The following is a 72,089-nucleotide window of genomic DNA, read 5'->3' on the forward strand; positions in this document are numbered from 1 at the left end:
TCAGTTATGCAGTTTGGTTTCCAAATCTAGGATAAAATGTATAATTCAGCATTCCTGTGCTCACCCCACAGAGGAGGGACATATGCAATCTGAACACACACACACACACACACACACACGTTTGGTTTAGCTATGGGCTATGGAGACTGATGACATCATATATTTATAAAAGAGGATTAAAAGGTTTTTTTTGTAGATTAATTTATTTATTTACTTATATATTTTATTTTTTTATTTTTTTGACAGGCAGAGTGGACAGTGAGAGAGAGAGACAGAGAGAAAGGTCTTCCTTTTTGCCGTTGGTTCACCCTCCAATGGCCAACACGGCCGGCGCGCTGCGGCCGGCGCACCGCTCTTATCCGATGGCAGGAGCCAGGTGCTTCTCCTGGTCTCCCATGGGGTGCAGGGCCCAAGCACTTGGGCCATCCTCCACTGCACTCCCTGGCCACAGGAGAGAGCTGGCCTGGAAGAGGGGCAACCTGGATAGAATCCGGCGCCCCGACCGGGACTAGAACCCGGTGTGCCGGTGCCATAAGGCGGAGGATTAGCTTACTGAGCTGCGGCGGGCGCCAGCTTATATATTTTCATTTTCTTTGAAAAGCAAAGGATGAGAGTAAGAGAGAAATTTAGAAGAAGACAGAGACAGAGACAGAGAGAGCTTCCATCCTCTGCTTCTTTACCCAAATGCCTGAAACAGGTAGAGATGGCCAGGTTGAATTCAGGAACCCAGAATTCAGTAGAGATTTCCCAAACGGGTGGCAGGACCCAAACTTTTAATCCATCAGCTGCTACCTCACAGTGTACATTGGCAGGATGCCAAATGAGAAGCAGACCAGCTAGGACTTGAACCAATCATTACAATGGGATTGGACATCCCATCATCTACTTAATCACTACCCCAAACCCCCAACTGTGAAGGTTCTTATTATTCATAGAATGGGAATTACAGGGTAGAACGTGGTGATCTCTCAACCAGACTGAGAAAGGGAGAGAGGAAAGACTGGTTTGATGCTTGACAGTTTTGGGGGGTGGGACTAGAATGAGTTCAGATCTCACATGGGCAGATACAGCAAGATTTGTACCTCCAAAAGGTATTAATGGAGGGAGCACATGGGTTTTCTTATCAGGGTGCTAAGTTGTGTAGGAACACGAGACAAGGAAGTGGTAGTCTTTCAAATCTTTCAGCAAACATCAAAAATGAAGTTACAGTCTTTATTAAAAACCTGCAGACTAAATACTTAGTGCCAAATCCAGCCACCTAGGTTGATCTTCCTCATAGAGACTGAGACTTACTCATAGGGAACCGATGAGCCACCAAACCCTTTACCAGTCTAATAATGATTTGCTTCATGCTTTTTATTTTAAAAAGATAGTACACAGGCCAGCGCCGTGGCTCAATAGGCTAATCCTCTGCCTGCAGCGCCAGCACACCGGGTTCTAGTCCCGGTCGGGGTACCAGATTCTGTCCCGGTGGCCCCTCTTCCAGTCTACCTCTCTGCTGTGGCCTGGGAGTGCAGTGGAGGATGGCCCAAGTCCTTGAGCCCTGCACCCGCATGGGAGACCAGGAGAAGCACCTGGCTCCTGGCTTCGGATCAGCGCAGTGCGCCGGCCTTGGTGCACCATCCACAGTGGCCATTGTGGGGTGAACCAATGGAAAAGGAAGACCTTTCTCTCTGTCTCTCTCTCTCACTGTCCACTCTGCCTGTCAAAAAAAAAAAAAAAAAAAAAAAAAAGAAAAGATAGCACACAAATTCATCTAGCTATTGGTTTATGTATCCTGACTTTGTATTTATGTGTTTAATTTGAAGGCTTGAAAATTAAAAAAAAAAAAAAAAAAACCTATACACAAGTGCTTAAGAATTTCTTAGTTTGGCCAACAATTCAGCAACTTATTATTGTGGTTATCCTGGCAAAAGTATCTGCTTGATAAGATAGACTTAATTCTTAAAAAATCCTATTGTTTGAATATAAAAATACATTAAGATTATCAAATAAACAATCCTTGCCTAGAAAGAGAAATCAAGCCATTTTGTATGCTGAGACTCTCTCCCTGCACATGGCATTCTCAGAAACACACGTTCTCTAGAAAAAGATAATCATAAACATCTGTCTTTGCAGTGCTGTTTTTTCCACCATAACACATTAAGAGACTATTCCATGGCCTTTCTATGTGTACAGAAATTTGAGTTTTACATGCACTATTGGAATCACTAGTTTAATAAAAGCTTAGTGAAGTGTGGAAAATATGTAAAATAAAGGAGCAATCATAAACTTGACTGCCTTTAAAAACAAAATGATATCCTTCTATAGAGCTATAGACTTAGCTTGACATATTCTGTTAACCTTTTTTCTTTTATTTTTTCTCTTTGATTTATTTATTTTCTCTCTTCTCTTCTCTTCTCTTCTCTTCTCTTCTCTTCTCTTCTCTTCTCTTTTCTTTTCTCTCTCTCTCTCTGTCAGCATACTATAAGCCTAAGACTTCCTAAGAGGCTCATTGCTAGAAGGCTGTGGGCATTTTGATATTTGTATTGTAAATTTTAAAGTAACCTTTTATGGAGATTTTCATTTTGATGGCTAACCCACAGGAATGGGTGGAGAACAATTTCATGGAAATATAGAGACATAGCTCAGAGACTTGAGCTCCCTCCACAGAGCAGGGAGTTTATTAGAGGCATCAAAGTCAAGCTCAGGAGCATTCATGCCTTCAGATCATGTGTTTTACAATGAACATTTACATAAATTAGAGAATGCATTTGTTTTATTTACAGAGAATCAAATATGGAGTCCTCTAAACAGTTTTGTTCACTGTATTTCTTAATGTAAGTTCAGACAATTGATAGAATGTGCTGAGCTTTATCTAAACACACACAGAAGCCCATTAGTATTTTTGTGTTAAAGTTATCCCCAGCTGTATTTTTAAAGATTGCTTAGTACCTAGTTTTTCTCTTCTTTTTTAAATATTTATTTATTTATTTATATGAAAGGCAGCGTTATAAAGAAAGAGAGGGAAAGGAAGAAGAGGGGGAGGGGCAGGGGGAGGGGGGAAGGGGAGAATCTTCCATCCACTGATTCACTCCCCGAAATGGTCACAATAGCCAGTGCTGGGCCAGGCGGAGGACAGGTTCTAGGAGCTTCATCTGGGCCTCCCATGTGGGTACAGAGTCCCAAGCACTTGGGTCATCCTCCACTCCTTCCCTAGGAGCATTAGCAGGAAGCTGGAAGAAGTGGAGCAGCCAGGACTTGAACTGGAGCCCATATAGTATATGGCGCTGCATGCCGGGTTTTCCTCTTTTAAGACTCTATTAAATCAGTGGACTATATTCACTATCTCAGAATAACTGAGTATCTTAAACGAGATTTATATTACTTTGCAGATTATCATTTATTAAAGGATTTCTCACCATGTTATGTTCATTAAAGTGTTTAAGTAACATAAATGATGCATTCAAGAAAATTTTTAATATCAAAATTTCATATGGAAAAATGTATGAAAAAATCTAGAGCACTATGGCTATTACAACTGGCATTAAATATGTCTTCAAATTATCCTTAGGGCAACAAATGAAATATAAAGTCTATTTTGTTCTAACTGTTGGATAAGAAAATTGGTTTCATCAATTAAATATGACATAATTTACTTGAAATGATTTTTACAAGGCAATTATTACATCAGTTTTACAGACAGAGCTACTAAACAATAAAAACATTTACAGTGAATATTTTGGCACATAAACAATTTGTATTTTGACTCTTGAAAATATTTTCCCTGGGGTCAGCACAGTGGCATAGCGGGTAAAGCAGCCACCTACAGGGCCAGCATCTCATATGGGCACTGGTTTGAGTCTTGGCTGCTCCACTTTCAATCCAGCTCTCTGCTATGGCCTGGGAAAGGAGTAGAAGATGGCTCAAGTGCTTGGGCCCCTGCACCCCCGTGAGAGACCTGGAAGAAGTTCCTGGCTCCTGGCTTTGGATTGGCCCAGTTGTGGCTATTTGAATAGTGAACCAGCGGATGGAAGACTCTCTCTCTCTCTCTCTGCCTCTGCCTTTTCAAATAAATAAATATTTTATTAAAAAAAGAAAATATTTTCCCTGAGCCGGTATTGTGGCCTAGTGGGTAAAGCTGCTGCTTGCAGTGCAGGTGTCCCATATGGCTCTATTTGGAGTCCTGGCTGCTCCAAGTCAAATTGAGCTCCTTCCTAATGCACCTGGGAAAGCAGCAGAAGATGGAACAAGTACTTGTGCCTCTGTACTCGTGTTAGAGACCTGGATGAAGTTCCTGGCTCCTGGCTTTTGCCTGGCCCAGCCCTGACCATTCTGTCCATATGGGGAATGAATAAGCAGATGGAAGATCTCTCTCACTCCCTCTCTCTCTAACTTTCTCTCTCTCCTTTTTCTCACTTGCATAATTTCTCTTGCTAGGACTTCCAGTACTATGCTGAATGAAGGTGGTGATAATGGGCATCCTTGTCTAGTTTCAAATCTTAGAGACAATGCCTTCATCTTTGCCCAGTTCAGTATGTTATTAGCTGTTGTTTTGTACCCTTTATTATGTTCAGGTATTTTCCTTCTATACCTAATTTGTCAGAATTTCTACTCATAAAGGATGTAGAATTTTATCATATAAGTGCCTTTTCCACATCTATGGAGATAAACTTGTGAATTTTGTACTTTATTCTGTCAATGATGTGTGCCTCATTTTTTAAATTTGTGTGTGCTCAATAATCTTTGCATCCCTGGGATGAAACCCACTTGATCATTGTGAATGATCTTTCTAATATGTTGATGAATTTGACTTGCTAGTGTTTTGATGAGGATTTTTGCATCTATGTATACAGGAATATTGGCAAATAGCTTTCTATTTTTGTTATGTTTTTATTTTTTATGTTTTTATTTTATGTTATTGAACTTATTGCCATCTAGTTGTTCACAGTAGTCTCTGACAATCTTGTTTTTCTGAGGTGTCAGACATAATGTTTACATTTTTATTTCTGGTCTTATGCATTTGAGTACTTTTTTTCTTGGTTGGTCTAGCTGAAGGTTTATTGATTTTGTTTATCTTTTTTAATTTAAGTAAACAAATTTAACGTATTTCATATATACAGGTCTAGGAACATAGTGATGCTTCCCACCCTACCCTCCCTTCCCTCAAACTCTCACACTTCCTCCTCCTTTATCTTATATTCTCTCTCTTAATTTTTACAATGATCTATTTCAGTTTACTTTAAACTCATTATATTAACCCCCACTAAGTAAGAATTTAACAAATAGTAAAAAGAAAAAAAAATTGTTCCTCAACAATAGAGACAAAGACTGTAAATAATCATCAAATCTCAAAATATCAATTTCATTCCTATACACTACATTTTTGGTACTCTACTAGTTGCCACAGATCAGGGAAAACATACAGTATTTGTCCTTGGAATTATTATTTCACTAAGTATGATGCTTTCCAGTGCATCCATTTTGTTGCAAATGACAGTATTTCTTTTTTACTGCTGTGTAGTATTCCATAGTGTATATATAGACCATAATTTCTTTATCCAGTCATAGGTTGATGAACATCTAGGTTGATTCTATATCTTAGCTATTGTGCACTGAGCTGCAATAAACTCGAGGTATAGATAACTCTTTCATATGCAGGTTTTATTTTGTTAAAGTAAATTCCCAGGACTGGGACTGCTGGATCATATGGTAGATAAATTTTCAGCTTACTGAAGTATCTTCATACTGTCATCCACAATGGCTGTAAGTAGTTTATATTCCCACCAACTGTGGATTAGGGTACCTTTTCCCTCACATTCTCACCAACTTTTATTGTTTGTTCATTTTTGGATGATAATGATTTTAACGGTGGTGAGGTGAAATCTCACTGTGGTTTTGATTTGTATTTCCCTGATGCCTAGTGATTTTTGAGAATTTTTTTTCATGTATCTGGTAGCCATTTGAATTTCATCCTCTGAAAAATGCCTCTTTGTGTCCTCTGCACACTTCTTGACTGGATTGTTTATTTTGTTCAGTTTCTTGAGTTCCTTACAAATTCTGGATATTAATCTTTATCAGCTGCACATTAGGCAAATATTTTCTCCCATTTTGTCGATTGCTTCTTCACTTTGCTGAATGCTTTTTTTAGTTCAGAATCTTCTCAGTTTGATATATTTCCATTTGTCTATTTTGGCTTTGGTTATCTGAGTTTCTGGGGTCTTTTCAAAAAGTCTTTGCCTACATGGATATATTACTGAATATCCCTGATGTTTTCCTTCAGTAATTTGATGGTATCAGGTCATAGATTGAGATTTTTAATCTAATTTGATTTTTGTATAAAGTGTAAGGTAGGGAGTTTTTTTTTTAACCTTTATTTAATGAATATAAATATCCAAAGTACAGCTTATGGAGTACAATGACTTCCCCTCCATAACATCCCTCCCACCCGCAACCCTCCCCTTTCCCACTCCCTCTCCCCTTCATTCACATCAAGATTCATTTTCAATTCTCTTTATATACAGAATATCAATTTAGTATATTTAGCAAAGATTTCAACAGTTTGCTCCCACACAGAAACACAAAGTGAAAAATACTGTATGAGTACTAGTTATAGCATTAAATCACAATGTACAGCACATTAAGGACAGAGATCCTACATGAGGAGTAAGTGTACAGTGACTCCTGTTGTTGACTTAACAAATTGACACTCTTGTTTATGGCACCAGTAATCACCCTAGGCTCTTGTCATGAGCTGCCAAGGCTATGGAAGCCCCCTGAGTTCACTGACTCTGATCATATTTAGACAAGGCCATGGTCAAAATGGAAGTTCTCTCCTCCCTTCAGGGAAAGGTACTCCTTCTTTTATGGACTATTCTTTCCACTGGGATCTCACTCGTGGAGAACTTTCATTTAGGTCATTTTTTTTTTTGCCAGAGTGTCTTGGCTTTCCATGCCTGAGATACTCTCAAGGGCTTTTCAGCCAGATCTGCATGCTTTAAGGGCTGATTCTGAGGCCAGAGTGCTGTTTAGGACATCTGCCATTCTATGGGTCTGCTGTGTATCTCACTTCCCATGTTGGATCATTCTCTCCCTTTTTGAGTCTATCAGCTAGTATTTGCAGACACTAGTCTTGTTTATGTGATCCCTTTGGCTCTTAGTCCTATCATTATGATCAATTGTGAACAGAAATTGATCACTGGGACTAGTGAGATGGCATTGGTACATGCCACCTCGATGGGATTGAATTCAAATCCCCTGGTATGTTTCTAACTCTACCGTTTGGGGCAAGTCAGCTTGAGCATGTCCCGAATTGCACATCTCTTCCCATTCTTATTCCCACTCTTATATTTAACAGTGATCACTTTTCAGTTAAGTTTCAGCACTTAAGAATAATTGTGTATTGATTACAGTATTCAACCAAAAATATTAAGTAGAACAAACAAAAAAAAATACTAAGAGGGATAACGTATTAAGTTGTTCATCAACAGTCAGGGCAAGGGCTGATCAAGTCACTGTTTCTCACAATGTTCATTTCATTTTAACAGGTTTCCTTTTTGGTGCTCAGTTAATTGTCACCAATCAGGGAAAACATATGATATTTGTCCCTTTGGGATTGGCTTATTTCACTCAGCATAATGTTTTGCAAATTCCTAACAGGGATCACTTTTCAGTTAAAATTTAAACACCTAAGAATAATTGTGTGTTAATTAAAGAGTTCAACCAATAGTCCTAGAACAAAAAAAAAATACTAAAAAAGATAAAGTATTACATTGTACATCAACCGTCAGGACAAGAGCTGATCAAGTCACTCTTTCTCAGAGTGTCCATTTTACTTCAACAGGTTTCCCCTTTGGTGCTCAGTTAGTTGTCGCCGATCAGGGAGAACATATGATATTTGTCCCTTTGGTACTGGCTTAATTCACTCAGCATAATGTTTTCCAAATTCCTCCATCTTGTTGCAAATGACCGGGTTTCATTTTTTTGAATGCTGTATAGTATTCTATAGAGTACATATCCCATAATTCCTTTATCCAGTCTACTGTTGATGGGCATTCAGGTTGGTTCCAGGTCTTAGCTATTATGAATTGAGCTGCAATAAACATTAAAGTGCAGACAGCTTTTTTGTTTGCCAATTTAATTTCCTTTGGGTAAATTCCACGGAGTGGGATGGCTGGGTTGAATGGTAGGGTTATCTTCAGGTTTCTGAGGAATCTCCAGACTGACTTCCATAGTGGCTGAACCATTTTGCATTCCCACCAACAGTGGGTTAGTGTCCCTTTTTCCCCACATCCTCGCCAGCATCTGTTGTTGGTAGATTTCTGAATGTGAGCCATTCTAACCTGGGTAAGGTGAAACCTCATTGTTTTTTTGATTTGCATTTCCCTGATTGCTAGTGATCTTGAACATTTTTTCTTGTGCCTGTTGGCAATTTGGATTTCCTCTTTTGCAAAATGTCTATTGAGGTCCTTGGCCCATCTCTTAAGTGGGTTGTTTGTTTTGATGTTGTGGAATTTCTTGATTTCTTTTTAGATTCTGGTTATCAACCCTTTATCTGTTGCATAGTAACCTGAAAAAAGATGCAGCATTGAAAGAGTATACAGACCAATATCCCTGATGAACATAGATGCAAAAATCCTCAATAAAATTCTCGCCAATAGAATGCAACAACACATCAGAAAGATCATCCAACCAGACCAAGTGTGATTTATCCCTGATATGCAGGAATGGTTCAGTGTTCGCAGAACAATCAATGTGATACACCACATTAACAGACTGCAGAAGAAAAACAATATGATTATCTCAATAGACGGAGAGAAAGCATTTGATAAAATTCAACACCCGTTCATGATGAAAACTCTAAGCAAACTGGGTATGGAAGGAACATTCCTCAATGCAATCAAAGTAATTTATGAAAAACCCACAGTCAGCATCCTATTGAATGGGGAAAGGTTGGAAGCATTTCCACTGAGATCTGGTACCAGACAGGGATGCCCACTCTCACCACTGCTATTCAATATAGTTCTGGAAGTTATAGTCAGAGCTATTAGGCAAGAAAAAGAAATTAAAGGAATACAAATTGGGAAGGAAGAAGTCAAACTATCCCTCTTTGCAGATGATATGATTCTTTATTTAGGGGACCCAAAGAAGTCTACTAAGAGTCTATTGGAACTCATAGAAGATTTTGGCAAAGTAGCAGGGTATAAAATCAATGCACAAAAATCAACAGCCTTTGTATATACAGGCAATGCCACAACTGAGGAAGAACTTCTAAGATCAATTCCATTCACAATAGACAAAAACAATCAAATACCATGGAATCAACTTAACCAAGGACGTTAAAGATCTCTACAAGGAAAATTACACAACCTTAAAGAAAGAAATAGAAGAGGATACCAAAAAAATGGAAAAATTCTTTGCTCATGTATTGGAAGAATCAATATCATCAAAATGTCCATTCTCCCAAAAGCATTTTATAGATTCAATGCAATACCAATCAAGATACTGAAGACCTTCTTCTCAGATCTGGAAAAAATGATGCTGAAATTCATATGGAGACACAAGAGACCTCGAATAGCTAAAGCAATCTTGTACAACAAAAACAAAGCCGGAGGCATCACAATACCAGATTTCAGGACATACTAAAGGGCCATAGTAATCAAAACAGCATGGTACTGGTACAGAAACAGATGGATAGACCAATGGAATAGAATTGAAACACCAGAGATCAATTCAAACATCTACAGCCAACTCATATTTGATCAAGGATCCAAAACCAATCCCTGGAGTAAGGACAGTCTATTCAATAAATGGTGCTGGGAAAATTGTATTTCCACGTGCAGAATCATGAAGCAAGACCCCTACCTTTCACCTTACACAAAAATCCACTCAACATGGATTAAAGACTTAAATCTACGACCTGGCACCATCAAATTATTAGAGAGCATTGGAAAAACCCTGCAACATATAGGTACTGGCAATGACTTCTTGGAAAATACCCCAGAAGCACAGGCAGTCAAAGCCAAAATTAACTTTTGGGATTGTTGAACCCTTCCTGCATATCAGGGATAAATCCCACTTGGTCTGGGTGAATGATCTTTCTGATGTGTTGTTGGATTTGATTAATTAGTACTTTGTTTAGAATTCTTGCATCTATGTACATCAATGATTATTTTATGGTTATTTTCTTTGTTGAGTAATTTTTCAGGTTTTGGAATTGAGCTGATGTTAGCCTTGTAGAAGGTGTTGAGGAGGATTCCATCCATTTCAACTGGTTGAACAGTTTGAGAATAATTAGAATTTATTCTGGTGAATAAAGTGATGAATGAAGTCACTCAATCCTGAGCTTTTCTTTGTTGGAGGATCTTTATTACTGATTCAGTCTCCATCTTGATTATAGGTCTGTTTGGGTTTTCTATGTCTTCATGACTCAATTTTGGTAGTTTATATGTGCCCAGGAATCTATCCATTTCGTCAAGATTTTCCAATTTGTTGTCATATATCTGTTTGTAGTAATTCCTGATGATTCTTTTTATTTCTGTGGTATCCATTGTTACATTTCCTTTTTCATCTCTAATTTTATTTACTTGGGTCTTCTTTCTCTCCCTTTTTTGATTAATTGGTCCAATGGTGTTTCAATTTTTTCTTCACAAAGCCAGCTCTTCATTTCACTGGTCTTTCATATTATTTTTTGGTTCCAATTTTGTTCATTCTCTAACATTAATTATTTAATTCTTCCTACCAATTTTGTTTGGATTGCTGTTGTTTTTCAAGGTCCTTGAAATGCATTTATAGATCAGTTATTTGATGCCTTTTCAGTTCCTTGACGTAGGCTCTAACTGCCATAAACTTACATCTTACTGCTTTGTTGCTATAAACGTACTTCTTATTCCTGACTTTGCAATATCAATGATTCTTACACCTTCTTTTATTTTCTTTATGCTTGTTAACTCTTTCTTTCTTTTTCAAGAAAGATTTCTGTTTCATGAAATCCCCTTAACATTTCTAGTAAAGGTCTGTGATAACTTCTCTCAGATTTTGCTTGTCTAGGAATGTCTCTATTGCCCCCCATATCTGAGGAATAGCATTGCTGGATACGGTATTCACTTTGACTGGAATTTTTTTTTTTTTTTTTTAGTATTATGAAAGTCTCATCCCACTTCTTCCTGGCCTAAAGGATTTCTTCTAAGAAGGCTGCAATCAGCGGTGGAGCCACTGTGTATTATTTCCTTCTTTTCTAATAGCTTTGAGAATTTTCTCTTTAATTTTGGATCACTGATTATCTCATATGGTAGACCTGATTGGATTGAAGACATTTGACCTTCTGGTATCTGGATAGTTGTATACATTTTATTCCTTTGATAGTCTCAAGTCTCTGTTAAAGTCCAATAATTTGAATAACTCCATGCCATTCTATATTTACTGTAAGAATTTTTATTAGTCTTGATATGTTTTATGTTTTATTCTCCAAATGTATACTTTCAAGTATCCTTTGAGCTCACATATTCTTTCTTCTGCTTTATCTACTCTGTTATTGAATTCCTATCTTGTTTTTAATTTTATGTAGTACCCTGTTCAGTTAAAGGACTTTTCCTTCCATCTCTTTCAATTCTCTCTGCTAAAATATAGAGTAATTTCTCTGTCTTTTTGAATTTGCTGTCTTAAGATGGATATTTTTGTAATCTTTATCTGAGTATTTGGAAATTTCAGTTTCTGAAATTTCTGGTTCTGGCATTTTATTTTGCGTTTTAGGTGATTTCGTATTTCCTTGGAAGTTCTTGATGCTTTTCAGTGTGTAACATCATCTGTGCATTGAAAGATTAGTTATATTATTCTGGCTTCATTTGTAGATGTGTTTGTAGAAATTCTAAGCGGTCCATTTATTTTCTGTGAGCCTATGGATACTTCCGCTTTTTCAGCACTAGATAGCACCCTAAGTTGCAGTCTGATATCTGTCTGCTAATGGTAAATTTTTACTGATTCAGTCTTACAAAAACTCCCTAAACTTGAATTTTTTCCAAGTTTGCAGATGTGTTGTTCAGCATGCACTGGAGAAATACCCAAAAAGATAAAGTTAGACTTTTTAAGCCACTTTCTGAACCTGTAGTAAGCTGACACCTTGTCCTGTGTCGTGAATGCCACCTTGCTAGATCACATCTGTTATTCTCAGCCCACCAAAACCAGTGCAGCATTGGGCCAGGGCCAAAACTAACCCTGCTGCTGTCTGTCTGCTACAGAGATGGGCTCACTCCCAATGCTGCCCCAACTAGTCACTGGTGACATCGGCTAATCCCATTCTACCCAACAAGAACCACTGAACTGTTCTGAGCATTGAAGCCAATTTAAGAGCCTCTGTCTGCAGTCTTTGGCTTGTAAGAACTGCTCAATGTGGGTTTTATCAGTATGTAACTAAGTCTCAAAACTCAGTCCTGCCATTCCTTACTACATGTCCAAGGTCATGGTGATGGTGATAGAGACAGCCCCTTAGCTACTGAGGCAGGTTGTAGGTGAGTCACTTCTGTGTCTCATAGTCAGCAGGCCTTATGAAATCTTGAGGGCATGCACAAGACTTGTAAGAGGCTGGCACCGCGGCTCACGAGGCTAATCCTCCGCCTTGCAGCGCCGGCAAACCGGGTTCTAGTCCTGGTCGGGGTGCCAGATTCTGTCCCGGTTGCTCCTCTTCCAATCCAGTTCTCTGCTGAGGAGTGCAGTGGAGGATGGCCCAAGTGCTTGGGTCCTGCACCCCATGGGAGACCAGGAGGAAGTACCTGGTGCAGCGCGCCAGCCATAGTGGCCACTTGAGGGGAGAACCAACAGAAAAATGAATACCTTTCTCTCTGTCTATCTCTCTCACTATCTAACTCTGCCTGTCAAGAAAAAAAAAAAAAAAAAAAGACCTGTAAGAGGTTGGTGGTGATACACAAAAAAACAAATATGTCCCACCAGGGCATAGGTCTCTGCCTGACACTGGGGTAACTCCAAATACTGTCCACAGAGACTTTCCTCCAGGTGGGAAACTGTTAGAATCTTACCAGTCTTGGAACAGCCCATCACTTAGTCTTAAGACAATTCCAAGGTGCCATGGTGCCTGCCTAAGACTGCAGGAGGGTGATAGAGGCAGCCTTCTGGCCACCCAGTCTGGTAACAAGTTGAGGCATGCATGGGACCTTATACAAACTCCTTTGGGTGAAAAGACCACCACCTGAGGCCGGCAGTGACACATACCCAAAGGAATTTGCCTCCATTCCCTGCTTCCACACACAGATATCCACCCATATCCACCCATACACACACACACACACACACACACACACATGCCACGGAGCACTAGTCTACCTGATGCCAGGCAAGTCTAGAAATTCTGGGAGCACCAACCAGAGGTTAACGTCCTTTGGATTTGCTAGGTCTTGGGTGAGGTCGTTCATGCTCTGAGCCCCACTGTACAGTCCTGAGCTCCCTCTTCCGGCATCTCTGTGAGGCTGGAGGTCTACTTTCTGTTGGAGGGGTAGTGAAGATTTCATTCACTCCACAGCAACAGGTCTGGGGTAGACACTCTGGAACCCAGTCATACTGAATTTTTTCACTGCCTGCTGGAAACTGGGATTTATTTCTCCCTCCATCTCCCAGCTGAAGGCATCTCTTCACTGAGTGCTTCTTGGAGATGGAGTAGAGGTGGCAAAGGCAACTCTTCACTTCTTGCTTTCTTCAAGGTGACTTTTTATTATTGTAAGATGTGGCACCATGATTTCTCCCTTGAGTTCCTTAATGCTTGTATAGGTGACACGGTTGTTGTACTGCTGTTTACATTTCTGTCTCTCTAGGAAGGTGGTCACAAGAGCCTCTTACTTAGCCACATCTTGTTTCCAATCTCTCAGAACCACAGGTGTTTCCCCTTTTAAGATTTTATTTATTTATTTATTTATTTATTTGAGAGGTAATGTTACAGACAGAGTGAGCCAGAGACAGAGAGAAAAGTCTTCCATCTGCTGGTTCACTCCCCAAATAGCTGCAACAGCAGGAGCGAGGCCAATTTGAAGCCAGATGCCAGGAGCTTCTTCCGGGTCTCCCATACGGGTGCAGAGGCCCAAGCATTTGGGCGTTCTTGTACTGCTTTCTCAGGACATTAGCAGAGAGCTGGATCAGAAGTGGAGCAGCTGGGACTAGAACCAGCACCCATATGGGATGCAGAGCCTCAGGTGGAGGCTTAACTTCCTAAGCCACAGCACCAGCATTCGAATCATAGGTATTTTCAAAAATCACTTAAATGATTTTGAAAACAGATTGGCATTAATCCAATAATATGATATGATGATCATACATGCACATGCATATTTGATATTTGATGCTCAGAGGAAAAACATTAAAAGAAATAGACATATTAATATGAGTAAACCTAAGCCTGGTTTTGCACAGGTGAAAATAATGCAGGACAGTGCTTGCATTTAAGGCAAAAATAGAGAAGAAAGCAAAAACCTGGAAACAAGAATTATCTATAAGTTGACTTTAAATTTATTGTTATTCTGAAATATCTAGGCCAGGAATGTTTATATGCATATAAACAATCATTTTCTGATACATGCACAAAATCTATTTAATGGAAAAGTCTTTCCACAAAACAAAACAATATTGCAATAAACGCACAAATGATAGAAAAATAAACCCAACTCCTATCTGTTACCACACAATTGATTGAAGACAGATTACAGACCTTAACATAAAATGTAAACTACAAAACAAGTAGTATATGCTTACCACAAGTGAAATATTTACAGACATGTTAAGATTATAAAATAGGAGAAAACTTATTTAGAGTTATTCATGAAATACAATAAGTAATTGCTTTTTTTGTGGAACTATTTTAGGTTCAGTAAGTGCCATGATGGACAGCCATGGAGTATTCAAGATGTGCAGTGCAGGAAATAAACAAAAAAGTTAGGTACACAACTTTTGAAAATAATAACATTTAAAAAGTAATAGGTAATGAACTCCATGATATGTACAAACTTTCATCCCTCATTTTATTATCATTTCTTTAGAAAGAATAAAGAAAAGTAGAAACTAACATAACTTAATTAAAATAAATATCACCTATTAAGTGCCTTTAATATAAGACAAATTTAATAGCCTAATCTATAAATAAATAAATAAATAAAGTGCTACAAGCTGTTGGGACTTCATGTCAGTCAGGGGTTGGGTTATCTCAAGAATTAAAACATATTTTTCCTATGTTTTGTTTTCTCATGCCCCTTTATGGAATTTTATGTCCAATATCATTAGAAAAAATGAAGTGCAGAATTTTGACTATTTTTATTAAGTAAGGTAACTGCACACAATTCAAACAGAAAGGTTTAAAAAGGGAATGAAAAGATCATATTATAATCAGCCCACAATTTACTTTACTGTTAAGTTTTAAATGATTTATTTTATCTATTTAAAGACAGATTTAGAGTGAGAAAGAGAAATTGTCCATATACTGGTTCACTCCCAAATGACCACAATGGCTACAACTGGGTAAGGCTGAAGCCAAGTGCCTGGAGCTCCACCCTGGTCTCCCATGTGGGTAAGGGTCCCAATTTTTGGGACATTCTCCATTGGAAATGGAGCAGCAGAGATTTGAATTTGTGCTCATATGGGATGCCAGTACAGCAAGTGTTAGCTTAACTCACTGTTGAAAATGCTGGCCCCTACTGTTGATATTTTACGAAGTATTTTGCAAGTCTTTATCTATGCACAGAAATGTATCCATATGCAATCATAATGTATGACTATATATGCTTATACTATTTATAAAATTCTGAAAATTATGTTATTTTTTTCTTTTCTTTTTTTTTAATTTTATTTAATGAATATAAATTTCCAAAGTACAGCTTATGGACTACAATGGCTTCCCCCCACCATAACTTCGCTCCCACCCGCAACCCTCCCCTTTCTCTCTCCCTCCCCCCTTCCATTCACATCAAGATTCATTTTCAATTCTCTTTACATACAGAAGATCAGTTTAGCATATATTAAGTAAAGATTTCAACAGTTTAAAATTCTGCAAATTATGATCAATCATGATTAAATTACAGATAAATGAATGGTTATTAATCAATTAACTACTTATGATTGCATAGTATCTATTCTAGGGAAATATAACTTTTTTTAAAGAATTCTTTCATGATCTACATAAAATTATCTTTTAAAATTGTTTTATTGCCATTACAAATAACGTCAGAATGTACAAAACTTTATAGACTTGTACTTTAAAGTCTGGGGATAATCAAGAAATAGTTTTGTGAGGTGTAACAGAAATAATTTAAGACATGGGCAATTGACCTCAATTGCTGAAGCTTCTTTTGGATAATTGTATATACGTGAGTGTGGTGGGGGGGATAGGGTCATGAGAATCTACAGTAAGTGAATTTCTCCTTTTCTTATAATTTTCTCTGTTTTTCTTGAACTGGTGAGATGTGTTGAAAATGGACATCAGGAAACTTTCAGTTTCTGGTTTCACAGGTAAGGAGGTTGGAAGTAACCACTCTGTCTTAACAAGAAGTACAAAGCTAAAAAGACTGAAACCCAGTGATTCTTGCAGGATATGTGGGAGAGATGAGGATATCAGGTGAACCTCAACACTCAAGACTTGTGAATTCCGCAGTCAAGCTTATCAGAACAGCGCTTCCATAGTGGATAATGACAGCCGGAAGCAGTGTCGAGGTAGAAAGATCTGAAATGTAATATGAAAACTGTTGTAGACTTAGAGTGCACAAATGTCAGTGTTGAAAACTAACAGGTGCAGCCATCAGCAGGAGAGGGGGAGAATGCACTTCTAGGATATTTATCTCCAAGATCTCAAGAGGTAAATATCAGAGAAAAATCTCTTCTTTATCTTCTGGTAGGGGGAGGAAAAAGAGCTACTTTAAAATACTCCAGAGTATTCTTGTCTTCCTAAGAAAACTTCCTTCAGGAAGGAAAGAGTGAATAAGTGACCAAATGCCTGGAGCATTATCAGAGCCTAACTGACCTGCAAATACGCAAGTGCCAGCTCCAGTCAGTTCCTGTCGTCCATGTTGAAGAAAAAATACCCAAGTCCAGCATGCTCTGGCTTTTGAATGCCATCTGAGAGGGAGAATAAAAGACTGAGGGACACTCCTGGAGCTCACAGACCACATCACACAGTGAAGAGAGAACTCAGGAGGCTTGCATAGCCTTGGCAGCTCGTGACAAGAGCCTTGGGTGATCACTGACATCATAAATAAGAGTTTCAATTGTTAAATCAACAACAGGAGTCACTGTGCACTTACTCCCCATGTAGGATCTCTGTCTTTAATGCATTGTACTATGTGAATTAATGGTATAACTAGTACTCAAACAGTACTTTATACTTTGTATGTCTGTGTGGGTGCAAACTGTTGAAATCTTTACTTCGTGTATACTAAGTTGATCTGTATGTAAAGATAATTAAAAATGAATCTTAATGAAGAATGGGATGGGAGAGGGAGTAGGAGTTGGGATGGCTTGTGGGTGGGAGGGTGTTTATGGGGGAAAAATTCTCTATAAACCAAAAGTTGTGCTTTCAAAATTTATATTTATTAAATAAACATTTTCTAAAACAAAAAAGATATTAAAATCCTCAAAGAAAATCCTTGAGATTTTTGACAGCTTATGGTAAAACAATTAACCAAAAAAAGGTGAAGTTGAGCTGTAAGAAATTTTTTTTTATTTGACAGATAGAGTTAGACAGTGAGAGAGAGAGACAGAGAGAAAGGTCTTCCTTCCATTGGTTCATCCCCCAAATGGCCGCTATGGCCAGAGCTACGCCAATCCAAAGCCAGGAACCAGGTCCTTCTTCCTGGTCTCCCATGTGGGTGCAGGGGCCCAAGCACCTGGGCCATCCTTCACTGCCTTCCCGGGCCATGGCAGAGAGATGGACTGGAAGAAGAGCAACCAGGACTAGAATCTGGCACCCATATGGGATGCAGGACCCACAGGAGGAGGATTAACCAAGTGTGCCACAGCGTTGGCTCTTGTAATAAAATTTTATTTTTTTTCTTTAATTTGCAAGGAAAGAAACAATGAGGCAAATCACAGGATGAGAGAAAATATATGGCCACAAAGGATTTTTATTCAAATATATAAGCCAGACTTAAAACTCAATAGACAGTGGCCAAATAGGAAACAGGTAAAAGATCTGGACACACACCTTGCAAAAGTACATTTCAGAAAAGTTAAACAGATTTAGGCAATTACAATGCTTTACAATGCTAGTTGGATGTAAAGTTTCTACTTTCTAAAGAAATTAAGCATAAGTATTATTTGACCCATCCATTTCATCTGCATATTTATCCAAGAAGTATGAAAATATATGTCCACCTAAATGGTCATGCATGAAGGGACAATGCCTTAATTTACTATAGCCTGCCCTTATCAATCCATGAATGTATCAGTACATTTTGATATACAACAAAAATATATTTAGCAACAAAATGAAACAAAGTACTCATACACAGGCAAATATTAAAATAAATGTGCTGAGTGAAATAAACCAGGCACAAAATGAATATATTCTATAAGACTGTATTTATATAAAATGAAAATAAATATATACTAATAAAGTCAAATCAACAATACTGAGCCAGGATGAAAGGAAGGGAGATTACAAAAGGAAAATAGAGTATTTGCAGGGTGGTGGAAATATTTTGCATTGCAAGTTTGGTGTTGGCGCATGAAGATATATGATGTCAAAACTTATTGACTTACACATAGTTTATTGATATTTAATAAAGTTGATAAGAAATGAAGTCAGTACAAATATTAACTGAAGTAAACATGACCAAAGAAACTAAAGAAAAACCTTTAGGGATATGATGATTGAAATGACAACAACAGCCTCCGTTCCAAGAAGAGCCTGTACTGTTTACTCAGAGAAGGGCTGTTGGTCTTGCTGGAGGGAGATGCGTGAGAGTGGACTGAACTGATGCTCACGTATGCTGCGATCCTCAGTGTCCTCTACTTTTCCCAGTGTGACTCCTTCTGCCCTTCCCACAGAGGCCATCCAATAACTCATCATCCCCCTTCAGAAAATTCTTTCCTGTCACAGTTGAACTTTCATCACATAGAAAAATAAGGCCATTTGGGATACACTTGGCCTTGAAATGCCTAAAATGGCAAACAAGGGCCTTCTTAATCTGGTCTGACTTACTTCTCCAGAATTATTTCTCAGAACATCACACTCCAGCCTCCTCTTGCTGCTCTCTCTGCACAACATCTCCATTCTTTGTTTACATTTTTCTTGTCATCCTCATATTATCTCCCTGTAAATGTATGCACATGTTGCAAGGTTCAGTCCAGAACTGCTCTATGTAACCATACTGATATCTAAGCCAGAATTAATCACTCACTACAATGTGATTCCATTGCAGTACATACATTTTTTATAACTGACTATGCATGTCTATTTTGTTTGTTTCCAATGCTTCAAGAGAGCATCAGATGGATTATTTCTTGCTTATCTTATGATTTTAATAATGTCATGATCTTATACACTTAATATATATTAAAGTAAATTAATAACTTTAATATTTTAAAGTCTAACTTCATGTTTATTCTGTAATTTAATTCCTCACACAAACATTTGAACACTTCTCAGTCAACTTAGAAGCCAGAGTCCCAAATCCAAGCCATTTTCTAGGAGACCTAGGTATAGAATGGCATGAGATTCGTCTAAAGCCCCATAGTAGGTGTCAGAGAGTGTATAAAAAGCAATGAGGAACAGACATGCCCTTGTGAGCCAGACAGATCATCAATAGCTGAGTCAATCAGTAGAAACTAAGACCAGGTATAGAAGAGCTGTTAACGCAAGGACACCAGAACAGCAATAGTAAATTCTTACCTGCAGCTTAGAGTCAAACTTACTTGTTCCCCCAATTTGAAGAATTATGCCCAATGTTCCTTTGACAAGCAAAGTGGCTTCTATAGTGGGCATGGAAAAAGCTGTTATGTGTTCCCTAAAATCTTGAGTAGAAATCCTATGAGACAATTGTTACATAGGAAGATATTAAAAATTAAATCATCTAAGTTTTGATAAATAATGTAACTGAAACTTAAAGTAAGACTTATAATAGCAATTCAATAATGTTCCCTCTGCTAATTTACAACGTTTTGATTTGCTAACTGAGCCTTGTCCATGAAGAAGTACGCAAAAATAGATGAAGATTCAGGAGAGCATTTGTCTATGTAACTAAATGATATGAATATTTCAAATATGGTGGAAGAAATCTCTATACAGCAGACTAAGAACACATCATTAGACTGCAATTGCAGCAGGGTAATGAACAATGGGAAATGCATTTCTGATGTTCGGGTGAAAGTATGGTACCTACCTAGGTGCAAGTATTCACAACTCAAGCCAACAAATGTATGCCCACTCCTATTTGGTCTTGACTGAAGGGATCTTAAAGACACGTGGCTTGTTCCTTGAGGTTCCATTAATTTCCTTACACTTGGACATCTTGGACGATATTCTTTTTACCTCTTGGTTCCTGGAATTTCCCTTTGTTTCTTGATTCCATTTTTCCTACTCCAAAGACTCTTCCTTCTCAGGAACCATTTACTAGTGAAGTGATAAGTAGCTTCTGGGGTGCATTATGTGATTAAAGTATATTTATTCATGTGGTCCTGTCTGCAGAAATTGGTCTTTCTCAAGGCAAATCAACTTTGCTTATGAAAATTGTGAACGATTTTACATAATCCGTTTTTCCTCCATTGCTGATACATTATCTACTCTAAGATGATATGGTAAATTATCAGGATTCTCTTCTGATTATTCATGGGTTCTTAAATCTTGTTATATCCATGATACCAAGCGTCCAACACTCAGGATGTAAAAGGCTCATGGTATGTATTCAAACAGTAGCATGTTCTTTGCTTTGGGTGATTCTTTTCTGCTGAAAGTCACGGGACACACCAATGTTACTGATATGTTAATTTCTTTTAGGTTTCATAAAGCAAATGTACTCATTACATGTCTCACAGAGAACTTCACTATCTTGGAAGAAAACACTAGGTAAAACCCAGTGAAGGGTCTTGTAATAGTGCCTTGGCATTTCCAATAACTATCTCCTGGTGTTATTTTTGCCATTACATTTGCCCAAATACTTTCTAACTAAAAGTACTTTTATAAGATTTGACCATGTAAAATTCTAATATATTACTTGTTTTCACTCACAAAAGCATACCTATGTCAGCAAAATACTACTCTCTCTCTTTTTTTTTTTTTTAAAGATTGATTGATTGATTGATTTGAAAGTCAGAGTTACACATAGAAGGAGAGGCAGATAGAAAGAGTGGTCTTCCATTCACTGGTTCACTCCCCAATTGGCCACAATGGCCAGAGCTGAGCAGATCTGAAGCTAGAAGCCAGGAGCTTCTTCTGGGTCTCCCACATGGGTGCAGGGGCCCAAGGACTTGGGCCATTTTCTACTGCTTTCCTAGGCCAAAGTGGAGAGCTGGATCAGAAGTGGAGCAGCCGGGACTTGAACTGGTGCCCAAATGGGATTCTGGCACTGCAGGCAGTGGCTTTACTGGCTACACCATAGTGCCAACCCCCAAAAATACTACTCTTAATGTTAACGGATTCCTTCTATCTTCTCTCAGTTTCACCATTTCTTCCTCTTTACTCCTAATTTCTTCTGACTTCTAGTACCTCAAAACTCCTGATTGTTCATTTCTCTGTGTCTTGAGACACAAAACCATTTGTTTCTTTCTGCTCATTAGTGATGTTTCTTGGAATCAGTAATTGGCCTCCAGTCACCAGTGAGAGAAAAACCCACACTTGTTTTGCTTAGAGTTACCATACAGGGCCATTCCATATTCCTTATTCAGCCTGTAGTTGATCTTTTTGGGCCCAGCACCATAAGTATATACATAGTACAAAATTTTCTTACCTATGCCACCTAAGTAGCTATGAAGGAGAGCACTGAAAGTAGTAGGTATTAAAGAAAATCAGTAAATTTTCCATTTTTTCAGTCGGTTTTATAGTTGGAGAAAAATATATACTTATTCCTCCAACACTCAAACCACATTTCTCCAGAGATAATCATGTTACTTAGATTTTTTTTTTCTTTTCACTCTCTATGAATCAGTAAGGCCCATATTCAGATGACCTTATAAAAATGCACATAAAATAAAGATCTTCTGCAACACAGTAGGCCATAGAGTCAATTATGGTTAATCTCTGACCTCACAGGGTAATGTGTTTTGAAGATGAATTATATATTTCTCTTTAATTTTCTTCTTCCAAACATGGGGTTTCTATGTGTTTAAAATTTCGTCACAAGCAGGCCTCATATTTCAGTTCAATTATATAAATTTAAATAAAATTTGAGAGTTTTTACCATAAAAAGTTTTGAATGCCCCTCAGCTTTATTTTTATTTTTATTTTTTTAAATACAAGCAACAGGTCAAGCTGTCTCCAACTGAACCATGTCTAAGTAATTCTGGCTCTTTCTCTCTTTGTTACTGCTTGGCAAGCTTAAGGCTCCAAGGTCAGGTCAAGGCCTTGTCTTTCCAAAGTATGATGGAGCGCGAGGTCCAGCCTCTCCTTTACTCCCTTCCAGACTGTTAAGAGTTTCTTTTCTTCAGTGTAGCCAGATGGACTTTTTTATATCCTGTGCACAGGACTAAGTTTGGATTCGATTTTTCAAGATGAATCCAAGTTTAACCTCTCAGTGTTAAGGAATCTTTCCACTGCAACTTTTTCCCAACCACTTTTGTACATTGAAAATGTCTCCATAATTGTTTTTTAAAACATGATTGCCTCATCCAAACCTCCTCCTGTGCTATCTATGTCTGCTGAAAATTAATATATAACACCCAGAGACAGAATTATACATGGATTACAGCTTAGTTAAAATTAAAGCAAAGTGAATTTGAAGAATATATGTTATGTGGGAAACACATCGGCAATTATGGAAAGCAAAAGAAAATGAAACAACATTCTTAGTGCTTTCGATTTTCCTAAGTGAGGAGAAAATACGTCTCATCCTGGTTCTACCTGCAATCTACTAGCTAGAGTATTTGTGTGACATGCCTGGGATTGCCTTATAGAATTGATAAGCAGAAAGTGGTGCTGTTCAAATAATACTCTCAGTAGATCCTGCTTTGTTTTACGGTTTTACACTTAAAGGTGGAATTGGGATTCTGTAAATGAGCTTAAGTGAATACTGAGGATATTAACATAAACAGAGAAGGGCCACTGTATGTGAAATAGAGGTTTCCCAGTTCATTGTGTAATGGTTTCTCTGTGGGACTTTATCAACACAGGCCTGGGATGGAACCTCATGGGCTACCTATACTTAGGCTGCAATGGAGTAAAAATTCACTTCTTTGCCCAAACAGCCACATTTGAGCAAATGGCTTTTTACAACCAAGACAGAAACAGCATGTTTTCTCAGCCCCCTGACTATGTCAATTATATTCTGAGCACCCTTCTCTCACTTTAAAAATGTGAGCTGAGGAAGGCATCAGCATTGGTCATTTTGGTAATTTGTCATGCTGATATGTAAACTCAATATGTTAATTGTTCCAAAGAGATTTGGATTTTAAACTTTATTTCTTTTGATGGATTGAAAGAGTTTTAAAATAAATAATTTAATAAATTAGAAACTAAGTAGTAGAAGTTTCAGAGGGAAGGGGCTTTCCTGCCAAAATACTAAGGCTCTCCAGAATGACAGAACCCCTTAATTTTTGGATTGACACACATTCATTAAAAATAAATTACTGTTCCCATCTGGTCTGACTCATTTGATGGGAACAAGAAGTTCCTTTGGAAGTACAAATAGATAGGGGGAAGGGAGCGCAAAGAGAAGGGAGGCATGGGACTGGCCTTGTGCAATGTTTTAGGTCTCAAAACCACACATATAATTTTATGTAGGAGGAAACTACAAAAAAGTTCATGAAGAATGCATGTTGTAAAAATGTGTGGATTTCAACATTTTTCACACCAAAACAAATCTGTCGTTTAATTCCATTTTCCACAAAAATTTTAAAACACCCATATAATTAAAATATTGCAAGTAGAAAAACTTTGAAACAGTCATATAATTAAAATATTCGAAGTAGAAAGTCAGTAGGCTCATCTATGTGTCAAAATATTTATTGCCTGGGTTACCACACAAACCAATTTAATTTTCCTCAATCAATCTCAAAAATAGCTTCTGTTCCAGTATTAAGTGGTGAATTATTAAAGAAATAAAAGTATTCTATTACTTTTCTATGTCCATTCTCAGTTACCTTTGCCAAAGCAGTGGTCAGATTCATGAAAACTTAATTAAAGTGTAAATTATGGTAGTAGGCACATTTGAAATAAGTAGCCTTGAATGTCTTCCTTTTTCTAAGCCCTCTTTATAGATTGCATGTTATAATATGTAACCAAAGAAGAAGGTCATGGCCATGGAGAAAAGAAAAAAAAGTGTGTGTATATAGGTTCACATGTGTATAGAAGTATAATCTTTTAAATATCATAGCAGATTAAAATATTATACATCAAGTTTTAGTTAAAATTCTTTGTGCAAGGAAAATTTAATATCAGTTTTTATGGTCAGGAAAGCACAATACTCATTCGCTTCTCAGTTTCTTAAATTAGCTTCTATTCCCTCCTTACTCTCTAGCCTTTATAGACCGATAAAATATACTTGTCTTGGCAGAATTTACATAGATTATTTTCTCTATTTTTTAAGTGTGTAATGCAGGAATTTATTTTTTAAACATATGTATATATAATGAATTGAATTAACACATAAATACATTGCATTTAACTTTATACATGATTTTTCTGATAAGCAGTCTTAAACTGGGGTACTAAAATGAGGTTTCCATTGAGTAGATGTTTTTAATTCTCTCTGTCATCATATTTCAAGGGGAAAAGTTCATGAATGATAAGCCAAAGAGGTTTGCCAATTCTGACAACATATTTTTTTTTGTTTTATAGATGAAGTAGGAAAGGAATTATGCACTTACTTTGTTTATTTCTTTTAAATATGACTTTTTCTCTGAGAAAGACCATACGAGACAATCATTAATACATGTGTGACAGGAAGTTTGAGTGTGGGATCAAGTGGAAAATTCGGATGACATAGAAAATTATTTTCTTAATGCAATTTTATCTAAATACTGTTTTTAAATCCTGTTCTGGATTTGAACAGTAGATCTCAACTTGGTTTAAATTAGCACTAATACTTGTGGAGTGTGATAATAAGTTCAACATACCCAGAAATCTTTTACTTTCGGGATCATGCATCATATAAAAAACCAAAGCCAAGTTCTAATCTATAAAGAAGATATTCTTATTTAATTTTGGTTCCAAGCTATCTTCACTACAGCCAGGCAATATTTCCTTCCAAGGGGCTTCAAGGATACCACAGACTTAATGTTTTATAACATAGCTATGTGTCTATATGTACAGTTCATAATCCACAAACCAATATTGCTTATTTTAAATCAGAGTTTTTGAAATGGACTCAAGGAGAAAATGTGCCTACAGATGTTTGGCTGGTTGCTTAGTCAGCATTTTCTAGGGGTAATATTTTAACTGAATATCACCAATCAAGCTGTAGTCATCTGCTTAAGACAGTTATGCATTCAATATGGTTAGAATATCCTGAGATAATCAGTCTCTCAGGACCTGGTTTACATAAACCCAACTCATAAGAGACTTAGGAGTCACACTCAGTCTCTATTCTGAAGCTAATCTGGCTTTCCTCTTGGCAAACAAAGAGCCACCTCATAGATTTTTTTAACTTTTTTTTAAAACTTTTATTTAGTAAATATAAATTCCCAAAGTACAGTTTATGGATTACAATGGCTTCCCCCCCAATAACTTCCCTCCCACCAGCACCCCTCCCATCTCCCGCTCTGTCTCCCATTCCATTTACATCAAAATTCATTTTCAATTATCTTTATATACAGAAGATCAGTTTAGCATATATTAAGTAAATATTTCATCGGTTTGCACCCACACATAAACACAAAGTGTAAAATACCGTTTCAGTACTAGTTAGAGCATTAATTCACATTGAACAACACATTAAGGGCAGAGATCTACATAAGGAGTAAGTACACAGTGACTCCTGTTGTGGACTTAACAAATTGACACTCTTGTTTAAGGCATCAGTAATCTCCCTAGACTCTAGTGATGAGTTGCCAAGGCTATGGAAGCATTTTGAGTTTGCCGACTTCAATCTTATTTAGACAGTCATAGTCAAAGTGGAAGTTCTCTCCTCCCTTCAGAGAAAGGTACCTCATCCTTCTTTGATGGCCCATTCTTTCTACTGGGATCTCACTCGCAGAGATCGTTCATTTAGGTGTTTTTTTTTTTTTTTGGCAGAGTGTCTTGGCTTTCCATGTCTGAAATACTCTCATGGGCTCTTCAGCTGGATCTGAATGCCTTAAGGGCTGATTCTGAGGCCAGAGTGCTGTTTAGGACATCTGCCATTCTATGAGTCTGCTGAGTATCACACTTCCCATGTTGGATTGTTATCTCACTTTTTTAGCAGACACTAGTCTTGTTTATGTGATCCCTTTGACTCTTAGACCTATTAGTATGATCAGTTGTGAACAGAAATTGATCACTGGGACTAGTGAGATGGCATTGGTACATGCAATTTTGAAGGGATTGTATTGGAATCCCCTGGCACATTTCTAGCCTCACCATTTGGGGCAAGTCCGACTGAGCATGTCCCAAATTGTATATCTCCTCCCTCTTTTTTTCCCACTCTTATATTTAACAGGGATCACTTTTCAGTTAAATTTAAGCACCTAAGAATAATTGTGTGTTAATTACAGAGTTCAACCAATAGTATTAAGTAGAACAAAAAATACTAAAAGGGATAAAGTATGAAGTTGTTCACCAACAGTCAGGACAAGGGCTGATCAAGTCACTGTTTCTCATAGTGTCCATTTCACTTTAACAGGTTTCCTTTTTGGTGCTTGGTTAGTTGTCACCAATCAGGGAGAACATATGGTATTTGTCCCTTTGGGACTGGCTTATTTCACTCAGCATGATGTTTTCCAGATTCCTCCATTTTGCTGCAAATGACCGGATTTCATTGTTTTTGACTGCTGTATAGTAGTCTATAGAGTGCATGTCCCATGATTTCTTTATCCAGTCTATTGTTGATGGGCATTTAGGTTGATTCCAGGTCTTAGAATTTTATGCTAGATTTTCATAGTTCTGAAATGCTCTATCTTCAGATTTGCGCTTCCGTCAATCTTGGTAAAACACCACTGCCTTAGAGAAAGCCTGCCCTGCTGCCCTACATTGGATTTCTTTTTTTTTCTTAAAATTTATTTATTTATTTGAAAGGCAGAATTACATCAAGGCAGGGGGAGAGAGAGAGAGAGAAAGGATCTTCCATCTACTCATTCACTCCCCAAATGGCTGCAATGACTGGAGCTGGGCCAATCCGAAGCCAGGAGCCAGGAGCTTCTTCCTGGTCTCGCACATGGGTGCAAGGGTCCCAGGACTTGAGATTTTCCACTGTTTTCCCAGGTGCATTAGGTGGATCTGTCCTTAATGTGTTGTACTAGGCAGATTAATGGTAAAACTAGTATTCAAACAGTACTTTATACTTCGTGTCTGTGTGAGTGCAAACTGTTGAAATCTCTGTTTTTTCAATCTGCTTTACTTTTCTATAAGCACTTAGTGTTTCTGAAATTCTGTTATTTATTCAATTCTACCCAGGTATCCATTTTCCCCTGAAAATAAGTGTGAGTGTACATAAAAATTCATAAAATTCAGAGATGTAACTAACAACAGAAAGGTGATCTCAGAGCCATTCAAGCAGAGAGATTGTACTGGCTTGGCCTCTTTCCTAAAAGCACAGCAAAACATATCTTAGACATGAACAAAAGAGTTACAGTACACGTTGCTTATGAAGGTATGATAATAAAACGCAGTGTTACAATCAAAGTCTAACTGTACAAATGATTAAGGCTTTCCAGAAATGCATGTCAGTAAAATGTATGAAAACTATAGTCTTCCATTTTAAAAGGATGTAAAAGAAACATGCTTAGATAACTTATCAAATAGTAGAATAAATCAGAGATAAAAGTGTTCAGGAATGAGGCGACGAAAAAAATAGTAAATTTGCAGCATTGGCTGCTGAAACCATTTGGGGAGTCACCTAGCAGATGAAAAATCACACTCTCTGTCCCTTCACCTCCTTCTCTTTCTTTTTTCCTTTGTCACTCCACCTTTCAAATAAATAAATATTTTTAAACATTGTCTTTCAATTCCATTTTTCCATCAACATTTGGAAGGAGCCTCATCAACACCATACATAGTGCTTTAGGAGAAGTATAAGACATTGCATAACAAACTTAAAATAATCATAAATTAAACTGTAAAAGTTAAAAAAAAAACTAAAACTACAAAACTTACAGAAAAACAGAGAATATAAAATCTTTGTGGTCTTAGAGATCTGTGTTGTGGTGTAGTAGGTAAAGCTGCCACCGGCAATACTGGTATAACAGACGTGCATTGATTTGTATCCTAGCTGCTGCACTACCCACCCAGTTCCCTGTAATGAGCCTGGGAAAGAAATGGAAGACAGCTCATGTAAGGGATCCAGAAGAATCTCTTCGCTACTGGCTTCGACTTGACCCACTCCCAAGTATTGTGGCCTTTGGGGTAAAGAACCAGCAGATGGAAGATCTCTATCTTTCTCTTTTTGTAATTCCACATTCAAGATAAATAAATAAAAAAACCAGTTTGTGATCTCAGGTTAGACAAAGTTTTTAAAGGCACAATCTATAAAATAAAAAATACTGGTATATTGGACTTTTTATCATTAAAACTTCTGTTCAAATTACACTGTCACATTAATAAAAAGACAAACTACAGAATGTAGGAAGATTTGTAGAACAAATGAGAAAACTTCAAATACGTTGTGAATACTAGCATGTCAAAAATCACAAAATCATTTAGTTTCAAAATGCAATGATGTACGACTTGAAAAGTCAATGAAGGGAAAATCAGCCATAAATATACACTTATTCTATGTTTTGTACATCATCTATACATCAGGTTACCAAATATTTAATGAAGTGATGTTTCTCTTTTTTAGAAGTTTTCCAGTTACATATTAAAAATAAATAATATAATTAGAATATCACACTTTCACAAGTGTTAATGAATTATCCAAATGGACAATGATCAATGACTGCTAATCCCACAACACAGAGAGAAATGCAGACCTCGTGTATTTGCTGATGCATACAAATAACTGAAACTGCCTTGCCAAAAAAAATAAATAAATAAAACTGAACTTGAATCTTATTGAGTCTCTTTCATCAGTCTTAGGCTACTCAGGAGGGAGAAGCCACAAATATTTTGGACAAGAATTTAATATAAGGAATTATTAGCTATGCCACAGGGTTGGTATAATGAGGAATGGCATCCTATGAGATAAAGATAATTCCAAAGAGTAGAGAAGTGGCAACTACAGGGAACAGCCACTGACACTATGGCTGAGACAGAACTCCCAAGGTGGGGACAGATGCGGAAGCAATACTCAGATGAGGATGAGACCTAGGCCTCAATGGAAAGGGCATGCCGGAGGGCCGCTGAACAGCCAATTCATTGAGCTGTCATTTGGAGAGACATGCTGAGATTCTGTTCTCTGGACTGTAGGGGAAGCTGTTGAAGAGCAAACTCCACACAAGAGGATTTCACAGGGAAATAAATCATCCCTAGGATGGATGAATAAACTGTGCAAGAGGAGTGCTGTGCCCTGGAACTCACAATAAAGCTGCTCAAATAGGTACCAGGGAAGCAATCTATAGGCAAGTATCGTGTGCTGCTGGCCACCTTGCTCACAGAAAACTGCCTGAGGAGCACACTGCAGTCAGTAGGCAAAATCCAGGATCTTCACTACATCACCAAAGAGCAATGTTTTAGTAACATAATAAGATATTATAGGGTGAACTGGAAATTGAGGCAGAATGGATTGATAATAAGCAAACTTCTACTAGGTTCCAGTAAGGGGAAACACAAGGGGCAAAAAACCAGGTTCATCTCATGGATAAAACCAGAAAACTTTTAAAAATGAGGAGGGGTGCAAACTGAAATACAAAGCTAATCAACAGGTGTCCCGTGCCTTGGCATAGGTTCATCCTCTACCTCTGGCGCTGGCATCCCATATGTGCGCCGCTTCTAGTCCCGGCTGCTCCTCTTCCAATACAGCTCTCTGCTATGGCCTGGAAAAGCAGTAGAAGATGGCCCAAGTGCTTGGGCCCCTGCACCCACGTGGGAGACCCGAAAGAAACTCCTGACCCCAGGCTTTGGATTGGCGCAGCTCCAGCTGTTGCGGCCATGTGGGGGAGCGAACCAACGGAAGGAAGACTATTTTCTCTGTCTTTCCCTTTTACTGTCTGTAGCACTACCTCTCAAATAAATAAATAAAATCTTAAAAAAAAGACCAAAGCTAATTGACAGTACCAGATAGAGATTTGATGATGTAAACACATTTTTTCCAAAGTGTGACATTGCTAGTAGATCATGTCTCTTAAGTTCTTTTCTTTTTGAATTGAATCCTGAAATACTTTTATATCAAGTGGTATAATATCTTATACTTTCCTCAATATAATTATGCAAAGAAAGGGAATGGATGGAGCTAGAATGGAATTAAGGTTGCTAAGGACAAATTATTGCTGACACTCAGTGACAGGAACATGAGGGGCTCATTAGACTATATACACTTTTGTACAAGTTTGAAATTTTCCATAAGAAGGAGTTATAAATAACTACTTGAAATGTTGATACAAGATACTGAATATTCTATTCTTGGCAGCTCTCCTATTATAGGAAAATGTGCAAACTTCTTGTAGGTCAACTTGAGGAGAAAATATATATGTGCACACTTATCAATGAAAAAGGATTATAAGACAATACCTTGTTCAACTGTATATAAATTTCTTTATAAGTATGTCTGAAATGGACACATATTTCAAGGAATATATTATTAAAATTATCTTTTTACTTAGAAATGACATAAATCAAGTAGAATGCTGCATATTAATGCAATCAACTGTGTTCAAATGTGACGCCACAACCACTTGGTTTTATAGGAAATTCTTTCAAATCATCAAGAAGCAAAACAGCTAAAATCATGAAATTTTAGAATTTCCAAATTATATCTTCCAGTCATAATTTGACATCACTTCTGCCTAGAACCTATTTGACAGATAATTTAAAGTTTATTTTAAGTAAACATAGTAATATTAAGGAAGCAAAGCAAAGATACAATCAGCAGTCTGAGCAGCTTGAAAAATTTCTGAAAGATAAAGATGACATAAGAATGACCGAAGGACAAAATACAACTGAGGAACATAAAGACTATCTCCTACTACAAAGGGGCTTTTGGAGAACTAAGTCTTCCAAAACTCAAAATTTAGTAAAAAGGAAAGCTGGTGTTAGAGTGGAGATTAGTCCAGAAAGGCCTTATATTAATTTAAAGAGTAGAGAACCACTGGGTCCCTCCCAAGTGCCTCCTATTGCTATTTTTGACAATCACCTGTTAGCTCTGGCTGTGGTCTTGAAAGCAGCAAAGGGCAGTGGTGCTCATTGATTGAAGAGAAGCATTTAATGATTCTGATTTTCATAGGTTATTCTTAAATTCACTTGAATATAAAACCGGTACAATCCAGTCATGGCTGGACTGGAAGCCATTATGGTAAATACAATAAGCCAGTCTTTGAGGGAGGGAAGTATGGTTATCTCCTTAGAATTATATCTATGAAATACATGAAATCTATTGTCTTATATTAATAAAATTTTAAAGAGCACAAAACATAAAGACAAATACTAAATGTTCTCTCTCAAGTGTTTAAGCTAGAAATTCAATAAATCTGTGTGAATTTAGAATGTCAATTACCAGGGGCTGGGAAATCTGAGAGGAGGGAAATAGAGAGAGATTGGTAATGGATTCCAAGGCACAGAAAGAAGTAACAAGCATGAGAGAGTACTCAGGTGACTAGAGGTCACAAGAATGTGTTATATACCATATAAAGAACTAAAGAACAGAAGCTTGCAGGCTACCATAAAGAAAAGATAAGGAAAAGGAAATGGCTTGATCAGTTTATGCAGTACATGTTTGCAAATCTAGCACTGTGTCCAATAAATATGTACAAGAACTTCATGCTAATAAAAAATCTTAATTAACAAAATGATAAATTATTTATAAATACGGGGCCAGCATTGTGACATAATAATATCAGCTACTGTCTGCAACACTGGCATCTCAGATGGGCTGTGTTTCAAGTCCCGTCTGCTCCACTTCCCATTTAGCTCACTGCTAATGCACCATGCACCTTGAGCTCCTGGCTCCTGGCATCAGAATGGCCCAGCTCTGGCCTTTGTGTCCATTTGGGGAGGAGCCAGCAGATGGAAGATTTCCCTCTTTCTCCCTCTCTCTGTAACTCAGATGAATAAATCTTAAAAGAAACTTTAAAAATAGATTAGTGGAGAGAGAATGATTGTGAGTGATAATAAGGGCTTGAAAGGAGGAAACCTCACTTTACTGGACAAAGAGAAAACCCAGTTTCTTTACAACTGTCATCATCTAATATTGGAGTTCCACTTTAGAGTAATTAAAAGTTTATAAATATGTCTACACATCAATAATGCAAGCCAAGAATATGGGTTTATTGTCCAAATGTTCATTTCTTGTAATTCTCTGCCGTATTTATATATCCTGGCATAACTAAACCCTCTCTCTGCATAGTCATTGTTCATTTGTGGTAGTCTGCTTAAATTCATCCAATATGCCTCAGTAGGCAGATTCTAGAAACACAAAATATAACCATATGTTTTACATCGTGTCTGTTACCTTCCCAATATATGAACTTTCTGTGCTCACTCTTTTTCAACATTTTCCCAATTTCTTATTGGTGCTCCTCTCTGCCCCTCTTATTCTACAGTAGATTTTATGCCCAATTTTAGAACTGAATATAGAGCTGCACCCCAGGAGGCATTTTAAATTTGCTTACCAACTCATGCATGGTAGGTGTGAATAAAAGATGTTGGAGTGCAGGGGCTCCACCCTTTGAAAGGGTTCACTACTGGTGGAATCAATACAACACAGGAATAAATTGGGAGAAAATGCAACTGATAACCTAACAATTGTAATGGGTAGTCTGTAATGGTAGTCTGCTGGGAAAAATCCCAGCACTATCATTTTTTAGAATATTCACATATATATATATGTATATATATATGTATGTGTGTGTGTTTATATATGTGTGTGTTGCATATTGTGAAAGTATTTTAACCATTTAAAAAGCAATCTTCTTTCTTGAATTTTTGCTGTTGCAGGATTTTCTTGCTGTTTTATCTCTATCCAAACAAGTAATTTTATGATTTTCTGTCTAATATCAACACACAATGACAAGTAATGATAAACCTTACAATCTCTTTTAAAAAAATATTTGCAAACTATGCAACAGACAAAGGGTTAATAACCAGAATCTACAAAGAGATCAAGAAACTCCACAAAAACAAAACCAACAACCCACTTAAGAGATGGGCCAAGGACCTCAATAGACATTTTTCAAAAGAGGAAATCCAAATGGCCAACAGGCACATGAAAAAATGTTCAAGGTCATTGGCAATCAGGGAAATGCAAATCAAAACCACAATGAGGTTTCACCTCACCCCGGTTAGAATGGCTCACATGCAGAAATCTACCAACAACAGATGCTGGCGAGGATGTGGGGAAAAAGGGACACTAACCCACTGTTGGTGGGAATGCAAACTGGTCAAGCCACTATGGAAGTCAGTCTGGAGATTCCTCAGAAACCTGAAGATAACCCTACCGTTCGACCCAGCCATCCCACTCCTTGGAATTTACCCAAAGGAATTTAAATTGGCAAACAAAAAAGAGGTCTGCACCCTAATGTTTATTGCAGCCCAATTCACAATAGCTAAGACCTGGAACCAACCTAAATGCCCATCAACGATAGACTGGATAAAGAAATTATGGGATATGTACTCTTTAGAATACTATACCGCAGTAAGAAATAACGAAATCCAGTCATTTGCAACAAAATGGAGGAATCTGGAACACATCATGCTGAGTGAAGTAAGCCAGTCCCAAAGGGACAAATACCATATGTTCTCCCTGATCGGTGACGACTGACTGAACACCAAGAGGGAAACCTGTTGGAGTGAGGTGGACACTATGGGAAATGGTGGCTTGATCAGCATAGCCCTGACTGTTAATGAACAACTAAATACATTATCCCTCTTAGTAGTTTTTTTATCTGTTCTACTTAATATGACTGGTTTAGATCTGTAATTGATGCACAGTTATTCTTAAGTGTTGAAAATTAACTGAAATGTGATCCCTGTTGAACATGGTGGTGGGAATGGGAGAGGGAAGAGATGTATAATTTGGGACATGCTCAGGCTGACTTGCCCCAAGTGGTGGAGTTGGAAGCATACCAGGGGATTCCAATTCAATCCCATCGAGGTGGCATGTACCAATGCCATCTCACTGTTCCAGGTGATCAGTTTCAGTTCACGGTTGGTCATGGTGAAGGGACTGGGAGTCAAAGGGAGCACATAGACAAGTCTAGTACCTGCTAACGCTAACTGATGGAGTAAATAAAGGGGAGAGTGATCCAACATGGGAAGTGAGATACCCAGCAGACTCATAGAATGGCAGATGTCCTAAATAGCACTCTGGCCTCAGAATCAGCCCTAAAGGCATTCGGAGCTGGCTGAAAAGCTCATGAGAGTATTTCAGGCATGGAAAACCAAGACACTCTGGCAAAAGATCTCTGCGAGTGAGATCCCAGTGGAAAGAACAGGCCATCAAAGAAGGAGGTACCTTTCTCTGAAGGGAGGAGAGAACCTCCACTTTGACTATGACCTTGTCTAAACAAGATAAGAGTCGGAGAACTCAGAGGGCTTCCATAGCCTTGGAAACTCATGACTGGAGCATAGGGAGATTACTGATGCCATAGACAGGAGTGTCAATTGGTAAAGTCAACAACAGGAGTCACTGTGCACTTACTCCTCATGTAGGATCTCTGTCCTTAATGTGCTGTACATTGAGATTTAATGCTATAACGAGTACTCAAACAATATATTTCACTTTGTGTTTCTATGGGGGTGCAAACTGTTGAAATCCTTACTTAATGCATACTAAACTGATCCTCTGTAAAAAAAAAAAAAAAAAAAAAAGAAAGAAAGAAATTATCAATTCCCAACTTGACTCTCACTGGGATTAAACATGACAATAGGTCTGCTCTGATTTCATCATCATTTAAAAAAATCATCTATTATTTTTCACTTTATGTTTCTGTGTGGGAGCAAACTGTTGAAATCCATACTTAATGTATACTAAGCTGATCTTCTGTATATTAAGATAATCGAAAATGGATCTTGATGTGAATGGAAGGGGAGAGGGAGTGGGAAAGGGGAGGGTTGTGGGTGGGAGGGACGGTATGGGGGGAAAGCCATTGTAATCCATAAGTCGTACTTTGGAAATTTATATGCATTAAATAAAAGTTTAAAAAAAAAAATTCTTTAAAAATGGGCTGAAGTTGGGGCCGGTGCTGCGGCACAGCGGGATAAAGCCCTGGCCTGAATCACCAGCATCCCATATGGGCGCCGGTTCTAGTCCTGGCTGCTCTCTTTCCATCTAGTTCTCTGCCATAACCTGGGATAGTAGTGGAAGATGACCCAAGTTCTTGGGCCCCTGCACCTACGTGGGAAGACCCTGAAGAAGCTCAGGGTCCTGGCTTCGGATCAGCGCAGCTCTGGCCATTGCGGCCATCTGGGGAGTGAACCAGCAGATGGAAGACCTCTCTCTGTGTCTTTACCTCTCTCTGTAACTCTGTCTTTCAAATAAATAAAATAAACCTTTAAAAAATGGGTAAACTGAGCACCAAAGGGAAATAAGCCAGACCCAAAGGGACAAATACCACATGTTCTCCCTGATAGGTGACAACTAACTGAGCACCAAAAAGGAAACCTGTTAAAGTGAAATGAACACTAGGAGAAACGGTGACTTGATCAGCCCTCACCCTGACTGTTGATGAGCAACTTAATATGTTATCCCTCTTAGTATTTTTTTTTTGTTTGTTCTACTTAATACTTTTGGTTGAATACTATAATCAATACACAGTTATTCTTAAGTGTTGAAACTTAACTGAAAGTGATCACTGTTAAATATGAGTGGGAATAAGAGAGGGAAGAGATGTGCAATTCAGGACATACTCAAGCTGACTTACCTCAAACGGTGGAGTTAGAAACATACCAGGGGATTCCAATTCAATCCCATCAAGGTGGCATGTACCAATGCCATCTCACTACTCCCAGTGATCAATTTCTGTTCTTAATTGATCATAATGATAGGACTAAGAACCAAAGGGATCACATAAACAAGACTAGTGTCTGCAAATACTAGCTGATAGAATCAAAAAGGGAAGTGAGATACACAGCAGAACCATAGAATGGCAGATGTCCTAAACAGCACTCTGGCCCCAGAGTCAGCCCTTAAGGCATGAGGATCCGGCTGAAATGTCCATGAGATTATTACAGGCATGGAAAGCCAAGACACTCTTGGGGAAAAAAAAAAAAAAAAAAAAAAAAAAAAAAAAAAAAAAAAAAAAAAAAAAACAAACTAAATGAAAGATCTTTGCGAGTGAGATTCCAGTGGAAAGAAAGGGTCATCAAAGAAGGAGGTACCTTTCTCTGAAGGGAGGAGAGAACTTCCACTTTGACCATGGCCTTGTCTAAATATGATTAGAGTCGGTGAACTCAGGGGGCTTCCATAGCCTTGGCAGCTCATGACAAGAGCCTAGGGTGATTACTGATGCCATAAACAAGAGTGTCAATTTGTTAAGTCAACAACAGGAGTCACTGTGCACTTACTCCTCATGTAGGATCTTTGTCCTTAGTGTGCTGTACATTGAGATTTAATGCTATAACTAGTACTCAAACAGTATTTTTCACTTTATGTTTCTGTGTGGGAGCAAACTGTTGAAATCTTTACTTAATGTATGCTAAACTGATCTTCGGTATATAAAGAGAATCGAAAATGAATCTTGATGTGAATGGAAGGGGAGAGGGAGTGGGAAAGGGGAGGGTTGTGGGTGGGAGGGATGTTATGGGGTGAAGCCATTGTAATCCATAAGCTATATTTTGGAAATTTATATTCATTAAATAAAAGTTTAACAAAAAATAAATAAATCTTAAAAACAAAACAAAAAAATGGGCAAAAGTCTATAATTATTATATGACTACCTTGATTTTTTTATTAAAAAAAGTTAGTTATTTAGTTATTTGAGAGGAGAGAGAAAGAGAATCAACCTCACATTTTACTTTTAAGTGAGGATTGAGAAATCTCACACAAGAACTTTGCATTCTTTTAAACTGGTATCTTCTTAAAAAGGCCATGTCTGGCTCCTTCTCACTAAATGGTCAGCACCTCCTTTCTGATGGTGCTGATCCTTTCTGATAAGCTGAAATAGCATATGTATGGAAATAAGTGGAATTCATGACTTCTATGCTTAATACAAAGATTTGTAAAAAGAGAGAATATTTTAGACATATTTAATTATATAGTGACTATATATCCCATACTTCCCCTCAAAAATAAATTTCAATTTATTGCCCAGATTGCTATTTATTCTGTCCTCTTTTACTCAAAAAAAAGTCTCTCTGGAGGGTGAATTATACATCTCCAGTACCTGAAATCTATGTCTTTTCTGAGATAAACAGAATCCATTTCATCATCAAAGCAAAAGAAAAAAAAAAAATAATCATAGACTACAGCACCCTGCAAAAGTAACAATTGATATCAACTCCTAGAATACTGAGCTTTTTTTTTTATATTTGTTAAGCAAAAATGCAAAACAAAATTCTGTGTGAAAAAACATTAAATATGATGTAAGTAAACATAAATACTTCTTATTAATTAGAATAATCAGTAAACATGAAAATTAGAAGAAAGCATATAAAATGTACATAATGCAGTCAAAAAAGTAAATAAATATATCACTATAAAATTAAGTTTAGAAAAATAGAAATAACATTAGGAAATAAAAATTGGAAGTTGCATAATATTCATTTGTACTTTTATAATTCTATTATTCATTATGGAAAAAGGGGAAAATCACAGAAAAAAAGGAATATTGTCCACTCATATAGATATAAATGCATAAGATACCAGCATTAAAGAACAACTTTCATTCAGTTGCAAAACGGCATTTTATCAATCCTCTGATTTACTAGTCCAAACACATGCAAGAAAAAAATAAGAATTTCTTTTTATTTCAAATACTGTTAAGGATTTTTACCTACATTTATTGCTTTCTTTCTCATCATTGATATTTCCAAATGCCTTGTTCTATGTGGAAATATATTCCTTGCACAAAGTTGACCTACCTCTACTTCCAGTTAATTTTCACATTGATATCTTCATGATTAACCTGAAATATTTCTTCTTTGTAGAAAAATGTTCCATTGTTAAGGATATTTTAGGTATATTGCCACTGGCACCCAGTAGTAATCTACACTAAATCCCTGAGGATGGTAAAAAACATAAATAAAAAGCAATATTTTATTGCTGAATATGATCGAAAATTGCAAAAGAGGAATGACCAGAGACTGCAGTAAGGAGCAAACATGAAAATATACTTGAAAGTACTTACAAAGGTCAAAATTATATACATATGTTGTCTAGACAGTACATCTCATCACAGAAATGTGAAAGATAAACTGTAGTGTAAAGTGAATTTAGTAGCTTGGCTATATATTTAAATGAAAACTAAAAAATAACGCCTATAGGTAATGATAAAAAGAGAAAAATAGAAAAATAAAAAAAACTGAGAATCTTTCATAAAATGTCAGTTTTCTTTGGAATCGTGGAGTAGAATGATACACATTAACTTCTATGAAGGAGGCAGTTACATAAAATATCTCTTTCCCCTCTATGTGAGAATGTTATATTGCACAATAATCACAAAAATGTCAGTGCTTTAAAATGGTTTAACTACCTCAAAAGAAGATGCTGAAGACATTTGTTGTTTCACAATTTTTACACTGAATATCCCTGTAGATTCTGCTACTATTGAAGAATATGGTAAGTATCAATTAAGAGGAAAAAATTGAAAATGACAAAAAGAGTTCAATGACACTATAAGCACTGTATTATAGAAGAAGAAACCAGAATGCCAGGTCCTCTCTCCATTGGAGTTAAACCCTTATTTAAATCAGATGTGACAGCTTAGGTCACTCAATGTTCAAGACTAAAGTTGGCACACTGCCTACTCTGTGATGTAAAGGTGGACAGATTAGATAAGCTGTGAATCCCTGAGCTTTTTTTCCAGTAGAATGTGTTTTCAAATATTAATAAAGTCACTTAACTGTGTTTTTACAGAATTTCAAAGCGACAAATTTACAAAGTGATGAAATTATCCCTAAATGTAAAAAAACTGTGGCTTTCCTTTGTTAATGAAACAGCTCCAGACTTGACGAAAAGAATAGTGCTATAAACATCCAGAAAAAGTCAAGGTTTCTATTATTTCAATTATTACTTTGAACTTCAGGAGTTATTAGTCACATGAAAAAAAAAAAAGTCAACAAACAGAAGAGACCTTCACCAAAACTCACTGAGCAACATCGAACTCCTTTGCAAGAGGGATTTTACCTAAACGTGTGAAATTAATCCTCATCTTGGACCTGAGGGCCCGGGTGCCTTAAAAGCCTATTTGTTTCTGGAGACGTGTCTTGGAACACAGATGAGTCTAGTGTTTCAAGAGTAGACACTAGGGGAAGCGGTGAGCCTGCTAGTTCAGTAACAGACACCAGCGTGTCGTCCGGTCTCACAAAGACCACTTTGTGGGCTGTGTTCTTTTCCCATCAGGCTCTGCTGCCCTGACCTGTGCTGTGTTTTTAGTTTTCAAAGAATGCTGATCCTCTCTAAATGATCTGCTGGAAGCCAAGTGTTGAAGCACAAATGAAAACTGAAAAGTGCTGTTTAGCACACACGTAGTTATTTCACGGCCTATTGCTAGTTAGCAAAGGCACGTTTCAGCGTTTAAGGTGTGAAAGACAAATCATTCTGTCTCGTAGGATTTTGCATGTTTTCTGGAAACTGCTTTAAATCTCCTTTTTCCTGGGTTGGAAGCTGCAGAGCAGGAAGGGGGAAGGGAATGATGTTTTCATGTAGACTAACTTTTTAAAGCCTATGTAATAAAACCTCAATTAACGGTGAACAAACACTGAATTCAATATCTGCAGTTGCCAGATCGTTTTCAAAAGGAACTAGCTTAACCTCAGAAAATAGTATAAGTAATCATAGGTATTAGATTAACTTTGTACTAAAATTTAATCCAGCCTAGTATAGCATTAAAGTCAACACCATGAATAGCCATACAGTGTGGGCATGTATGCACATATTCATTTGTCCTACCTTTCAAGTTTAATTTTATACACATTCAGTAAGGAAAAAAACATAAGGTTTTGTGACTTCCAATTCTCACCAAATTCCATAAACGAATCAACCTTTATGATAACAAATTAGGTATCATAGAATCTAATGATAACTCCCTATAGCTTTCCAGCCCATAGAAACAGTCTATGGTGCATCTTGACAGTGGAGAATAATTCATGATTAGAAAAAGGATTGAGGAGCAGGCACTGTGGCATAGAATGTTAAGCCTCCAACTGCAGTGTCGGCATCCCTTGTGGACACTGGTTCATGTTCCAGCTGCTCCACTACCAATCCAGCTCCCTGTAATGGCCTGGGTAAAGCAGTGGAAGATGGCCCAAGTAGTTGGGTCCTTGCCACCCATGAGGGAGACCAGGAAGAAGATCCTGTTCCCTGGTTTTGGACTTGTCCAGCTCAGGCAATTGTATCCATGTGGGAGTGAGCCAGCACTCTGTCTGTCTGTCTTTCTGTCTAAACACTCTCAAATAAATGATCTTTTAAAGGAGAGAATAAAATATTATACCTTTTACCAGAATAATCTTAAATAATCATAGTGACAGCATTTTTTTTTAAGATTTATTTACCCATTTCAAAGTCAGAGTTACACAGAGAAGGAGAGTCAGAGAGAGAGATAGAAAGAGAGAGAGGTCTTCCTCCGCTGGTTCACTCCTCAACTGGCCACAATGGCTGGAGCTGCACCTATCTGAAGCCAGGAGCCAGGAGCTTCTTCTGGGTCTCCCACATAGAGATCAGGCCACAGCAGAGAGCTGGATCGGAAGTGGAGCAGCCAGGACTTGAGCTGTGCCCATATGGATGCTGGCACTGCAGGCAGCGACTTTACCTGCTATGCCACAGCGCCAGCCCAGAATTTCTTTTTCTATACCATAGGTAGCTGTAAAGAGCCTGAAAGGGAAATTTTTCTATTTCTCACCAACACACTCATAGCACAAATGAATTGTGAGATCAGATAATTTACTTCCTACATAAAATATAATAAAAGATAAAATATTCAGCTAGCTCCCTGCTTTTTAACAGATTTTTTAAAATGCATTTTTTAGGAAAATTGTCAAAAAAATACTCTCGTGGCTGTCTATTTACTGTCCCTCCAATAGCTTCTCGTTTATGGACCACAACACAAGGTCTGTTGCCAGGCACCTCCTGAATGAGTGGTGTTTGAATGAAACAAGGGTTTAGTAATTTTTCAATAGCCATTAGTTTATACATCAACATAAAATGTACAGATGACAATTTGTCATAAAAAAGAGAATAACTACAACATTCATGTTATGCACTTCGACTCAGACTTCTTTCCTAGCTGTCAGCCTTAGCTACTTTTCAGTGCTCATTTTTTTTTTTTTTTCTTTTCATTCAGTGAGAACGGGTTGTCAGGAAAAAGACTTTTGCGGGACAATTGATGAGCACTATCCCAAAATATGTTGGTTTTGTAACTCTTCACTCAGTGTTCACAATAGGCCATGCACTTTATCTTGGAATATTAATAAAGTATCAAAGGTAATATTTTATAATATCTGGCAAATATCCCTTGTTTATTATAACATCATGAAAATATTTGAGGAACTTCAACAGATTTTTGTACCATGTGTTGGACATCACTTTTCACAGTAATTTCAAGGACCGAGGGTTATTATCATTTCCTATTTTCAGATTAGGAAACCAAAGCAGAGAAGAATAAAGTAACATGCTCAGATTCATACAGCCAGGCCTTCGAGAGCCAGCCATTGGACTGAAGCATACCCTGGTTCAGGAGAACTTGTAAGCAATAAGTTATGTGGTAAAGGTTGCTGAGCGGTGAAGAGAAAGCCTTGCTATGTAATGTGCTTGTGTGAGAAGCATATTTTTAGACTGTAATATAGCTCATTGTGTGGCCTAGCCAAGAGTGTTAAGCAAAACAGTCACACATTTGCTGAACCACCCAGAAGAAATATATCCATTTGATAATGGCATATTCCCTGAATTACCAGTTGAACATTATTCTTTACAAGCCTTCAGTAAATTATAGTAGTATCGATATAAACACAGTAGTTAGTTTTAATTTCCCTTTGTCAACCTGAAGAATCTTAAAAGTGGCATAGCCTTTGTGTGAATTTTTTTTTTTTTTTTTTGCCATCCTGTTATATGTCTTTCAAATAAGTTCTGCCTCTTGGATTTTGTTGATGCTTATTTCTGATGGCTTTTGTCTTCCAGCCCCTGGGTCAAGATTTTAAGATTATGAATACAAGGAGCTCTATAACTTTGATTATCTGCCTATGAAATAACATCTGGTCAAATGGATTCGGAGGTGAAGATATGCCCCTCAGTCCTAAACTTTCATTCAACTCCTAACCTGGGCTTTGTTCTCTATCAATAGGCTCGATTGTTCTACACAATTTTGCCTTCTTTTGTAAGTATTATGAAGTCTTTCTCTATGTACTGTAATTATTTAAGTATATTTTAATTGTTCACTCTTTGATTAATAAAATAAGTATAGCGAGTCCGTTGTGTGCTAGCAATGTTTGAGTCACACATACGGAGGTAAATTATATTCTTTTTATGTTTTCCAAATTGTTCACATTGCATAAAATAGCAATTTATGCAAAATTAAGTGTGATCTAACCCAAGAATCAGAACATCATTGAGGGACAGGTGTTTGTTTTATCAATTATGACGCTATTTGGGATGCTTGCATCCCATATCGGAATGCCTAGGTTCAAGTCCTGACTCTGTTCCTAATCCTTAATGGACACCTGAGAGGCAGCAGGTGATGGCTCAAGCAGTTGAGTCCCTGCAGCCTGCATGGGAGGCCAGGAGTGGCCCAGCTCTGCTTGTTGTGGAGTGAATCAATGAATGGGAAACTCTCTCTTGTGGGGAGCAACCCGGACTAGACTAAGTTACTGGAATTAAGACTTATTCTATGCATCTGCTCTCCCACAATATGGCGCTGGGAGAGGAGAAAACAGCTTCTACACAGCTGCCTCCAGTTCAGCCAAAAAGCTGTAGGACCTGCTCCTGATTGGAGGAGAGCAGCGTACTCGGCGTGTGGGCAGCCGAGTTGGGATTGGCAGAGGAGGACTATAAAGGAGGAGAGAGACGGCATGCACCAGGAACATCTAAGGGGAACATCTAGCTGAAGGAACACCTGTGCAGCCCCTGAGAGAGCCGGCCGGCGGTGTGCTGCTCCCCTGCGGAAGTGGGGAATGTGGCCAGGGGGAACTGCCCTTCCACGGAGGTGGAAGGGACAGTAGCCAACCCGGGAAGAACCAGCAGCAAACCCGGGGAGGGCCGAGCAGACGAAAGAACAGCGCAGGGTCCTGTGTCGTTCCTCCATGAAGATGGGGAGCGACACACTCTCTCTCTCTCTCTCTCTCTCTCTTCCTCAATCAAATAATTACTCATTCTCTATCATAGTTCCCACCTTCTTTCAAGAAGTAACTACTGTTTGAATTGTCTTTTTTGTTCTCAGTCTCCATTTTCTGATGCTTATGGTTATACTTCTTGAATAATTTTAACAAAGGCAAAATATTGCTGTTCTGTAATACTTTATTCCATAAATTATTAAAATTTTATTTACTCATCTATTTAGGGAATTTGGTGTTATTTTCAGATTTTGTTTTTATTAACAGTGTTCCAATGGACATTCTTGTATATGTTCCTAAACATACCTTCCAGAATCTCATGTGCACACACAGTAGTGAAATTGTTGTAAATAATAGGAAGATCTGTGTTTTCAAGACGGGGTCAAATTCTTTCAAATCTGATCCTTTACACTGCCACCACCATTGCATAAGGGTCCTCATTGATTCAATACCTGAAATTATCAGGCTTCTTAAATTCTGTCCAGCTATTGTGTACTAAAGAATTTTATGCTATGGTCTTTACTACTGTATTGATTCCTAATGAATTTTAATATCTTTCACTCATGTATGGGTCATTCTTATCTCTCTTCAATGGAGTGTCAATTCACTTCATATGTTCCCACCATTTTAAAAAATTTTGTCTTTCAACATAACCATTAAAGCTTTTGATTATGAAGAATAATTTTGATATATAATGCAAAGTAAAAGAAAGCGTACTTAATTTAGTGGAATATACCATTGGTCTTACACTATTTATTTACCCATGAAATTCCAAGTCGTGAGAGAGAGAGAGACAGAGAGAAAGGTCTTCCTTTGCCGTTGGTTCACCCTCCAATGGCCACCGCAGCTGGCGTGCTGTGGCCGGCGCACCGCACTGATCCGATGGCAGGAGCCAGGTGCTTTTCCTGGTCTCCCATGGGGTGCAGGGCCCAAGCACTTGGGTCATCCTCCACTGCACTCCCTGGTCACAGCAGAGAGCTGGCCTGGAAGAGGGGCAACCGGGACAGAATCTGGAGCCCCGACCAGGACTAGAACCTGGTGTGCCGGCGCTGCAAGGCGGAGGATTAGCCTAGTGAGCCGCAGCGCCAGCTTTATTAATAAAATTTTAAGAAGATAACCATGCTTTCCTCTTCTTCTCTCCCTCCCTCAATTCACCTTTTTCTTGCTATTTTAAAAGTAATTTTGCAAAAAAATAATTTCAATCTACTATGTAATCAAAGGTTTAACACACTTCTAACATATTATTCAAAACATTCTTTCTTAAAGTGAGTTTATTTGAGTGATCGATCTCATGTACGCTTTGTGTGCTTTTTATATTTTAAAAATGTACTCACATATCTTAGGGTATTTTACAAACCAATTCATTAATTCCACAGTGATTTACAGAATTTTAAAATACAAAGTTTTTAAATATAAAGGTAAAGATTTAGTTCCAGTGTGGTTATTTAGTATCTAAATGTCACCAGAAAATGTTATTGACGTTGCCTCATCCATGAAGAAATTATTGGGAATAACAGTGTAGTACTACACACTGAGGCTACCTTCCCATTATTAATTCTGCTGGTTACTAAGTGCAGTCAAAATGTCCTGAGAGGAAATGTTGACTGAGCCGTCAGTTTGAGGGATGGTCAGTCCCTTTCTTTGGCAGAATTTCTGTTTCTGATAACCTCACCCTACATTAATCTGCAAATGACTCTTGTCTGGCCATAGAAATTGGTTCAGGTGACTTGGCTAACTCAACTCAGATCAAATAGGTATAAGGGAAATTTTTCTGGAAACGTAGAGCCATAAAACAAAACAAAAATATAAAAGAAGAAATGATTGGGGCACACTTTCTCTCCTAATTCTGTGTTCCTCTTGCACATTGTTGTAGATGTGCAGATGTGAAATCCATGAGTGTGCAGCTATTTGGTCACCATAAAGTGGCAGCTCCAAGGTAACACTGACACTGTGGCAGGCAGAACAGAGAGACATAAAGAACTAGGTCTTTATGATCATCAGTGAGTCAAATCAACCAAATCCAATAAACTCTACAGACTAATTATGCACTATCCAGTTACAGACGCCCATAAATTAGGAGGTATTTTTTTCTGTTATTGTTTATGTCATTATTTTTCTACTTTTTTAAAAAAATATTTATTTATTTGAAAGGCAGAGTTACACAGAGAGAGAAGAAGAGACAAAGAGAGAGGTCTTCCATCCGCTGGTTCATTCCCTAATTGGCCGCAATGGCCAGAGCCGTGCCGATCTGAAGCCAGGAGCCAGAAGCTTCTTTCAGGTCTCCCACATGGGTGCAGGGGCCCAAGGACTTGGGCAATCTTCTATTGCTTTCCTTAGCCTTAGCAGAGAGCTGGATCAGAAGTGGAGGAACCAGGACTCAAACCAGCACCCATGTGGGATGCTGGCACGGTAGGCAGAGGCTTTACCCACTATGCCACAATGCTGGCCCCTGTTCCTGTCTTCTTTAACGTCCCAGCAACTCCTTCTCACCTTACTTCATTTGGCCTGAAAGTCTGGAGTTACTGCTCTGGGTTCCTGCACTCTTTGTGCTTTATAGACTTCACAGATTTGTGAATAAATCCTGAGAGTATTCTTCAAATGATCTTACTTAGGATATACCACCTGTTTTCTGGTTGGAACCCTGATAAAAAGTGTGCTTTAAGTCAGATAAAATAATATTAACTGAATTATTTCATGGCCTGTCTTATAAAAGTGCTTAATGTTATTTAGAGCAAGCATCATTTTTCCATTATAAAACGGATACACTTTTTTTATTTATTTTTTATTTTTTATTTTTTGACAGGCAGAGTGGACAGTGAGAGAGAGAGACAGAGAGAAAGGTCTTCCTTTTGCCGTTGGTTCACCCTCCAATGGCCACCGCGGCCGGCGCACCACGCTGATCCAATGGCAGGAGCCAGGTACTTATCCTGGTCTCCCATGGGGTGCAGGGCCCAAGCACTTGGGCCATCCTCCACTGCACTCCCTGGCCACAGCAGAGAGCTGGCCTGGAAGAGGGGCAACTGGGATAGAATCTGGCGCCCCGACCGGGACTAGAACCCAGTGTGCCGGCGTCGCAAGGCGGAGGATTAGCCTAGTGAGCCACGGCGCCGGCCTACACTTTTCTGAATACATTCACTAAGATGGAAAATATGCTTGGTGTCTTCGGATAGTGTGTCAACTAGTTATTACTAAAAAGAACCTTTGCAAGAAAGTTTGTAAATTTGGTAATATGCTTTGTGTAATAATAATAAAGCTGTCTTTCATTAAAGGGAGACACCATTAGGATGCACAGTGAACTATCTCCAAAACAGGTTTCTTTCATATAATTTTATTAAATTGGATAGTCCTACTCAGCTGTTCGCATGTCTAATGTATATCAAACTAGGCTATTTTAGTGTTTTAATAAGTGTTTGATAAGAATGAAACATGAGTTCTGGGATACATATAATGTTGAGTGAGAAAATCTTTGGACTTAAGTTGCATTATATCAAGGCTCTAAAAGATGCAAAAGGCTTTATCTCATGTTGCAAAGATTTCAATAATGATTAATTACAGCAGGTTTGTACAAAAATAATACATTAGAGATAGAATATATAATTAGGGAGATAGGACCTTCTAAATAGGGAGATTACTTTTTTTAAAGATTTATTTTATTTGAACGACAGAGAGAGGTAGAGACAGAGAGAGAGGTCTTCCATCTGCTGGTTCACTCCCCAGATGGTTGCAACGGCTGGATCTGTGCCAGTCTGGAGCCAGAAGCCAGGAGCTTCCTCCAGGTCTCCTAAGCAGGTGCAGGTGCCCACGGACTTGGGCCATCTTCCACTGCTTTCCCAGGCCATAGCAGAGAGCTGGATCAGAAGAGGAGCTGGTGGGACTAGAACCAGTGCCCATAAGGGACACCGGCACTTCAGGCTAGGGCTTTAACCTGCTGCACCACAGTGCCGGCCCCGGGAGATTATTTTTAGCTTCCTGAAGTTCTTAGCATATGAGCTTTATTAGAACCTGATTTTGAATACAGATAACTTAATGTGGCAGCTTAGAAATTAAATAAATGCCTAATTACATTTTGGTTTATTGGGATATGGATGAATGGAGAGTAGTTTTAAGTTCTTGTTGCTTTAGGCTTAAAATGATGGTTAACCATCACTGATATGAATAAGCAGTGACTTCTTAAATAAAACTTTACTTTCTATTACAAATGTCATTGGCAAAGCATTTCTTTTATTTATCTTATAAGTAATCACAAAGTACAATCAGATGCATCTGCTTTTGATTTAATAGGTTGGATATACTTACAGACACAGATGTCATGCTATATAAATGTGATTATCACTCATACAAAATTTTCTAGCTTAGAATGATTAATAAAGCACATGAGATGTGGTATTCACTTAGATCTTAACAAGCATCAGAGTTAGTTCTATGAGTCTATTTTTCAGCTTATTTATTTATTTAAAAGGCAGAGCTAGACAGAGACAGGCAGACAGAAAGACACAGACAGATCTTCCATCTTCTTATTCACTCCCTAAATGCATACAACATCCGGGAATGAGCCAGGCCAAGCCCCGGAGACAGGAATTTCATGAGGATATCCCAGTAATGTGGGATACTTAGGGACTTCTTCTCTGCACTATCAACTGCTGTCTCTTGGAGTGCAGATCAACAGGAGTCTGGATGGGAAGGGAAGGGACTCCATTGTGGGATGTGGGCACCTCAAGTGGCAGATTAACACTCTGCACCACAATACCAGCCCCAAACTTCCCTGACTCTTACCCAAAGTGTTTTTTACTCAAATTGTAAACAAACAAAAATAATAAAAAGGGTAATATTATATGACAGTGCCAGTGTGAAGAAAGGGAGAAAAAGAATTCAAGAAAATCACTCATTCTTATTTGAACTATTAGAGGAAATTTTTAAAAATATTCATTTAATTTATCATTTAAAAGATTTATTTTATTTATTTTTAAAAGATTTATTATGTATTTCTGTACTTATTTATTTAAAAGATTTATTATTTGCTTTATAAAAGGCAGAGTTACAAAAAGAGAGGGAGAGAGCACATGTGCACAAGAGAGAGACAGACAGACAGACAGCTCTTCCATACTCTGGTTTATTCCCCAAATGGCCACAATGGCCAGGGTTGGGCCAGATTAAAGTCAGAAGATAGAAACTTCATCCAGGTCTCCCACGTGGGTGCAGGGGCGCAAGCACTTGGGCCATCCTCTGATGCTTTCCCAGGCATATTAGCAGGGAGTTGGGTCAGAAGTGGATACCATGTTGCATCTTCCTAAAAGTCTTTGAAAAGTCTATTATTTCCACTCCCTCATTTTTCCTACTGAAAATAGGCATCTGTTCACCAATATTTCAATATACACTAGAACCACCTATAGCACTAATCACTGACAGCCTGATCTCTCCATTCCCGGATATTCTCTATCTCAGGATAAACTTACTGTCTTTGTCTCCCTGTAATTGTGATTCACTGGCTGTTTTAAATACAGAAATTAGTTGGGATAAGACAAATCAATCTGTTTTATATTTTTCCCAGCCTAAAAAGTTTCAGTTTCTTTCAACACCTTTTATATAGCACTTATATTGAGTCTCCCTATCATCTGGGTTTCCTGTTTCTGGAAACGTTTCCTGATGGCGAAAATCTTTATGTCAATTTTGTATTAAAATATGATATGCAGCCTTAAACCATATATACGTGTTTCCAGACCCAAGAGCAGGATCACTTCATACCAAACAACATGTGGCTATGTCTAACAACCATTATTTCAGGCTAAGGAGTGGTAAGTTACTAGACAAGGCATTGAAGTAAGAGAGAGAGACAGTTTGCATATTAATAATTATTTTTACTTTTTAAATGTTTATGTTCATCTACTTAAACCAGATTTATAAAGAATATATAGAAATAAAGAGAGGGAGAAAGAGGCAGAGGGATACACACACAGAGAGAGAGAGAGAGAGAGAGAGAGAGAGATCAATTTTCCATCTGCTGGTTTGCCCCACACACAGCCATGGCTAGGCTAGATCAAAGCCAGAATCTCAAAACTCCATCTGGGTCTTCCATTCGGATGCCAAGGGACGAAGCGCTTGAATCACCATCTGCTGCCTTGCAGGATGCATTAGCAAGAAACTGGATTGGAAGTGGAGCAGCTAGGACTTGAAAAGGCACTCTGATAAGGAATGTGGAATGTCAAGCAGTGATTTAACCTGCTGTGCACAATGGCTACCCCATCTATTATTTTAAAAAACAGCTAATGCACAGTAGTGTGATGATATATGATAGTAAATATAAATTTACTATACGTTTTTCTAAAAATTTGAAAAGAGAAATTTGGAATTTTTTAACATAAAGAAAAATTAAATGCCAGAAATGATGAATATATTTACCCTGATTGGACATTATAAAATGTACACATGCAACAGAACATCACATTCCACCCCATGAATATGTACGAAATATGCCAGTTAGATTTTTAAAGTAAAACATTTCAAAAGGCAGAATAATTCAAGTGATAAAGAGGCACAATTGCATGCATTAAGAGAAAAGAGCTAATTTTGAGAGTTAAAGAATGAGAAATACTTTAAAGTAGACAAGGGTGAAAGCTATGCCTTTGGGCTGAGAAACTTGTACATGGAAATAAAATACAATGAAGAAGTGTAGTGTGTTCTGGAATTGGGAGAATGGTGGTGTTAACTAATGCTAGCTGGTGATATAAAGTAAATAATGAGACTTCAAGGACAATTAGAGTCACATGGAAAGCACTTTGAACGCCTAGATGAAAAGGTTCAAACTTTGGGGGTCGCCTTGTGGCACAGCCGTTAAGCCATCGCCTGAGATGTCAGCGTCCCATATTGGTGCTAGTTCCGGTCGTAGCTGCTCCACTTCTGACTCAGCTTCCTGCTAATACGCCTGGGAAAGCAGCCGAAGATGGCCCAAGTGCCTGTTTCTTTGTACTCAGGTGGGAGGTCACAAAAAGCTCCTTGGCTTCCACTTGGCTCACCGCAGGCTGTTGCAGCCAACTGGGCAGTGAACCTGTGGATAGAAGATTACTTGCTCTCTGTCTTCCCTTTTCTCTCTGTAACTCTGCCTTTCAACTAAATAAATTCTAAAAAAATAAAAAAAAGGTTCAGATGTCAGCAGTGGGAAGCAAACATTTAAGGAGAGTAGTAATCCTGGTTTGGGGTGGTGTGAATTATGATGCATAGAGCTGGAGTTCCTGTTAACACAATTTGCAACTAAAACATGGTTTTCCCAATTCTGTATCTGTATGGTTAAATATAAGACCTTGGTCAGGAGAGAACAAAACCCTCACAAACTCAGTCTCTTTAAGAGAGCTCACTATTCCAACTGTCAGGATTGGGAGCACCCCAACATTGTTATTCCAGTTCTCTATCCCAGAGTTGAGGCAGTCACAGGTTTGGTAAATCTCTCCTAAAAATATGCCTCATTATTTCTTCTTACAGTTCTTTTCAGTGAAAAAGGAAAACAATAGCGTAATACCTTTTTTGCAGACCACATTTCAGAAGAGACAACCATTAAACTCACATAACAAACAAACACAAAACCACAAAACGACATGTTCCTGAGTGACTGTGTGAGGGTAGGGAAGCTGTCCATAATCTGGAAACCTCCAAGTCTTCATTTTTTTTTCTGTGACAGGCAGAGTGGACAGTGAGAGAGAGAAAGGTCTTCTTTCCTTTGGTTCACCCTCCAAATGGCTGCTATGGGCGGCTCCCTGCGCTGATCCAAAGCCAGGAGCCAAGTATCTCCTCCTGGTCTCCTATGCGGGTGCAGGGCCCAAGCCCTTGGGCCATCCTCCACTGCCTTCCCCGGTCACAGCAGAGAGCTGGACTTGAAGAAGGACAACCAGGACAGAATCTGGCGCCCTGACCGGGACTAGAACCCGGGGTGCCAGTGCCACAGGCAGAGGATTAGCCTAGTGAGCCGCGGCGCCAGCCCAGAACAACTGCTTTTCTATCAAAGTGTTTGCTAATAAATTCCAAACCAACTTGAATGACCAAATGCACCTGATAAAAACTCCTTGCTAATTCATTGTACTATTTTCATACACCAGGATATTGGATTATTTTCAAATTGCTTTGTTAGAATTATTTATTGCATACATAGTAAATCATTAAAGTACTTAGCTAATGACATCTTCCATGGTAATACAAAGATTAATTTCAAATCAACACAGAAATTACAAGTTGAAAACAAAGTGAAGATTTATTAAAGTGGATGAAAGAGTTTCTTTGTAAATACTTAATGTGTCTTTGGTAAATCCCCTACCTATTATTATCTGATGAAATTGACTGGGACTAGAACCCGGGTGCCGGTGTAGCAGTCAGAGGATTAGCTTAGTGAGCCGCAGCGTCCGCCCCTAGTCTTCATTTTTAAAATGGGTGAGGATGAGACCAAAATGAGACAAAATGATAGGATTACTTTGAATTTGCAAACAACAATATATACTTTCTTAGTTGACAGTAGCAAAAGAAACACATTCAATAAAGGGAGTATCAACTTCTTTGTATTAATGTTAATTTCTTAGTAATAATATTAATATTAATTTTACTAGCTTTTAAGATATTTTTATAAAATAACATTATACTCACAGAACACAGAAGTTGAAACATCACTTTGAGTTTATATAATGTATTCTATCCTTGGCGGGCGCCGTGGCTCACTAGGCTAATCCTTTCCCTGCGGCGCCAGCTCTAGTTCCAGTTGGGGCGCAGGATTCTGTCCCAGTTGCCCCGTTCTAGTTCAGCTCTCTGCTGTGGCCCGGGAAGGCACTGGAGGATGGCCCAAGTGCTTGGGCCCTGCACCCGCATGGGAGACCAGGAGGAAGCACCCAGCTCCTGGCTTCGGTTCGATGTAGCTCCAGCCCTAGCGGCCATTTGGGGGTGAACCAACAGAAGGAAGACCTTTCTCTCTCTCTCTCTCTCTCTCTCACTGTCTAACTCTGCCTGTCAAAAAAAATTAATATATTCTATCCTCTCATTGTATTGTGAGGAAGACAGGAAATAAACTGTCACTTAGCTAAGAAGAAACCTGTTAATGAAAGTGGCAATACTGATTTGAAGTCAGAGGACTCAAATCACACTGCCTCATAAGACATTCTCTTGAGAGCTTCATTTCTCTGAAAAAAATCACCACATTGGCATGCCCAACTAATGCTTTTCCATTACTAGAATTCAAAGATTTATAATCTACCCCTAACGTTTAAGTCCACATCTACTAGATATCAACATTTTCACTGTTCTTAACATAGTTGCCTATCTCTGAATAAGTATATTTAAAAGTAAAATTGTATAAAATTTAATCCCTTTATTATTTTTAAGATATAAATTTACCAAAAAAATCATGTGAAGTTACCAACTTTCAAAGGTCAAAGATGTTCTGTGTTTTCTTTTCTTTGGCTCCTGCCAGAAATGATAATCTCTTATATACGGAAAAGAATAAAATAAAAATTTAGAATGTTTCTATATCCTTAGAGATGTGTGCATGTGAGTATATATGTGTTTGCGTGTGTGCACGCACGTGTGTGTGTTTGTGAGGTTAATTTAAGTATCCATAAGTTATGTTCTGCTATTAGGATCAGAAGACTGAAAAGTGATGTTTGTGCTCAATTTTAGGATTAATCTTGTATTGATAAACAACCAGAAATGAAAAAAATCTTCTGGTAATGATATAACCCATTTTTAATCACTCTTCCACAGCCTGAATACAACTAGTGATTCTAAATGTGAAAGAATGGATTGAAATATGTCATGCCCTCTTATTTGGGAAAACACTGTTGGTCCATCTTTATTCTGTATATCAAGCTTTTACCAACAAAACCAATCAAAATGTGATATTTATGGATATTCACGTCAATCTGATCTTCATAAAAAGACCCTGTTTTGTTCAGAGTTTCTTCTTCACTTTATTCAAAGCCTTCAATCACTTCACATTTCCACCAAAATAAATTTGATATTTTTTGAGCTCACATTCAAAACCATGACTATCAGTAGAAAAATTGCTTTCACATTTTTATTTCCAATATAAAACCTACCTCCTGGGCACACTGAATTCTGCCCCATTTTTAAAACACACCTTTCACTTTCCTTTGTCTGAGCTTTTGTTTGTATAATTTCTTTGAAGAGTGACAGAATCACTTCTTTTCTATTCCAGTCAACTACCTTGAGCTTGTGTCACAAATTTTGAAGCATGTGGAGATACTTGAGAATTTGGGAAGCACAATACTTATAGGAATTCTCAGTTGATAATGTTCTTGCATTTCAGGTTAACAGAAAATCCATTTTGAAATATGCCAATATGGTAGTTCACTCTGAGTTTTCTCACTTTTGAAATGATATATTTTCATCTGGAAGAAAGGTTTAGTAAAAATAAAATAAAAAAGAAATAAATATTGCTTTTTTTTCTCAGCATAACTTGGTAACATCAAAACATCCATCTCTAATAGCTTGCTGGATTGATCAGCAGATGAAATCTGGTGAAACTGTCAGATTTTGCTTTTGAGAAATCCAACACAGTGAGTGGTTCAAGCAAATATTTACAGTTGTCATTCAGATCTGGAACAATCCCTCTATAATCTTGTCATTCATCATTATCAGCTCTGTATTTATCACCAGCCCTCCTACCAAATTGTGGGGAGCAACTTGGACTAGACTAAGTTACTGGAATTAAGACTTATTCTATGCATCTGCTCTCCCACAATATGGCGCTGGGAGAGAAGAAAACAGCTTCTACACAGCTGCCTCCAGTTCAGCCAATAAACTGTAGGACTTGCTCCTGATTGGAGGAGAGCAGCGTACTCGGCGTGTGGGCAGCCGAGTTGGGATTGGCGGAGGAGGACTATAAAGGAGGAGAGAGACGGCATGCACCAGGAACATCTAAGGGGAACATCTAAGGGGAACACCTGTGCAGCCCCCGAGAGAGCCGGCCGGCGGTGTGCCGCTCCCCTGCGGAAGTGGGGAATGTGGCAGGGGGAACCGCCCTTCCACGGAGGTGGAAGGGACAGTAGCCAACCCGGGAAGAACCAGCAGCAAACCCGGGGAGGGCCGAGCAGACGAAAGAACAGCGCAGGGTCCTGTGTCGTTCCTCCACGAAGACGGGGAGCGACATAATGGTGCCGTGACTCGGATATGAAGCCTAGGCAGGGCTTAGTGTCGTTCCTCCATGAAGAGGGGGAGCGACACCAAATGTGTCATTTCATAATCATTTTAGTTTAACTCAGAATGTTGGGCCTCACAAAGGAAGTCTTCATTAAGCCATCTCCATCTAATGAACAGTAAATAGAAGACCATATGCCTGGAGATTCTTAAGTCCCCAAAACATTGGAATACGAAGGTGTGTATTTCATGGAGTACATGTTTACTGCACATTATTATAAAGTCTACCGAACATCCGAGGTAACACGCTTTGCCTGTTTTTATTTACTTTCCATAAGATATTGAGTGATCTAAAACTAAAATATAAATGGAGAAAATTTAAAATTTGTCACAAATAATAACATCATATCCCCAAATATATAAATTTAAATATAATGATCCTCCCTCAGTCTTTGATATATGAAAGCGGGTATCACTACAATTGGTATCTTGCACTGTTTTAAGTGCTGTACTAGTGGCAAATAATTATATTATGACATTTAATACTGTACTATTACAAAAAGAAGTCATGTAAAAGGACTTCCTGAACTTGTTTTAGTAATATTGAATTATTGCTTTAAATTTTCATGACCTTATGTATGCTCCATTAACCATCTGCTACATAGCATAACATATCAGTTATTCAGAGCTGCAAAGTCAAGATAAATGTATAAATTATGTACAGTGTGAAATAGCTTTGTTATGAAACAGAAACATATTCTAATTTAGATTCAAGTCCTGGCTGCTCCACTCCAATCCAGCTCCTTGCTAATGTGCCTGTGAAAACAGTGGAGGGTAGCTAAAGTACTGTGGCCCTTTCACCCACATGGGAGACCAGGAAGAAGCTCCTGGTTCCTGGCTTCAAATCGGCCAGCTCCAGATGTTGCAGCCATTTGGGGAATGAACCAGCAGATGGAAGCTCTCTCTCTCTCTCTTTCTCTGTAACTCTGTATTTCAAATAAAATAAATAAATCTTTTTAAAAATTGATTTAAGTAGCTTGTAAATTATTTTTCACTTAAAATACATCACACCAGTATCAAAGCCTAATGCTTTTATTTTTAACTACCGTAACATTTGATTCGAAAAAGCCTATTCATTTCTTGCAATTCAATGGTAATTCTTCAGTCTATCTATCTGCCTTTTGTCTTTGTTTTCATCTTATTAATGGTAATAATGCCCTCATATCACATTTGTGTAATGATATGCTTATTTATTTATTTATTTATTTTGACAGGCAGAGTGGACAGTGAGAGAGAGAGAGACAGAGAGAAAGGTCTTCCTTTTGCCATTGGTTCATGCTCCAATGGCCTCTGCGGCCGGCGGGCTGCGGCCGGCGCACCGTGCTGATCCGAAGCCAGGAGCCAGGTGCTTCTCCTGGTCTCCCATGGGGTGCAGGGCCCAAGGACCTGGGCCGTCCTCCACTGCACTCCTGGGCCACAGCAGAGAGCTGGACTGGAAGAGGGGCAACCAGGACAGAATCCGGCGTCCCAACCAGGACTAGAACCCGGTGTGCTGGTGCCGCAGGCGGAGGATTAGCCTATTGAGCTGAGGCCCCAGCCTAATGATATGTTTTTAATACCTTTGTCAGCAAGAATGATATATAAATTGTTGGATAAAGCACCCAATCTTCATGGATTCCCCAGCTAGTGCCCAGGATGCCACAATTCATCAGAGTAGTCACTACCACAAAATGGCAGTATTGTCCGATCAATGTGTTGTGGCTGTTTAACCTCCGTGTTCTATTGTTCTATAGTGCATGTTCTACATTGTAATTTGGGTAGGCTGAAGTGTAGTAAGAAAAAATATAAAGTTCTTATCTTTTGAACAAAACTGTAAAGGAATCATTTAGTGATTTGTTGTTTACTTCTGATTCTTTGATTAATTTTGGGTTAAGCCAGGGTGGGTAGGATGTCTATTGACTAATTTTTAGGCTTGTATTGTATGGCTATTCTGTATAATTTAGAAGACATCACTTTCCTCAATTTGTGCCTTATTTTCCATCTTGGCTGTTCTAAGTCAATGTTACTGGGAAATTTTTATTTAAGGATATTTTAACTGGCATAGAACTTAAAGTTATTAAATTCCATGCTCACCAGTGGATGTTATACTTTTCTTACCTTTTATATATTAACTTTTCAATTTCATCAGATAGTAACAGGTAGGGGATTTACCAAAGACACATTAAGTATTTACAAAGAAGCTCTTTCATCTGCTTTAGTAAATCTTCACTTTGTTTTTAATTTGTAATTTCTGTGTTGATTTGAAATTAATCTTTGTATTACCATGGAAGATGTCATTAGCTAAGCACTTTAATGATTTACTATGTATGCAATAAATAATTCTAACAAAGCAATTTGAAAATAATCCAATATCCTGGTGTATGAAAATAGTACAATGAATTAGCAAGGAGTTTTTATTAGGTGCATTTGGTCATTCAAGTTGGTTTGGAATTTATTAGCAAACACTTTGATAGAAAAGCAGTTGTTCTGGACTGGTGCCGTGGCTCACTAGGCTAATCCTCTGCCTGCAGCACCGGCACACCAGGTTCTAGTCCCGGTCGGGGCGCCAGATTCTGTCCTGGTTGCCCCTCTTCAAGTCCAGCTCTCTGCTGGTCCCAGGAAGGCAGTGGAGGATGGCCCAAGGGCTTGGGCCCTGCACCTGCATGGGAGACTGGTGGAGGCGCCTGGCTCCTGGCTTCAGATCAGCGCCGGCCTCAGTGGCCATTGGAGGGTTAACCAACGGAAAAGGAAGACCTTTCTCTCTGTCTCTCTCTCTCACTGTCCACTCTGCCTGTCAAAAAAAAAAAAAAAAAAAAAAAGGAAAGCAGTTGTTCTGAAACACAGTTTCAAAAAATGAGACCAATTGGGGAAATTTGAAAAAGTACTGGGCCTTGCTTCATAGCAATTTGTTCTGAATTTCTTGAAATTTAAGTAGAGAAACAATGTAGATTTAACATTAACAAAATTGATTTATTTCATTATTGTCTAGAGATTTTAAGGCAGTAGTCTCAAAACTTTACTGCAATTTAGAACGAGGTGTGTGATCTTAAAAAAAAAAAAAAAAACTATTGATAACTTAATTTCCTCCAACACGTTCTGATTCAGTTCGTGTCAGGTGGAACACAAGCATGGAGTTTTGTAGTCTCCTAATCAGCTGCTAACGTGAAGCACACTTTGAAGACTACTGAACCAAAGACTGCTGCTTCTGTTGGCATATGTAATCAATCGTTGGGATCCTTGAAGGACTGGTTCTGGGAACCAACTGCTTGCAATATGTCAAAATCCACAGATGGCAAAGATCCTTATATACAATGGTAGAGTATTTGCATATAATCTACGTACTTCCTCCCATATACTTCAAATAACCTCTAGATTATCTGTATACCCAACACAAGGTAAGTGCTGAGTAAATAGCTATCATAGGAACCAATTGCTTGCAGGATGTCAAACATTACAGATGTCAAACTCCTTTTATAAAATGGCATAGTATTTGCATATAACCTACACACCTCCTCCCATATATTTCAAATAACCTCCATTTTATCTTTATACCCAGTGAAAGGTAAACACCTTGTAAATAGATGTTATAAACCAACTACTTGCAGGGCAGGATGTCAAAACCCACAGATCCTGACATCCATTATATAAAAGGGCATAGTATTTTCATATAACCTACACACTTACTCTCATGCTTTAAATGACCTCTAGATTATATATAATACAGTGTTGCAGTGGATTCGTTTCTTGGAGGAGGAGCGTGGTGGGGGCAAGAGGCGCAGAGTCAACACACAGACCCCGGGAGTCAGGTGAAAGCAGGCCTGAGGCAAGCAGCCTGCAGATTTGTTTATTTCGGTTGCTACAACAGCTTATTTAGCCAAGACAGCCAATCTGGTCAAGGGGCGGTCTATACCCTAACCAATCACACACTGTTGCCAGGCAGTTTCTGAAGCCATCCAATCACAGCCTGTTGCCAGGAAGACTCTGCTGTCATGTGGTTTCCAAAACCATCCAATCACAGCCTGTTGCCAGGCAGTTTCTGTTGCCAGCAACCATCTTGGCATGGCCTTCTCATTCCACCACAATACACAATGCAAGATAAATACTTTATAAACAGATGTTATACTATATTGTTAGGAAACAGTAACAAGAAAAAAAATCTGTCTATATCAGTATGCACACAAATTTTTATCTAATATTGTAATATATTGAAATCAAAGATTCATGAATCCAAGAATATGGAAGTCTGACTATATTTTATATTTTATAATAATTGCAAATTAAAATTTTGAAAGTATAAAATGGCTATCCAGTGACCTCTGAAAATAAACAGGAAATGGAAATGCACAGAATGAAATATTCTAGATTTTAGCTAAAATATTGTGTCCGGTAAGGTGCATAAAGTATCATTCCTTCAGACAAATACACATATATGTCATTGTTTTTGCAAGTAACTTCTAGCACATTTGTGATCTGGATTATCCAAACAATTGGAGATTTGGTAGCTGTCAACGTTAAACCCATTTACTTCATAAGTTTGCTGCCAGTTCACCTGGTTATTATTTTTAATGCTTGATTTGAAATTTCAAGAGTAAATTCAGATTTGCTAATGCCAAAGAATGAGTTGGTTTGCTTTTTAAAAATTGATATTAATATAAAGAGAACAGATTTCCTAATAAAATTAGAGATGAAAAAAGAAATGTAATAATAGATATCACAGAAATAAATAGAATCATCAGAAATTACTACAAGGAGCTGTATGACAACAAACTAGAAAACCTATAAGAAATGGATAGATTCCTGGATGCATACAACCTATCTAAATTAAGCCATGAAGACAGAAAACCTAAACAGACCCATTACCAAGATGGAAATTGAATCAGTAATAAATACCCTCTCAACAAAAAGTCCGGAACCAGATGGTTTCACTGCTGAATTTTAACATTTAAAAAAGAACTAACTCAATTTCTTCTCAATTTATACAAAACAATTGAAAGATAGGAAATCCTCCCAAATTCTTTCTATGAAGCAAGCATCACCATAATTCCTAAACCCAGAGAGACGCAATAGAGAAAGAGAACTACAGACCAATTTCACTGATGAACATAGATGCAAAATTCTTCCACAAAATTCTGGTCAATCAAATTCAACAACACCTCAGAGAGATCATTCACCTGGACCAAGTGGGATCTATCCCTGATATGCAGGGATGGTACAACATTCACAAATCAATCAATGTGATACATCACATTAAAAACTGCAGAAGAAAAACCATATGATTATCTCAATAGATGCAGAGAAAGGATTTGATAAAATACAACACTTTCATGATGAAAACCCTAAGCAAATTGGGTATAAAAGGAATATTCTTCAACACAATCAAGGTAATATATGACAAACCTATGACCAGCATCTTATTGAATGGGAAAAGTTATAAGCTCTCCCACTGAGATCTGGAAAAGCAGAAAAAGATTTCCACTCTCGCGGTTGTTATTCAATATTGTCCTGGAAGTTTTAGTCAGAGCCAACAGGCAAGAAAAAGAAATCAAAGGGATTCAAATTGGGAAAGAGGAAGTCAAACTATTTGCAGATGACATGATTCTATATATCAGGAATCCAAATGACTCCACAGAGACTGTTGAAATTCATAGGAGAATTTGGTAAAGTTGCAGGATGCAAAATTAATAAACAAAAATGGAATGCCTTTTTATGCAGAGGCAATACCATGACTGAGAAAGAGCTTCTAAGATCAATCCCATTCATAAAAGCTACAAAGAAGATCAAATACCTTGTGATAGATTTAACCAAGGATGCCAAAGATCTCTACAATGAGAATTACAAAACATTAAAGAAAGAAAAAGAAGATACAAAAATATGGAAAAACCGTCCATGTTCATGGATTGGAAGAATCAATATAATTGAAAGGTCCATTTACAGATTCAATGCAATACCAATCAAAATACCAAAGACATTCTTCTCAGATACAGAAAGAATGATGCTGAAATTCATATGACCAATGAGCTAAAACCAATCCCCAGAGCAAGGACAGTCTCTTCAACAAATGCTACTGGGAAAACAGGATTTCCACATGCAGAAGTAACAAGCAGGATCCCTACCTTATGCCTTGCACAAAAATCCATTCAAATTGGATTAGAAACCTAAATCCATGAATTTTGATACCATTGAATTATAGGAGAACATTGGGGAAACTCTGCAAGACACTGGCATAGACAAAGAGTTTTTGGGAAAGACCCCAGATGCACAGGCAATCATAGTCAAAATTAAAATATGGGATTACATCAAATTGAGAAGAGTCTGTACTGAAAAAGAAACAAGAAAGTGAAGAGGAAACCAACAAAAAAGGAGAAAATATTTGCTGATAAAAGATTAATTGATTGATAAAAATTAATAACCAGAATTGACAAAGAGATCAAGAAACTCCACAACAACACAAACTACCCAGTTAAGAAATGGGCTAAGGACTTAAGCAGACATTTTTCAAAGGAGGAAGTCCAAATGGCAAACAGACGAATGGAAAAATGTTTAGAATCACTAGCCATCAGAAAAATGTAAATCAAAACAATAATGAGGTTTCACCTCACCCTAGTTAGAATGGTTCTTATAGAGAAATCAACAAACAACAAATGCTGGAAAGGATGTGGGGAAAAGGTACGCTAATTTACTGTTGGGGGGAATGTAAACTAGTAAAACCACTATGGATTTTGGTATTGAGATAACTCAAAAATCTGAATATAGACCTACCATATGACTCAGCCATCTCACTCCTGGGAATTTACCCAGGGGGAATAAATCAGCAAATAAAAGAGTTATCTGCACCTCAATGTTTATTGCATCTCAATTCACAATAGCTAAGACATGTAATCAGCCTAAATGTCCATCAACTGAACACTGGATAAAGAAATTATGGAATATGTACTCTATATTGGAAAAACCCGGAAAGATATAGGTACCGGCAATGACTTCGTGGAAAACACCCCAGAAGAACAGGCAGTCAAGGCCAAAATCAACATTTGGGATTGCATCAAATTGATAAGTTTCTGTACTGTATTCTGCTGGAAACACTACAATAAGTCAGTTCCCAAGTACAAATATCATATAATTTCTCTGATATATGGTAGTTAATACAGAACATAAAAAATTCTGTAGGAATGACGTTGACATCTTGTGAACTTTGTACTCTGAACTTTATACTTTTTACATGTTGATATTATGATTAGCGGTGCATTAAGCCTGTGATAACGGAGTACATTGAAATTACATTTTTTAAAAATTATAGAAAAAAGGCAGGAAGGAGAATAAGGGAGGAATACACGGAGGGAGAATATTGTCCCAATGAAATATATAAAATCTTTCCCAAGTAATTGCTTCTCAAACTGTCAATCACACTACTAAAATTTCCTTTTGGGTGCTCTATTAGTTATCACAGATCACAGAGAACATATAATATTTGTCTCTTTGGGACTGGCTTACTTCACTAAGTATGATGTTTTCCAGATTTTTCATTTTGTTGCAAATGACCAGATTTCTTTCTTTCTTTTATTTTTTTTAACTTTTATTTAATGAATATAGATTTCCAAAGTACAGCTTATGAATTACAATGGCTTCCCCCACGTAATGTCCCTCCCACCAACAACCCTCGCTTTTCCCACTCCCTCTCCCCTTCCATTCACATCAAGATTCATTGTCGATTCTCTTTATATGCAGAAGATCAGTTTAGCATACATTAAGAAAAGATTTCAACAGTTTGCTCCCACACAGAAACATAAAGTGAAAAATACTGTGTGAGTACTAGTTATAGCATTAAATCTCAATGTACAGCACACTAAGGACAGAGATCCTACATGAGGAGTAAGTGCACAGTGACTCCTGTTGTTGACTTAACAAATTGACACTCTTGTTTATGGCACCAGTAATCACCCTAGGCTCTTGTCATGAGCTGCCAAGGCTATGGAAGCCCCCTGAGTTCACTGACTCTGATCATATTTAGACAAGGCCATGGTCAAAGTGGAAGTTCTCTCCTCCCTTCAGAGAAAGGTACCTCCTTCTTTTATGGACTATTCTTTCCACTGGGATCTCATTTGCGGAGATCTTTCATTTAGGGTTTTTTTTTTTTTTTTTCCAGAGTGTCTTGGCTTTCCATGCCTGAAATTTTCTCATGGGCTTTTCAGGCATATCCCCATGCCTTAAGGGCTGATTCTGAGGCCAGAGTGCTGTTAGGACATCTGCCATTCTATGGGTCTGCTGTGTATCTCACTTCCCATGTTGGATCATTCTCTCCCTTTTTGAGTCTATCAGCTAGTATTTGCAGACACTAGTCTTGTTTATGTGATCCCTTTGGTTCTTAGTCCTATCATTATGATCAATTGTGAACAGAAATTGATCACTGGGACTAGTGAAATGGCATTGGTACATGCCACCTCGATGGGATTGAATTGGAATCCCCTGGTATGTTTCTAACTCTAACGTTTGAGGTAAGTCAGCTTGAGCATGTCCCGAATGCACATCTCTTCCCTCTCTTATTCCCACTCGTATATTTAACAGCTACCACTTTTCAGTTAATTTTCAGCACTTAAGAATAATTGTGCATTGATTACAGTATTCCACCAAAAGTATTAAGTAGAACAAACAAAAAAAATACTAAGATGGATAACATATCAAGTTGCTCATCAACAGTCAGGGTGAGGGCTGATCAAGTCACCATTTGTCATAGTGTTCATTTCACTTTAACAGGTTTCCTTTTTGGTGCTCAGTTAGTTGTCACCAATCAGGGAGAACATATGGTATTTGTCCCTTTGGGATTGGCTTAATTCACTCAGCATAATGTTTTGCAAATTCCTAACAGGGATCACTTTTCAGTTAAAATTTAAACACCTAAGAATAATTGTGTGTTAATTACAGAGTTCAACCAATCGTACTAGAACAAAAAAAAAATACTAAAATGGATAAAGTATTACATTGTACATCAACCGTCAGGACAAGAGCTGATCAAGTCGCTGTTTCTCATAATGTCCATTTCATTTCAACAAGTTTCCCCTTTGGTGCTCAGTTAGTTGTCGCTGATCAGGGAGAACATATGATATTTGTCCCTTTGGGACTGGCTTAATTCACTCAGCATGATGTATTCCAAATTGCTCCATCTTGTTGCAAATGACTGGGTTTCGTTGTTTTTGACTGCTGTATAGTATTCTATAGAGTACATGTCCCATAATTTCTTTATCCAGTCTACTGTTGATGGGCATTTGGGTTGGTTCCAGGTCTTAGCTATTGTGAATTGAGCTGCAATAAACATTAATGTGCACACTGCTTTTTTGTTTGCCAATTTCATTGCCTTTGGGTAAATTCCACGGAGTGGGATGGCTGGGTTGAATGGTAGGGTTATCTTCAGGTTTCTGAGGAATCTCCAGACTGACTTCCATAGTGGCTTTACCAGTTTGCATTCCCACCAACAGTGGGTTAGTGTCCCTTTTTCCCCACATCCTTGCCAGCATCTATTGTTGGTAGATTTCTGAATGTGAGCCATTCTCACTGGGGTGAGGTGGAACCTCACTGTGGTTTTGATTTGCATTTCCCTGATTGCTAGTGACCTTGAACATTTTTTCATGTGTCTGTTGGCCATTTGGATTTCCTCTTTTGAAAAATGTCTATTGAGGTCCTTGGCCCATCTCTTAAGTGGGTTGTTTGTGTTGTTGTTGTGGAGTTTCTTGATTTCTTTGTAGATTCTGGTTATCAACCTTTTATCAGTTGCATAGTTTGCAAATATATTTTCCCATTCTGCACGTGGAAATCCAATTTTCCCAGCACCATTTATTGAATAGACTGTCCTTACTCCAGGGATTGGTTTTCGATCCTTGATCAAATATGAGTTGGCTGTAGATGTTTGGATTGATTTCTGGTGTTTCAATTCTGTTCCATTGGTCTATCCATCTGTTTCTGTACCAGTACCATGCTGTTTTGATTACAACTGCCCTGTAGTATGTCCTGCAATCTGGTATTGTGATGCCTCCGGCTTTGTTTTTGTTGTACAAGATTGCTTTAGCTATTCGAGGTCTCCTGTGTCTTCATATAAATTTCAGCATCATTTTTTCCAGATTTGAAGAAGGTCTTCGGTATCTTGATTGGTATTGCATTGAATCTATAAAATGCTTTTGGGAGAATGGACATTTTGATGATATTGATTCTTCTAATCCATGAGCATGGAAGATTTTTCCATTTCTTGGTATCCTCTTCTATTTCTTTCTTTATCATGTTTTGATTTTTGGATGATAGCCATTCTAACTGGAGTGAAATGTGTCTCATTGTGGATTTTATTGGCATTTCCCTGATGGCTAGTGATCCTAAGCATTTTTTTGTTTGTCTGTTGTCCATTTTTATTTCAACCTTTGAAAAATGCCTGTTCATGTCTTTTGTGCATTTCTTAACTGGATTATTTGTTTTGTTGTTGTTAGGTTTCTTGACCTTTTTATAGATCCTGGACATTAACCCTTTATCAGTTACATAGTTTGCAAATATTTTCTACCATTCTGTCAGTTGCCTCTCCACACTAGAGGCTTTTTTTCTTTTTCTTTAACTGCTATAATACTAATAAAGGCTTAAAGATGGAGTGGTTATATTCAGGTTAGGAATGAGATGAAAGAAATTTCATCTAGGTTAATAAATTTAGTTGGGGGGGGGCTGGCTCTGTGGCGCAGTGGGTTAATCTTCCACCTGCAGTGCCACCATCCCATATGGGCACCGGTTCTAGTCCTGGCTACTCCTTTTACATTCCAGCTCTCTGTTATGGTGTGGGAAAGCAATGGAGGATGACCCAAGTCCTTGGGCTCCTGCACCCATGTGGGAGACCTGGAAGAAGCTCCTGGCTCCTGGCTTCGGTTTGGCACAGTTCTTGCTGTAGTGGCCATTTGGGGAGTGAACCAACAGAAGGAAGATCTTTTCTCTGTCTCTACCTCTCACTGTCTGTAACTCTACCTCTCAAATAAAATAAATAAAATCTTTTAAAAAATTTAGTTGGGATATGGATAGAGTATTACTCCTGTGGCTTTATGAAAACCAACATTTTGCATAGATAGAAGCACTGAAGGGTAATTGTAGTACTAGTCTGAAAACAACATGTGCAACTTGCAATTGAGAGTAAAATAGCCTTACACAACTCAGAAATTATCACATTTTTGTCTTTGGAAATAAGTTGCCATCCCATTTCCCCCCATTTCTTAATTCAACACAATTAAGAGATACAAACACCTAGACCTCCATACCAAGAGGTTCTAGACACACTAACACGAGTTGTCTAAGTAATCCAATCTCTTTTTTTTTTTTCAGATGTACTTATTTGAAAGGCAGAGTTAGAAACGGAGGTGTTAGGGAGGGGAGAAAGAGAGAAACCTATGTTATAGTTCACTCCCCAAATGGCCACAATGGCTGGGATTAGCCAGGCTGAAGCCAGGAGCCAAGAATTCCATTCATTTTCTCATCTGGGTGACAGGAACTCAAATACTCGGGCCTTTATCTGCTGCTTTCATGGAGGCATTATCAGGGAACTGTATCAGAAGTGGAATAGCTAGGACATGAACTGGTGCCTCTATGAGATATTGGTGACACAGACAGCTACTTAAGCCCTGTGCCGCAATGCCAGCCCCAATAAATCCATATTCTATGAAAGCTCTTAGGTTATTTTTACTGCTCTAAACTATTTCAATGCATATAATAAAAATATATATCAAAACCACTCCCTCAATTACCAATAATTCAACTTAACATTTTTCAAATTTATAGTGCTATCAAAGTACTCAATAAATATTATATTTCAAATTTTGAATTTTAGTCTTTTCTGGGGCTAATAATATGTATTATTATACTCATGATTCTGGGTAGTACCAGTGAGCTCCAACTCAGTCAAATGATCATGAGGGTAAATAACAACCCTCTACAGTGCACTGTGAAGCCAGCTATGTTTGGCACATTAGATGTGTCAATTGTATTTTCACCTCATAATAGTTTCCTCTTAGGATAGGCTTAGCAGGGTACAACTACATTTAAAGTTAAGAGACATCTATATGTTTTATATATTTTTGTTTGTTTAGTTTGCATTGATTCTATTTTGAAAAATGTTGCTATTAACATCCTTAAATGGATTCTCTGTGTTCTTTGGAAGGTCTCTTTGATGCAATTGCCTAGGAATGTAATGTCTACAATATGTCCTATGCAAATCTTCGTCTATACTAGATACTTGTCTATTGTGTTTCAAATTAGTTGTACTAATTTGATATTCAAGTAGCAGTTTATAATTTTACATCCCTTGATAACCTTTTATTTTGTTGGCATATTTTTAATTGTTTGCCTTTACCCAGTTGCGGATTTAATTTTCATTTCCTTGATTACTAGAAAAGTCAGATTTCTTTTATTTATATATCACAATTCTGATTTCCCCATTTTTTAAATTTTTGCTCTCAAACATTAATCCCACATACTTTGTCTAAAATAAAGAGGATATCATATAGAGTGCCATAACTGTAACTTCTGAATGTCTTCCAGTTTGCAATCTCCTTATTTATTTTATAATAGAACTATCTATTTTTGCTGAATAAATTTCCAGCTGCAAATATTACAATATATTGCTACTTCTTTTTGTAAAATGTACCATGATCTTAATAAGTGCTAACAATAAATGTAAGCAGTCATGTTGCATGTAACTAATGCCTCTTAAAATATCAAGGGTCTCTCTTTTAGTATCTATTCAATAAGTTGCAATTCACAACAAACATCCCCAATATAAATAACTATGAAAGTGAATTGAATAACAGGATGTCTGGTTACAGATATTGAAATAAAAAATTGTGATCCCGATGAGAATGCAAAGGAGACAAACACAATAATTGCCCTAGATCTCTATCCGGAAGTACTTTCTAATTGAAGCAGGACAAGAAAATTTGAACAGAGACTAGCTGGATGAACTTCAGTAGAGATTTGAAAGGCATAGTGTTTGAGAGCAATGAGATATATAAAAAGGAACCATAGAAATCTGCATGGAATTCTTGAATCACTGGTTGAATATCAATCTACAGGCACATAGGTTGATTCTCCACCAGATGAGGCAAATAACAATTATTGAGAACTAAAACTGGAATAATGTAGAGTAAAATGCTATGCATCAGTAAAAATTGAAAAAATGCCTGTATACACAAAGACACTGATATGTGAGAAAGAAATGAGGCACAAAAGAATACATACTGCATGATTCTACTTACATGGAATTTTAAAATAGGCAATACTAATCTATACTATACTAAAAGTTCCCCAGCCAAAAGGCCCAGGACTCAATAGCCTAACTGATAATTTATAGCAAACATCTAAGGGGAACAAATATCAAAATCAAAATTGAAGAGGAACACTTTGAAACTCATATGTATGTATTTATATACATATATACATATATATATATATATATATATATCCCTGAAGACTCTACCAGATGACTTTCAGATCAAATAAATAATACAAAAATAACACAAAAATCAGAATCATTTCTATACACTATATTAAATTAATTGAAAAGGAAATCAAGATGCTATTCTTAATAGATAAGAATTATTTAGGGAAAATTGAAAAAGAAGAATAATACTATAAAATTTGATAAGAAACTTAAGGAGAAATAAATTAACTGTTCATGGATTGGAAGAATGAATATTAAAATGTCCATACTATTCAAATCAATATAAAATTCAATAGAATCCATATCAAAATATCAATAACATCATTCAAAAAATGCAAAAGAAAAAAACCTAAAGTCCCTAGTCAAGCAAAAAGATCCCTCAAGTAGCCAAAGCAATCTTGAAAAAAAAATTGCAAAGTTGATGCATCACACTACCTGACTTCAAAATATGCCACAAAGCTATAGTAACTAAAACAGTTGGTACTGGTTAAAAAAAAAGGTACATCCACCAATGCAAGAAAATAAAGAGCCCAGAAATAAATCTACAGGTTTTCAGACAAATTATTTAATGTCCACAAACATACCGAGAGCACACTGAGAGTGGACAGTGTGTTCAATAAATGAAGTTGCTAAAATAAGATATATGCATGATATAATGAAATTAGTCCCCTATATTGCACTAATTTAAAAATAAAGTCAAAATGTGTTAAGAGTTAAATGGGAGGCCAGAAACTATAAAACTATTGGAAGAAAGCATAAAGGGAAAACTAAAGAACATTGGTCTAGTCAAAAATGCTTTTGGATATGATACCAAGAGCACTAGCAACAAAAGCAAAGATAGACATGGGATTAAACCAAACTAAAAAACTTCTGTACAGCATATAATTAATCAACAGAATAAAAAGACAACCTGTAGAATGAAAAAGCATTGCAAACCAACTTTTTAAAAGCAATTCATAACCAAGATATAAAAATTCATCCAATAAATTAGTAGTAAGAAAATGAAAAAAATTATCAAAAATGCACAAAGGACTTGAACAGAGATTTCTTGATGGAAGATATAAAAATGGCCAATCGTTACGACAAAAAGGGGCTTATTATCACCAATCACTAGGGAAATAGAATGAAAATCACAGATGCTACCTAACTCCTGTTTCAATGGCCATAATCAAAAGACAAATATTAGTAAGTGTTGGCAAGGATGCCGAGAAAAGTAAAATTGTGTACTTTTTTACTAGGAAGAAAAATTAGTATAACCATTATAGAAAATAGTATGGAGGTTCCTCAAACATTAAAAGATAGAACTATTGGGGTCGGCACTGTGGCACACTAGGTTAATCCGCTACAGAGAAATCCTAGTACAGGAAGCTCACAGAACCCCTAATAAACATGACCAAAGATATCCTCACCAAGACACGTTGTAATTAACTCTCCACAGTGAAACATAAAGAAAAGATCCTAAAACGTGCAAGAGAGAAACGTCAGATTACTCTCAGAGGATCTCCAATCAGACTTACAGCTGACTTCTCATCAGAAACCCTACAAGCTAGGAGGGAATGGCGAGATATAGCCCAGGTACTAAGAGAGAAAAACTGCCAGCCCAGAATATTATATCTTGCAAAGCTATCATTTGTGAATGAAGGTGAAATGAAGACTTTTCATAGCAAACAGAAATTGAAAGAATTTGTCGCCACTCGTCTAGCCCTGAAAAAGATGCTTAAAGATGTGTTGCACACAGAAACACAGAAACACGGTCATCAATATGAAAGAAGGTAAAGGAAGGAAACCTCACAGCAAAAGATCATAGGGAATTCAAAGCATATATTAAAACTTATTTTTGGCAAATGGCAGGCTGAAGTTACCACTTATCATTAGTCACATTGAACGTGAATGGCCTGAACTGTCCAGTTAAAAGACAGATTGGCTGATTGGGTTAAGGAACAAAACCCATCTATTTGCTGCTTACAAGAAACACATCTTTCCAACAAAGATGCATACAGACTGAAAGTGAAAGGCTGGAAAAAGATATACCATGCCAACAGAAATGAAAAAAGAGCGGGTGTAGCCATCTTCATATCGGACAAAATAAACTTTACCACAAAAACTGTTAAGAGAGACAAAGAGGGACACTATATAATGATTAAGGGATCAATTCAACAGGAAGATATAACAATTATCAATGTATATGCACCTAACTACAGGGCACCGGTTTATCTAAAAGATTTGTTAAGGGACTTAAAGGGAGACCTAGACCCCAATACAATAGTACTGGGGGACTTCAATACTCCACTCTCAAAAACAGACAGATCTATCAGACAGAAGATCAACAAGGAAAGGTTGATATAAATGACACTATAGCCCAAATGGATCTAACAGATATATACAGAACTTTCAATCCTACAGCTAAAGATTTTACATTCTTCTCAGCAGTACATGGAACCTTCTCTAGGATTGACCACATACTAGGCCATAAAGCAAGTCTCAGCAAATTCAAAAGAATTAGAATCATACCATGCAGCTTCTCAGACCATAAAGGAATGAAGTTGGAAATTAGCAACTCAGGAATCCCTAGAGCACACGCAAACACATGGAGATTGAACAACATGCTCCTGAATGAACAATGGGTCATAGAAGAAATTAAAAGAGAAATCAAAAATTTTTTGGAAGTAAATGAGGATAACAGCACAACATACCAAAACTTATGGGATGCAGCAAAAGCAGTGTTAAGAGGAAAGTTTATATCAATAAGTGCCTACATCAAGAAATTGGAAAGGCACCAAATAGATGAGCTTTCAATTCACCTCAAGGATCTAGAAAACCTACAGCAAATCAGACCCAAATCTAGTAGGAGAAGAGAAATAATTAAAATCAGAGAAGAAATCAACAGGATTGAATCAAGAAAAACATTACAAAAAATCAGCCAAACTAGGAGCTGGTTTTTTGAAAAAATAAACAAAATTGACACCCCATTGGCCCAACTAACTAAAAAAAGAAGAGAAAAGACCCAAATCAATAAAATCAGGGATGAAAAAGGAAACGTAACAACAGACACCACAGAAATAAAAAGAATCATCAGAAATTACTACAAGGACTTGTATGCCAGCAAACAGGGAAGCCTATCAGAAATAGATAGATTCCTGGACATATGCAACCTACCTAAATTGAACCAGGAAGACATCGAAAACCTAAACAGACCCATAACTGAGACAGAAATTGAAACAGTAATAAAGGTACAACCAACAAAGAAAAGCCCAGGACCAGATGAATGCAGTCCTGAATTCTACCAGACATTTAAAGAAGAAATAACTCCAATTCTTCTCAAACTATTCAGAACAATCGAAAAAGAGGGAATCATCCCAAATTCTTTCTATGAAGCCAGCATCACCTTCATTCCTAAGCCAGAAAAAGATGCAGCACTGAAAGAGAATTACAGACCAATATCCCTGATGAACATAGATGCAAAAATCCTCAATAAAATTCTCGCCAATAGAATGCAACAACACATCAGAAAGATCATCCACACAGACCAAGTGGGATTTATCCCGGGTATGCAGGGATGATTCAGTGTGCGCAAAAAAATCAATGTGATACACCACATTAACAGACTGCAGAATAAAAACCATATGATTATCTCAATAGATGCCGAGAAAGAATTTGATAAAATACAAC

Source organism: Oryctolagus cuniculus, chromosome 5, assembly GCF_051225735.1.
Source record: "Oryctolagus cuniculus isolate XC-2025 breed Fujian yellow rabbit chromosome 5, ASM5122573v1, whole genome shotgun sequence".
In the NCBI taxonomy this organism is placed as follows: Eukaryota; Metazoa; Chordata; class Mammalia; order Lagomorpha; family Leporidae; genus Oryctolagus; species Oryctolagus cuniculus.